At 39.5% G+C, this 72089-nt stretch overlaps 4 protein-coding genes and 1 long non-coding RNA gene across 5 annotated transcripts; 4 read left to right on the forward strand and 1 right to left on the reverse strand.

The window, feature by feature from the left end:
* The first annotated feature begins 3076 nt into the window (after positions 1–3076).
* LOC138878340 (uncharacterized) lies at positions 3077–5711 on the forward strand. Its single transcript, XM_070158007.1, has 4 exons — positions 3077–3680; positions 3780–4561; positions 4760–4897; positions 5358–5711. The coding sequence occupies exons 1-4, from the start codon at positions 3077–3079 to the stop codon at positions 5709–5711; spliced, it is 1878 nt and encodes a 625-aa protein (XP_070014108.1).
* Positions 5712–15197: 9486 nt separating this feature from the next.
* Positions 15198–28133, forward strand: LOC138878341 (uncharacterized). Its single transcript, XM_070158008.1, has 5 exons — positions 15198–15486; positions 17209–17306; positions 18109–18310; positions 25965–27155; positions 27529–28133. The coding sequence occupies exons 1-5, from the start codon at positions 15198–15200 to the stop codon at positions 28131–28133; spliced, it is 2385 nt and encodes a 794-aa protein (XP_070014109.1).
* A 702-nt stretch (positions 28134–28835) lies between these two features.
* LOC138878342 (uncharacterized) lies at positions 28836–36542 on the forward strand. The gene is made up of 6 exons (XM_070158009.1): positions 28836–29164; positions 33361–33583; positions 33797–33861; positions 33972–34750; positions 34961–35295; positions 35643–36542. Exons 1-6 carry the CDS (start codon positions 28836–28838, stop codon positions 36540–36542), a joined length of 2631 nt encoding a protein of 876 aa, XP_070014110.1.
* A 2108-nt stretch (positions 36543–38650) lies between these two features.
* Positions 38651–42915, reverse strand: LOC104217592 (uncharacterized). Its single transcript, XM_009767879.2, has 3 exons — positions 42585–42915; positions 41004–41282; positions 38651–39944 (listed from the first exon to the last, which is right to left on the reverse strand). Exons 1-3 carry the CDS (start codon positions 42843–42845, stop codon positions 38835–38837), a joined length of 1650 nt encoding a protein of 549 aa, XP_009766181.1. The 5' UTR covers positions 42846–42915; the 3' UTR covers positions 38651–38834.
* Positions 42765–43986, forward strand: LOC138876980 (uncharacterized). The gene is made up of 2 exons (XR_011402301.1): positions 42765–42852; positions 43556–43986. It is a non-coding gene; the product is annotated as an uncharacterized lncRNA (long non-coding RNA).
* Positions 43987–72089: the final 28103 nt, after the last annotated feature.

Consider the following 72089-nt stretch of genomic DNA (forward strand, 5'->3'; position numbering starts at 1 on the left):
GTATATTAAAAATAAGTAAAATTTTAAGTAATTTAAGACAAGATTTAATTATGTGGGTAATTGACTAATTATTGGATAATGGGATATTACCTAATTAATTAGGGGTATATTTAATAATGACTAAATGACATGGGTGGCAGCTCCTCCATTAAGATAAGGTGACTAATGTTTTTAATTAAAAGGTGGCATCTTGTGTAGTTACGTGTAAAGCATTGGTGTTGAGTAAGACTTTCCTAATTCAACCATTTTCAAAACCATTTTCCTTTCAACCATTTCCAAAAAACACAAGTTACAACCAATTTTGTAAGCTTTCCAACAGACTCCTTTCAAAAAATTTCCTAGTTCGGACAAACATCAATCAAGCAATTTTTCTAGCAAAATTTCTTGTAACGAAACAATTCAAACAAGAATTGTTGGAATCGTAGCAACATAGAATTTTGCGGTTCTAAAGAAGTACGGTGCAATCTTTTTCAAGAATATCAAATGAATTTTTTCCCTACTCCAGGTATGTTAAGGCTTAGCCCTTCCTTCATTTTGGCATGATCTCGTCATTATACAAGTTTGATAACGAGGCATAAAGAAAAATTCGTATCCCCAAACTTGCGTATATTTTGCTAGTCTCGCAAGTTACATATATGTTTCTTAAGTTTAATCCAGAAAAAATAAAATTCTTCGTAAGGTCAGGAAACATATCAAAACTTTATGAAGAATATAATTTATTGAAGATTCATAATCTTTAACTTTCGACAGAACAAAAAGTAGTAATCTTTACATGTCATCTCATTAAAACATCATGAATCTCTTTCTGGCATTTACTTTCGAGGTAAAATATCAAAAGTAATTTTGGACGTTTTGTTCAACTTTTGTTACACTTTTTCTATTGTCACATTTTTTTTTGAAATATAAGGGGAAGGGGGATAATATAAGAAGACAAAAAGGGAAAGGAAAATAAATGGGACCTAAATAACATGAGGTTGAAATTAGTCTCCAAGAGCCACACAGCTAAGTAATGGGATTTTTGTTTAGTGATTTGATTTCTCGTACAGTTGAATCTCCATCGATTGGGACTATGTCCAATAATAAAACAATGGAGACATGGGCATTAGTTACAATATTCTCATTATCAAGATTTCATATTCAATTGAGTATTTCTTTCTTCCAGTCAAGAGAACAGAGAGTCTATATATATAGTATTAAAAGTATTTTCATTACCATCGAGCTATAATCGATGGACATGCCCCTATTGGGCAACCTCTGATCAGATGGTAAGTTATATGACGATCTTACTGTGGCCGAGCGCATATGGGAGAGCCCAGTTGGTCGAGATACAGAGCCTAGTATGGCCAAGCACTTATGAGCGAGCCTACTACGGTGGAGCAGATATATATGTATACCGAGCCTTATAGGGTCCGACAACTATTTTACTTACTATATTGAGAGAATTGAGTCAGTTTTCTCAGATGAGCATATCCTCGAGTTTTCTTTGACTCCTAGTTGTTCTCAGTTGTTATATTATCGGTTCAGTTTCAGTTTCAGTATATTGCCTTACATACTTGGTACATTATTTCTTACTGACGTCCCTTTCTAGGGACGCTGCATTTCATGCATGCAGGGTCAGACAGACAGACAGGTAGACCTCCTCAGTAGGTGTTTCCCGAGATCAGCTTTATCGGTAAGCTCCCCTTCTTTCGGAGTTACTGGGGCTAGCAGTGTGGTGTGTATCTTGTGTATATATGTAGATAGGTTATGGGTAGGTCGGGGCCCTGTTCCGATCATAGTACATCTATTATTAGAGGCTTGTAGATATGTCCTGTCAGTTAATACAGTATGTTGGACTGGTAGGTCCTGTATGTATATTTTGTTGTCTTGTCAGTTGTAGTAAATATGACGGCCTTGCCGGCCCAGCCTTATGTTGATGGTTAGTCAGTGTTAGTCTCTATTCAGTTTTATACTTTACATCGTACATTTTCTTGCAGCCCATGGCCAAAAATATGACATTACATGTTCAAAGTCTCTGAGTCACAGGTGACACGCAAGGATAGTTGAGGCACTGAGTGCCAGTCTCGCCCCTAAGCTTGGGGCGTGACAAAAAGTTGTATCAGAGCAGTTCTGTCCTAGGGAGTCTACAAGCCGTGTCTAGTAGGGTCTTGTTTATAAATGTGTGGTGCACCACAATATATAAGCAAGGGACTACAGGGCATCTAGGAGTTGGTTACCTTCTTTTTCAAATCTAAATTGTGCTGTAGCACTGAGTTGTAGAAAATTTGAGTTAAACTTAAGTATTGACATTTGCATGCACAGATGGCGATAACTAGGAAGACTACAACTAGTCAGAGGAGAGAACCAGCAGTAGGTGAGGGGACTAGCAGGGTACCCCCAATAGATGGGGCCCAATCGGAGTCGCAGGGAGAGACCCCTACTCAACGATTATCGGCTCCTCCGCCACCTGAGGAGATTCCTAGGGAGACCACACATCCAGTTCCCCCTCCTCTTCCATCAGACCAGGACTTGAGGGGTGTGGTGCATTTGTTGGCACAGTTGGTAGCTACCCAGCAACAGGCTAGGGCATCCTCTAGTGCAGGACCTTCTGAGGGATCTGGGAGTTCAAGGGTCCGAGAGTTTATTGCTTTGAATCCCCCAGAGTTCACAGGGACAGATCAGAGGGAGGACCCGCAGGATTTCATAGATCAGCTTCATAGGATTTTTCGGGTTATGCATACCACGGAGAAAGAGGCAGTTGAGCTAGCAGCTTTTCAACTCCGAGATATAGCCATCCTTTGGTATGAGGGATGGGAAAGGTCCAGGGGACGTAATGCCCCTCCTGCTATTTGGGAGAATTTTTCAAATGCCTTCCTTGACCAGTCCTTAGCACGAGAAATCCGACAGGCCCGACTCGATCAGTTTCTAGCACTCAAGCAAGCACTATGAGTGTTTGAGAATATAGTCTTCATTTTGACTCCTTGGCCAGATATGCACCATCCATAGTTGCTACTATGCGGGATAGAATCCACAGGTTTATAGCGGGGTTGGCCCCAGAGTTGACCGAGGCGTGTGCCACCGCTGCATTACAGGTAGTATGGATATCTCGCGAATTCAGGCATTTGCCCAGAATATAGAAAGGGTTAGGCATCGGCAGCAGAGTGCGGAGAGGACTGAGTCAGGGCAGCGTAAGAGGATGAGGTTTGTCAGGTCGCATGAGCATTTTCAGGGGAGATACCGGCCCCAGTACTTCAAACGACCACCAACACCTCCGCCACCTCAGCTACAGGGGTACAGGTATGACCGCTATACTCAGTCAGAACCAGGTGAGAGCCCCCAATCGTTAGGGTTGCAACAACAACGAGGTTTGAGACAGACAGGGCCATTTCAGCCGCGAAGTGCCATCTGCGGTCGAGGACACTTGGGCCAATGCCGAGCCAGTTCTGATGCTTGTTATACATGTGGACGTCCAGGGCATATGATGCGAGATTGCCCAAATAAGGATTCTGGGGATATGGCGCAACCAGCGAATTCAGCAACAGGATCAGCTATGTCGGTGCATCCTTCAGGGCACGAGTCTCGGCCTTCGGCTGGTAGAGGTCGAGGTAGAGGTAGAGGGTTAAGTTTAGGTAGTAACCAGAATCGTATCTATGTGCTAGCAGGTCGACAGGACCAAGAGTCTTCACCAGACGTTGTGACAGGTATGTTGACTATTTGTTCTCACGATGTTTATGTCTTGATAGACCCAGGATCTATCTTATCATGTATTACCCCATTTGTCGCGCGAAAATTTGGTATAGTGCCTGAAATACTAAGTGATCCTTTTACGGTATCTACACCGGTCGGAGAATCGATTATCGCTAGACGAGTTTACCGAGGTTGTACGATAACAGTTTGTGGTCGTCAAACCTCAGCCGACCTAGTTGAACTAGAGATGTTGGATTTCGATGCTATCATGGGCATGGACTGGTTGGCAGCTTGTTATGCCATGGTTGATTGTCGAGCAAAGACAGCTAGATTTCATTTTCCGGGTAAGCCAGTCCTCGAATGGGTAAGTAATACAGCGACACCCAGAGGCAAGTTTATTTCCTATTTGAAGGCAAGAAAAATGATCACAAAAGGGTGCATCTATCATATTGTGCGAGTTAAAGATGTCGATGCTGAGAAATCTATACTTCAGTCGATTCTAGTAGTAAAAGAGTACGCGGATGTATTTCTAGATGAACTTCCAGGTATTCCTCCAGAGCGAGATATTGATTTTGCAATCGATTTTCTTCCAGGAACACAACCAATATCCATCCCTCCATATAGAATGGCACCTTCCGAATTAAAGGAGTTGAAGGAGCAATTAAAAGATTTACTAGAAAAAGGTTTTATGAGGCCTAGTACCTCACCTTGGGGTGCACCGGTATTGTTTGTACGAAAAAAGGACGGATCGCTAAGGATGTGTATCGACTATAGGCAACTGAACATGGTAACTATTAAGAATAAGTACCCCCTTCTAAGGATAGATGACTTGTTTGATCAGTTGCAAGGAGCTAGATGCTTTTCAAAGATAGATTTGAGGTCGGGGTACCACCAGGTTAGAGTTCGGGAGAAAGATATTCCCAAGACCGCCTTCAGGATCCGATATGGCCACTTTGAGTTTCTTGTTATGTCCTTCGGGTTGACGAATGCACCTGCCATATTTATGGACTTGATGAATAGCCTATTCCAGCCATATTTGGATATGTTCGTGATAGTATTTATTGATGATATTCTGGTTTATTCACGTTCATAGGATGAGCATGTGGATCACCTACGAGCAGTACTCCAAACCCTCCGCGATAATAAATTGTATGCTAAGTTTTCTAAGTGTAAATTCTGGCTAAAGTCTATAGCATTCTTGGGGCACATTGTATCCGACGGAGGTATAAAGGTAGACACTCAGAAGATTGAGGCTGTGAAATCCTGGCCTAGACCTACCACTCCGACAGAGATTCGTAGTTTTCTAGGCTTAGCAGGATATTATCAGAGGTTTGTAGAAGGGTTTTCTTCTCTTTCAGCACCATTAACAAAGCTGACGCAGAAAGCGACTAAGTTTCAGTAGATAGAGGCCTGTGAGCAGAGTTTCCAAGAGCTTAAGAACAGATTGACCTCAGCGCCAGTTCTGGCACTTCTAGATGGTCTAGATGGTTATGCCATGTATTGTGATGCCTCAGGTGCCGGGTTAGGATGTGTCCTGATGCAACATGGAAAAGTAATTGCATATGCTTCAAGGCAGTTAAGGAAGCATGAGCGGAATTATCCGACCCACGACCTCGAGTTAGCTGCAGTTGTCCATGCACTTAAGATATGGCGGCACTATTTATATGGTGTGCATGTTGATATATTCACAGATTAGCCTGCAATATATCCTCAAGAAAAAAGAGTTGAATTTGCGACAAAGACGATGGCTTGAATTATTGAAAGACTACGATGTTAACATTCTCTACCATCCAGGGAAAGCTAATGTTGTAGCAAATGCTTTAAGTCGTCGATCTATGGGTAGCTTAACACATGTAGAGGCCGAGAAAAGACAATTGACAAGGGAGATTCATCAATCGGCTTGTTTGGGGGTTCGATTAGTGGACTCTGGCAATGGAGGAGTTGTACTCCAAAATACTGCAAAATCATCTCTCATAGCTGAAGTAAAGGAGAGGCAATACGAGGATCCAGAGTTAGTCAAGTTGAGAGAGCGGGTTCCACAATAGAAGAAGCCGTTGTTAGAACTCAAAGGAGATGGGGTTCTCAGATACAAGGGTCGTTTGTGTGTTCTAGAGGTAGCAGGGCTACGAGACAGGATTATGTCAGAAGCACATTATTCATGGTATTCTATTCACCCTGGTTCGACAAAGATGTATCATGACATTAAGGATGTGTATTGGTGGAACGATATGAAAAAGAACATTGCCAAGTATGTCGGTCAATGCCCTAGTTGCCAGCAGGTGAAAATATAGCACCAGAAGCCCGGAGGGCTAATGCAGACTATAGAGATCCCGACATGGAAATGGGAGGCGATTAACATGGACTTTATCATAGGTTTACCTCGTTCCCATCATAAGCTTGATTCTATATGGGTGATAGTCGATAGGCTCATGAAATCAGCTCATTTCCTACCGGTCAGATCTACCTACAGCAGAGGATTAAGAAAAATTATATATTAAGGAGATAGTGCGACTACACGGAGTACCCGTATCTATTATATCTGACCATGGGGCCCAGTTTACAGCACATTTTTGAATGTCATTTCAGAAAGGTCTAGGAACTCAAGTGAATCTCAGCACATCTTTTCATCCACAAACAAATGGACAAGCCGAGCACACGATTCAGACGCTCGAGGATATGTTGCGAGCATGTGTGCTGGATTTTAATAGAAGCTGGGATGAACATCTACCTCTTATCGAGTTTTCATATAATAACAGTTACCACTCCAGTATCCAGATGGCTCCGTACGAGGCTTTGTATGGGCGCAGGTGCAGATCTCCCATAGGGTGGTTCGATGTTGGAGAATTTGGGTTATATGGGCCAGACCTGGTTCAATAGGCCATAGAAAAAGTAAAGCTTATCTGGGAGCGACTGTTGACAGCTCAGAGTCGACAGAAGTCATATTCTGACGTGCAGCGATGAGATTTAGAGTACGAGGTTAATGACTGGGTATTCTTAAAGGTGTCACCTATGAAAGGTGTAATGAGATTTGGAAAGAGAGGCAAGCTTAGCCCATGGTATATTGAGCCTTATAGGATCAAGCGGAGAGTGGGCCAAGTAGCTTACGAGTTAGAATTACCCTCAGAACTGGAGTCTGTTCATCCAGTTTTTCATGTATCTATGTTACGGAAGTGCATTGGAGATCCTACCCGAGTAGTGCCCACGGATGATGTACAGATTATAGAGAACGTATCATACGAGGAAGTTCCGATTGCCATCCTAGACCGACAAATCCGCAAGATGCGGAATAAGGAGGTAGCCTCCGTGAAAGTACTTTGGAGAAACAATAAGGTGGAAGAAATGACTTGGGAAGCCGAGGAAAGCATGAAGTCTAAATATCCCTACTTATTTCCTCCTCCAGAAAAGGATCCGACTGAGACATCATAATCATAAGGTATGTGTATAAATTCTTACGTTGGTTATTGTCGTTGGTCATGAGAGGCTATCGTCGTTATTCATAATTATGGTCCTGAGTGTCGTTAGATTATTAAGCTTCTACGGGGAGAGTTGGTAGTGGTGTTGTTACAGAGACGACCTTGCCGAAGTTATATAGATCACGGGGAGTTGAACATTCGAGGATGAATATTTCTAAGGGGGGAAGGATGTTACATCTCGCGTTATTCGTACGTTAAGGTTTCTTCCTCAGTTAATTGACGTAAACTTGGGGATAAGATTATCTTGAGGTTAGCATATTTATGCTATTTATACCAAGCAATAAGTAAGTACCATGAAAGAAGGGTACGCGAGTTAAAGAAAATGAGTTTCGTTAAAGGTTGTCGAATTTGGATAAAATAGGGTCCAAGCTATAATACCCAACACTTATGGACTAGTATCATGCAAGCTACCATATGACCACAATAGTATAATGTATAAAGTATATTAAAAATAAGTAAAATTTTAAGTAATTTAAGACAAGATTTAATTATGTGGGTAATTGACTAATTATTGGATAATGGGATATTACCTAATTAATTAGGGGTATATTTAATAATGACTAAATGACATGGGTGGCAGCTCCTCCATTAAGATAAGGTGACTAATGTTTTTAATTAAAAGGTGGCATCTTGTGTAGTTACGTGTAAAGCATTGGTGTTGAGTAAGACTTTCCTAATTCAACCATTTTCAAAACCATTTTCCTTTCAACCATTTCCAAAAAACACAAGTTACAACCAATTTTGTAAGCTTTCCAACAGAACTCCTTTCAAACATTTTCCTAGTTCGGACAAACATCAATCAAGCAATTTTTCTAGCAAAATTTCTTGTAACGAAACAATTCCAACAAGAATTGTTGGAATCGTAGCAACATAGAATTTTGCGGTTCTAAAGAAGTACGGTGCAATCTTTTTCAAGAATATCAAATGAATTTTTTCCCTACTCCAGGTATGTTAAGGCTTAGCCCTTCCTTCATTTTGGCATGATCTCGTCATTATACAAGTTTGATAACGAGGCATAAAGAAAAATTCGTATCCCAAAACTTGCTTATATTTTGCTAGTCTCGCAAGTGACATATATGTTTCTTAAGTTTAATCCAAAAAAAATAAAATTCTTCGTAAGGTCAGGAAACATATCAAAACTTTATGAAGAATATAATCTCATTGAAGATTCATAATTTTTAACTTTCGACAGAACAAAAAGTAGTAATCTTTACATGTCATCTCATTAAAACATCATGAATCTCTTTTTGGCACTTACTTTCGAGGTAAAATATCAAAAGTAATTTTGGACGTTTTGTTCAACTTTTGTTACACTATTTCTATTGTCACATTTTTTTTAAATATAAGGGGAAGGGAGATAATATAAGAAGACAAAAAGGGAAAGGAAAATAAATGGGACCTAAATAAAATGAGGTTGAAATTAGTCTCCAAGACCCACACAGCTAAGTAATGGGATTTTTGTTTAGTGATTTGATTTCTCGTACAGTTGAATCTCCATCGATTGGGACTATGTCCAATAATAAAACAATGGAGACATGGGCATTAGTTACAATATTCTCATTATTAAGATTTCATATTCAATTGAGTATTTCTTTCTTCCAGTCAAGAGAGCAGAGAGTCTATATATATAGTATTAAAAGTATTTTCATTACCATCAAGTTATAATCGATGGGCAGGCCCCTATTGGGCAACCTCTGATCAGATGGTAAGTTATATGACGATCCTACTATGGCCGAGCGCATATGGGCGAGCCCAGTTGGTCGAGATACAGAGCCTAATATGGCCGAGCGCTTATGAGCGAGCCTACTACGGTAGAGCAGATATATATGTATACCGAGCCTTATAGGGTCGGACAGCTATTTTACTTACTATATTGAGAGAATTGAGTCAGTATTATCATATGAGCATTTCCTCGAGTTTTCTTTGACTCCCAGTTGTTCTCAGTTGTTATATTATCGGTTCAGTTTCAGTTTCAGTATATTGTCTTACATACTCGGTACATTATTTCGTACTGACATCCCTTTCTGAGGACGCTGCATTTCATGCATGCAGGGTCAGACATACAGACGGGTAGACCTCCTCAGTAGGTGTTTCCCGAGATCAGCTTTATCGGTAAGCTCCCCTTCTTTTGGAGTTACCGGGGCTAGCAGTGTGGTGTGTATCTTGTGTTTATATGTAGATAGGATATGGGTAGGTCGGGGCCCTGTTCCGATCGTAGTACATCTATTATTAGAGGCTTGTAGATATGTCCTGTCAGTTAATACAGTATGTTGGACTGGTAGGTCCTGTACGTATATTTTGTTGGCTTGTCAGTTGTAGTAAATATGACGGCCTTGCCGGCCTAGCCTTATGTTGATGGTTAGTCAGCGTTAGTCTCTATTCAGTTTTATACTTTACATCGTACATTTTCTTGCAGCCCATGGCCAAAAATATGACATTACATGTTCAAAGTCTCTGAGTCACAGGTGACACACAAGGATAGTTGAGGCACTGAGTGCCAGTCTCGCCCCTAAGCTTGGGGCGTGACAAAATGTCAACTAACACTAACAATCCATCCACCATTTTGGATTACACTAACTCCAACCGGATCCTTATATACCGTCCTTCTCTTATACTACTTCTGTTAGCCACCTTGGGGCATAAATGAGATGGGTGTGGTCAATTGCACATTCCTCTGTTATTGTTGAAGGTATCTCAAAAGGCTTATATTCCTCTGCCTGAATCGTAAATACTGACAATCTTCATTAGCTGGACGCCTCGTACCCTTCTTCATCTTGCTTCTTTTACTTGTTAAAACTTGTATATATCTTTTGAATCTCTCATTTACTTTTACCATAGGGGTGGATAGATATTCTTGCCCTAAGGCTCCTTATCAAAAGGCTTATATGTCGTATCAAGAGGCTTCAGTACACACATGATATACTAAAGACCTTACATTTACTCATCATAAGCATCATGAAAAATCGAGTTCCTCTAACTCAACTCTTCCATATCTACATTCAATCTCTTACCAACTGGAGGTATCATCATATTACAGGTAGAATAGAAACTAGGAGTTTGAATTTTTATAAATGAGCTCTACCTCACGAACTAGAGTAAGAAGAAAAAGTGAGAGTCCTAAATGCCCTGCAGCTTCCTGCTTAAAAGTGTGGTGCATGACACACACATAAGCAAGACTCTATTAGACACGGCTTATAGACTCCCTAGGACAGAACTACTCTGATACCACTTTTGTCATGACCCAAACCTATGGGCCGCAACGAGTACCTCGTACCTTACTTAATCGAGTACCAACATAACATATCTTTCTTATTGTACTTTTGTTGGCAAATGGGCCAAACGGGCCGTCATGGGATGACCAAAATAAACATAGAGGAATACTCAATATATGATGACCCAACCTGATATAAAAACTTATACATGTGATATACGGGCCTATAAGGCCAACATGATCATTTGTAAACTCAAAACATAGGCCGGCAAGGGCATACAAGCATTCGTATACATGATATTTATCTACAAGCCTTAAGAGTACACACTTAACATAAAGGTCGGGACAGGGCCCCGTCATACCAAACAATACGCATCTAAATCATACTGACCAAACAAGCAACTCCGGAGCAAATGGAGCGCACCAACATCTTCCGCGGAGCTGATAGCCTACTTGGAGGACTCTCGACCTGTCTATCAGGATTTGCGGGCATGAAACACAACATCCCCAGGCAAAAGGGACGTCAGTACGAATAATGTACTGAGTATGTAAGGCACATAAATAAGTACATAAAAGACATGGAAGAAATATAGAGTAAATGACTCGACTTGTAAGTCTGGATAACTCTGTAAATCGTGAAATACTTATAGTGTCATGCATATGCGTATGAATGTCATATCGTGTATAGGTACATGCATTCATAACATCATCAAGCCTATGAGGACATCCCATCATATCATCTCGTCCACTATGGGAAAAATCATCAACGTATACCAGCTGATCAGGAGGTGGTGCGTATATAACGCCATAACATTTCTCATATCCCATATATATACATATATATACGAATATATATTGTCATCTGGTCATGGGTCAATGTACATGTATAAATGCATGAAATGTATATGAAATACGTTAATAAAATCTCTCGGTACGTCATAAACCCATTAGGCCCCTGATTAATATCATGAAATAAACGTTACAAACTTATGTAGTTTTGATACCCATGAACATATGATAGAATAATATGACACATGAGGAATCAAGGACATAAGCATCTCTGGTATTTCTATGTATAGAGTCATTTATGGAAATTGTGTATTTGCTCGTTTTGTTTGTATCGTATGGATCATGCCAAAAAGAAATAAGGGATAGCCTTAACATACCTGGAGTAGGGAAAAATCCGTATGATATTCTTGGAAAAGATTGCACCGTACTCTTTTAGAATCGCAAATTCTCATATTGTCACTGTGCTAAGAAATCTCGCTGGAATTATTTTATTTCAAGATTAATTTCCGTTGAAGCCAAAATAATCATTGGAATTGTTCTTGTTCGATTGAGATTAACTTCTGTTGTTTTCTAAATGTTGGAATTTAGGAAGAAAGCTATAGGATCACCTTTGATTGTTTTAAGGCCAAACATCAAATATACTTATGTAAGTGTCATGTGTATGACACTTAAAGGGCCACCTTTCATTCTAAGCTATGAGTCATTTTAATTTGAATGAGGGGATGCCACCTCATGCCCTTGATCTTTATTTAATATAATTCCTTAATTAAATGGGTAATATTCTATTATCCAATAATTAATCAATTACCCATATAATTAAGAATTATCTTAAATTACTTAAAATACTACTCACTTTTAACATACCTTGTACACCTTACTATCATGGTCATGTAGTACCTTGTATGACACTAGTCCATAAATACCGGGTATTATAGCTCGGATCGTATTTTATCCCAAATTGCCAAGATTCGACGAAACTCATTTTCTTCGATTTGCCTACCCTCTCACCTTCACGGATTTTCTTATCCTTTATTTGAAATAGCGTAATACTTGTAACCTCAAAATAATCTCATTCCCGAGCTTGCATCGATTAACTTTACAACGAAACCTTAACGTCTGAAAATGCGGGATGTAACCTCTCATTCCCCAGCTTTCATCAATTTACTTATGGAATACTTTCAAGTACGTAAACATGGGGTGTAACATGCGGTGCTCAACTCCACCTGTGTGCCCTGCTCATGCTAAACTGTTCTTCAAAAGTGCAATGTAAATTGGGTGCCTTGAACTAATATGATAGAAATAGGCACACCATGCAAGCTGACAATCTCTTTGATATAGATTTGAGTCAACTTCTCTGAAATGTAAGAAGTCATGACCAAAATGAAGTATGCAGACTTGGTCAGTTTGTCCACAATGACCCAAACAACATCAAATCTACTCAAAGTCCGTGGCAATCTAACCACAAAATCCATAGTAATATCCTCCCATTTCCACTCAAGTATAGCTAATCTCTGAGTCAAACCACGTAATTTCTTATGCACATACTTGACTTGCTAACAATTCAAACACCACGAAGCATGACCAATAATGTCTTTCGTCATCCTCCACCACCAATAATGCTACTTCAATTAACAATACATTTTCGTATCACCTAGATGAATATAAACCGCAAACTTGAGCCTTCTCAAGAATTAACTCCCTCAAACCACCCACATTAGGAACACAAATCTGTCCCTAAAGGCGCAATGCACCATCATCACCAGTAGTCACCTCCTTACCACAACCTCGCAACACCGTGTCCTTAAAGACATGCAAATGAGGGACATTATACGGGCAAGCCTTAATGTACACAAATAAGGACGACTTCGCAAAAACACAAGCAAGAACTCTACTTAGCTCAAAAATATCCATTCTCACTAATAAATTGGCCAACACTAGAACATCCATAGCTAATGGCCTATCCACGGCTAAAATAAATTCCAAACTCCCAATACACTCCCCCTTCCTAGTCAAGGCATCCGCTACCACATTTCCCTTCATCGAATGGTACAAGTGAATGAGATAATAATCCTTTACCAATTCTAACCACCTCCACTACCTCAAATTCAAATCATTTTGCTTGAAACCTCAACTCAGGGAGGAGATAATCAAAGCACTGTTCGAATACAAAGATATTTTTGCATGGTCATATGCTGATATGCCAAGTCTAAGCACTGATTTAGTGGTTCAAAAATTGCCCACTAACCCGGCATTCCCTCCTGTCAAGCAGAAGTTGAGAAAGTTCAAATCGTATATGAGTGTAAAGATCAAAGAAGAGGTCTCCAAGCAGTTCGATGCGAAAGTTATTCGGGTTACACGGTATCCTACCTGGTTAGCCAATGTTGTGCCTGTGCCAAAGAAGGATGGCAAGACCAGGGTGTGTGTTGATTATCGAGATCTCAACAAGTCAAGTCCCAAGGATAACTTCCCACTGCCGAACATCCATATTTTGATCGATAATTGTGCCAAACATGAGATTGGTTCTTTTGTGGATTGTTATGCAGGATATCACCGGATTTTAATGGACGAGAAGAACGCAGAAAAGACAGCATTCATCACACCGTGGGGAACGTACTGCTATCGAGTCATGCCATTTGTCTTGAAAAATGCTGGGGCAACCTACATGAGGGCAATGACAACGATATTCCATGATATGATACACCGGGAAATCGAGGTGTACGTGGATGATGTGATCGTAAAGTCTAGAAAGCAGTCTGACCATGTCAGGGATCTGAGGAAGTTCTTCCAAAGGCTTTGCAGGTACAATCTCAAGCTTAATCCTGCAAAATGCGCTTTTGGGGTGCCGTATGGAATGTTGTTGGGGTTCGTAGTAAGCCGCCGGGGTATTGAACTGGACCCATCAAAAATCAAGGCCATACAGGAATTGCCACCTCCGAGGAACAAGACTGAGGTGATGACTTTGTTGGGGAGGTTGAATTATATCAGCAGGTTCATCGCTCAGCTCACTACCACTTGTGAGCCAATCTTCAAACTATTAAAAGGATGCTGCAGTCAAGTGGACACACAAATGTCAGGAGGCGTTTGATAAGATAAAGGGGTATTTGTCAAATCCACCCGTGTTGGTCCCGCCAAAACCAGGGCGATCGTTGATTCTATATTTAACGATTTTGGACAATTCATTCGGCTGTGTATTGGGTCAACATGATATCACTGGCAGGAAGGAACAGACCATCTATTACCTCAACAAGAAATTCACATCCTACGAGGTTAAGTATACTCATCTTGAGAGGATATGTTGCGCCCTAACTTGGTTGACACAGAAACCGAAACATTATTTGTCATCTTATACTACTTACCTCATATCTCCCTTGGATCCATTAAAGTATATCTTTCAGAAGCCTATGCCCACAGGGAGGCTTGCAAAGTGGCAGATCCTGCTCACAGAGTTTGACATTTTCTACGTGACTTGAACTATAATAAAAGCACAGGCCTTGGTGGACCATTTGGCTGAGAATCCGGTTGATGAAGATTATGAACCTTTGAAAACTTATTTCCTCGATGAAGAGGTGATGCACATTGATGAGTTGGAACAAGTTGAGAAGCCGGTATGGAAACTTTTCTTTGATGGGGCTGCAAACATGAAGGGTGTGGGGATAGGAGCGGTACTTATTTCTGAAACAAGGTAGCACTACCCTATTACGGCTCAGCTTCGTTTTTACTATACCAACAACATGGCTGAGTACGAGGCATGCATTCTATGTTTGAGGTTAGTTGTGGATATGGGTGTCTAGGAAGTCTTGGTCATGGGTGACTCGGACCTCCTGGTGCACCAGATTCAGGGAGAATGGGAAACACAGGATTTGAAACTCATACCGTACAGACAATGTTTGCATGATGTTTGTCAACGGTTTTAGTCGATAGAATTCAGGTATATCCCAAGGATCCATAATGAAGTTGCTGATGCTTTCGCTATTCTGGCGTCAATGTTACATCATCCAGATAAGGCTTATGTAGACCCGTTGCATATTCAGGTCCGTGATCAGCATGCTTATTGTAACATGGTAGAAGAAGAACTTGATGGCGAACCGTGGTTCCACGATATCAAGGAATACATCCGGATGGGGGTATATCCAGTACAAGCTACCGGTGATCAGAAGAGAACAATTCGTTGTTTGGCAAGAGGATTTTTCTTTAGTGGGGGAGTTTTGTACAAAAGAACTCCAGATCTTGGGCTGCTGAGATGCATAGATGCTAGTCAAGCTACAGCCATTATGACCGAAGTACACTCTGGAGTTTGTGGACCGCATATGAGTGGGTACGTTCTGGCAAAGAAGATTCTCCGAGCAGGTTATTACTGGCTCACTATGGAGCGGGATTGCATCAGTTTTGTGCGTAAATGTCATTAGTGCCAAGTGCATGGAGATTTGATTCATTCTCCACCATCTGAATTACATACAATGTCTGCACCATGGCCTTTTGTTGCTTGGGGCATGGATGTCATTGGGCCAATCGAGCCAGCAGCATCAAACGGACACAGGTTTATTCTGGTAGCCATTGATTATTTCACCAAGTGGGTTGAAGCGAAAACTTTCAAATCTGTGACCAAGAAAGTAGTGGTCGATTTTGTGCATTCAAATATCATCTGTCGGTTTGGGATTCCGAAGGTAATCACTACAGACAATGGGGCTAATCTCAATAGTCATTTGATGAACAAGGTATGTCAGCAGTTCAAGATTACGCATCGCAATTCCACCTCATATCGCCCCAAGGAGAATGGAGCAGTCGAGGCAGCCAACAAGAATATAAAGAAGATACTTCGCAAAATGGTGGAGGATTCTAGGTAGTGGCATGAAAAGCTGCCGTTTGCATTGCTAGGTTATCGCACTACTGTCCGTACTTTAGTAGGGGCCACTCCTTATTTGTTGGTGTATGGCACAGAGGTAGTAATACCCGCAGAAATTGAAATCCCATCCCTTCGGATTGTCGTTGAGGCAGAAATTGATGACGTTGAATGGGTCAAAATCCGCTTGGAGCAATTAAGTCTGATTGATGAAAAGAGATTGGCAGCAGTATGTCACGGCCAATTGTACCAACAGAGAATGGCGAGAGCATATAACAAGAAGGTACTTCCACGGAAGTTTGAAGTGGGTCAATTAGTGTTGAGACATATCTTACCTCGTCAGGCTGAAGCAAAAGGAAAGTTCGCCCCAAACTGGCAGGGGCCATTTTTTGTAACTAGAATATTGTCCAATGGCGCGTTATATTTGACAGATGTAGAAGGGAAATGTGTGGAAATAGCTATCAATTCTGATGTAGTGAAGAGATACTATATATGATCTCTTTGTTTGATTGTACTCGTTTGTATTTGGCATGTTTGAATATTGAAATGACGAAGGCACTTTGTTTTGCTATCTACACACTTTATCCCTTGTCACCCCTTTTGAGCCTTATTTATTTTCTTTCAGACCCCTCTTTCGGAATCAGTAACGAATATTAGAAACACAAGCGTGAAAGAAAAGAAAAGGAAGAAAAGAAAAAGAGAAAGAAAAAGGAAAAGAGAAAGAAAAGAATGAAAAAAGGAAAAGAAAAACAGAGAAAGAAGAAAAAAGAGAACAGCATTTTGACCGTAAACTTTCAGGACCCTCCTGGAAATGTGGCGAGTTATTCTGGTGATTCCGTACTTCCACGGAATCACCAGAATAACTCACCAGAATAATTATTTCCACGAAATTATCCTTAGTATGCTCCATTGTCAGAGCATACTAAGGATAATATGATGCAAGGGGGGTACAAGGAATCACCAGAAATTTCATCAATGGAATGGTTGGTGATATCATGGGAGATGCAAAGGTTCGGATAAAGAGGTTAGAGGTAAAACAACAGCATGGGTATTGAACAGTCAGCTCGTCAAAGGTCATGGGGTTTGAAAGTCAGTCAGAAAGTCAAAGCAGTTCGGGGCCAATTTGGGAAAGCCAGTCAAAACAAAATAACGCAGTGGAAAGATCTTCAGCAAGAATGCCATCATCTAACCACCACTTTAAACTAACAAATTTTCTTTGATTGAAACAGAGGCAAAAGAATTCGTTTGTTTAGGAGAAACTCTCCGTAAGGGAAAGAGCAAACATCAAAACAGGTTTGATCGTAAACTTCAGGACCCTCCTGGAAATGTGGCTTAGTTAATTCAAAACAATCATGAGTAGCATAAATGTATCCCAAAGGAATATAAGCTAGTTTCAATGTTTGCATATTTAAGATAGGATTCAATTAGGAGTTCTTCAGGACCTCCCTGGATAATAGGATGTAGTTTAAAACCCTCTTAGATAACGGGACTTAGCGGAAGTAATACCTTTAGAAGATACAGCTTAGATCCATAATTGTCAGTTGTCAGGACCTCTCTGGATAATAGGACTTAGTTTTCAAATCCTTAGTAACAGTTGGTAGAATGATTCAGTTTAACACTCACCCATGTGCCCAGCTACCAAACTGGGGCAGGAAATTTTGTTTATTTTATCTGTTTTGTCGAAGTCAGGAGCCCGCCTGGAGAGCAGGGAATACTTTCAAGTGCAACAGTCAGAAGCCCGCCTAGAGAACAATGGAGCACAATTCAAGTTTTAGCTTTCAAATTCTTTGCTTTGTTTATTTTGAAGTCAGGAGCCCGCCTAGAGAACAAGGGAGTACAATTTAAATTTTAGCTTTCACATCCTTTGTTTTGTCTATGTTGAAGTCAGGAGCCCGCCTAGAGAGAAGGGAATACATTTCAAGTTAAAGTCAGGAGCCTGCCTGGAAAGCAGGGAATACTTTCACGTTTAACAGTCAGGAGCCTGCCTGGAGAACAAGGGAGTACAATTCATGTTTTGGTTTTCAAAATTCTTATTGATATTCGGTAATGTGATTCGTTTTATGCTTACACATGGGACCACATACCCAAACTGGGGCAAAAAATTTTCTTTGTTTTTGTCTATTTTTCAGGAGCCCGCCTGGATAGCATGGGAATACATTCAAGTTCAGCGATTAGGAGCCCGCCTAGAGAACAGGGAATACATTCAAGTTGAGCAGTCAGGGGTCCACCTGGAGAAAAGGGAACACATCTCAGATTACAATTCAAGGCGACAACAAAGAGATTCCACCGAGAGAACAGAGGACAACAAGGCAACAAGAACTGCAAGATCAAGTTTGAAGATGTAGATAGGACTTTTGTAATCCATAGATCATAGTCTAGTCTAGCTTCTTATTTAATTTTGACATGGTGTAGTAAGGGGGTTCAGTAAGCAGTAGCAGCAGCAACAACAATAGTGAAATCACAGCTTCATGGTAGTCCCAGCTACCAAAACTTCCTGAACTACACTGACTTGATTCCTTTTTAGCCAGGGATATTTAGGCAACCTCAGAAGCAGGGTGCAATCAAATCTTTCAAAAATGCTTCCCACGGAGTATTCAAACGGGCAAAAATCGCTCGTATCCTCTCACTTTAACTTTGCACGAAAACTCTTCATGTTTCCGAGCAAAGAGGGGCAGCTGTGAGCATGTGATTTTTGCCCTATATATGAATTACTCTCATAAATTCAAAACAAAATAATTTCTTTCAGTGTTTGCAATTTTGTGGATTTTTGTGGCATTTTCCGTTAATTGTTTGCATTTTGTTTGTGCATTTTAATTAGTGAAAAATATCAAAATATGTTGCATTTGCATTTAAGGTTAATTTTACATTTTAGGATTAATTAGAAAATTAATTGTTGCATAAAATGGAAAAATCACAAAAAAATTAGTTTAATTTGCACTTTTAATTTTAGCTTTGATTTTGAGTAGTTTTCTTTTGGTAATTTATTTTTAATTAATTGTGTTAATTATCATTTTAGGGATAATTAGTTTTTTTTAGTTCTAGGAATTAATTTTGATTTTAATTAAATTTCAAAAAAAGAAGGAAAAAGGGAAAAAGGAAAAAGAGTTTTGAATTAAATTTGTTTTGAAAAAAAAATGAAGATGGATTTCATATTTTGGGCCAGTTTTCAAACTAAAACCCAGGCCCAAATCTTTCAATGCAAACCCAGCCTACCCAGTCCATAACCCTCCCCAAAACCGGCCCATATCCGTGTCCAACTCGTTCCTTCACTTCCCAACCCCAAACGACCCCGTTTCAGTGGCAATAGATCAGGACCGTCGAGGTTTCTTGATCGGACGGTCCTGAAGCCTGGGTCGCCTAATACATAAGTGTCCTAACGAACCCCCCCAACCCCCCTGCCTCAAAAACCCTAAGAGACGCCGCCCCTGTTCTCCATCACCCTAAGACCGGCGGCGAACACACTCAGAATCCCTTGAATCTGAGGGTGAAGTCACAAACCCTAGCGCCGCCCTCATTTCCTCCGGTGGCGGCGCCGCCTCTGTTCACCACCAAATTCATACCATAGAACCACCATGACCACCCTTGTATCAAATCCCCACTCCGTTCCCCTCGAATCTTCCTAGAACGTCTCGAATCTTAAATCTAAGGTTCGAGCCCCAGAAGTCAAAGCCAAATCTACACATGCAATGGTGTTCCCCCAATTTTTATGAGTGTTCCGGGCCAGTTCCACCACGGAATAATGTTATTCGACAAGGAATAAGTAGTTGACATTATTCGGGGGTTTAAATCGGAAATTCAGTCGAAAGTTCGAGCACGAGTTGGTGAGTTTCTTTCATTCCTTTCGTTTACTCTTGTGATTCATTCAGCTTTCTCTCCTCTTCTCTTCTTCTCTTTCCCTCCGGTTAATTAAACTAAAATTGAACGAGTTTTTGGCTGAGATTGAGTATTGTCCGTTTTGTTCCTTTTCAGTTTTTCCGTTCCAAGTTTGGTTCTGTGATTTTTTTATTTGGTCTGTCTAGTTCTTTTGTTGACAACACGATTAATTTCTGATTTCACTTTATTTGTTTAGCCCTGTTAGCTTAATTAGGATTATATGATAATTTAGTCCCTTAGCTTAGATTTTAATTTTTATGAAAATTGTTTAGTCGTTTTCCTACTGCTTGCCACAATTTGCTCAATCTTAGTTCGTTTTGTTTGGGCTCTGAATTCATTTCAGAAACCCTTCAAAAGAATTTGAATTGATTTTTTTGAGCCCAGGTTTGGTTTAACCATTGGGTCATTTGACCCATGACCCATTTGAGGTCCTGGAGGGTAATTTTCAGGGGTTTGAGGGTAATTTAGGAATTCTGGTTTAGGAAATCTTTGAAAACTGATTGAGGAAGCTTCTAGTAAGCTGGGGTGGGGGCTATTTTGGAATTTTGAGGTTTACACCAGGGATGGCTAAGCTAAAATGAAAATTTCAGAAGGTTTTAATGGCAATTTTGAATTCTTTAAGGCTGCCCTAGTAGCTTGCCTATAAAAGCATTGTTACTTAGAGCTCAAGGCAGATTGGGAAGGGCTAAAAAAATACAGAAAAAAAAAAAAGAGAAACGGCTAAAAGAGAGATAAAAACTACTGTTCCATTGAAATTCATTTGGTAATTTTGAAGTTTTTTCCAGTCCTAAATCAAATCTCTGGTTTATTTGAGTTGAAAATGGTTTAAGCATTCCTGTGGTTAGCGTATGAGGTTCTTTTAAAGCTCCTGGGGTTGTTTTGAGTTTTAAACTTGGGCATTCAAGCTAGGTTTGAGCTGATTTCTTGCTGATGCTCTACTGATTTCTTCCTCTTTTCTTTTCTCTAACTGCACCAGGTACTCTTCTGAAACCATGGTTGGAAATGAAGCCTGTTTGAGTTTCATATAAAGATTTGTAAACCGTGCTGAAGTTGAATGAAAAGCATTAGTCCCTGTTGTTGGTTACTGTTTGATTTTACCATATTCTTATTCATGTTTTAGTCTAGCTTAGTGTGAATACTCCATTTCCTGATATACATTTGGTTTTAAGTGCTTGACTTGGACCTTGTGTGAATACAGTTGATTCAAGAGTGTTTTGGACTTGGTAGAATATGTATTAATTAAGGACTATGATTCCTAGTTTAACTAGTTAAGGCTGGCTGATTTGGATGTGTGTTTCATAGCTTTGGTAAATTCTAGGTTCAGATTCTTTATGTTGTTGGTCTAGCAAGCTTGATTTAGGCTTATTTCCCACTTATTATTTTAGATTTACTCCTATATCGCTTGAAATATAGTACAGGGGTTTTAGAGTTGTCATTTTGCTCATGTAAACCTTGAATCTTAAAAAACATTCGAATTGGATTTGAGTCTGATTTTTGACTTGAAATTTTCAGATTTGGCTTAACTCTTCATATTTAGCTTGTTTGGGCAAGTGTCGATGTCGTGTGGTCCGTTTAAATGTGCTATATTTGAATCGGAATTTAATACGAGTTGGGGGCCTTTGAGTTTTGTTGTTAATTGGTGAATAATTTGTGTAAAGGTCTGTTGTTGCAATTAGGATTGTATCGTCACTTTAGAACCTATGTAGCATTAAAATGTGCTTTGCATTTGATTCAAGGATTATCAGTATTTGTTCAACTCCAGATTTTCTTGAATAATAATTTCCTTCAAATTTTAGTGTTGAATCGTGTATTGGGCTGCCCTTACTGGCCCAATTATGATTATTTTTCCCTTCAGCGATCTGATTGCCAAGCTGGGCTTCATGTTGAGCCCAGTTGTTTCTCATGCCGGCCTGCAAGTAGCGGACAACCAGCCTTTGGCTTATGACCATCCTAGGCTTTTCCCCAATCAAACATGAGTTGTCAATTGCTAGCCTATTGATTATTAAATTTTAGCTTAAGCTTTGGCATAACATAAGTAGAAATCTTCCACTTCTATTAATCAACTAGTCACGCTCTTTTAATTAGATTCGAGGTGAGCCGTGCCAAACAAAATGACAAATCGCACGACCCCCGCTTAATTAAATTTGTTTCAATCCTTAGAATCCGAGGCATGCCACTTAGCGAATTTTCAATGGCACTCGCAAAGTTGCAACGCAAAATTGCTTTAGGCGCGTTAGTTTAATAATTTTACCTTCCTAAACTCGGGTGTGCATTTCATGTTACCCAAATCAAATCCCAAAACGTTGAATAAAATGTGTTCCGGATTGCGGGTGCATTTCATGTAGCGCGATCCAAAGACATGTTTTAGACAACGTTCAATCTACTTCAAAAATGGAATAAAAGTGGTTAAGAGTTAAAATTTTCACATAGGATCATAATTGTTTAAAATCAGATAATTAAGCTTAATATAATAGTTGAGCGACCGTGCTAGAACCACCGAACTCGGGAATGCCTAACACCTTCTCCCAGGTTAACAAAATTCCTTACCCTGATTTCTGGTTCGCGGACTGTAATACATTGTCAACCTTTTTCTCGACTCAGGATTTGAACCGGAGACTTGGGACACCATAAATTATCCCAAGTGGCGACTCTGAATCTTTAATTTCAATAATCCCGTTTCGATTTTCCTTTAATTGGAAAAACTCCCTTATACTATACCCTTCCGGGGGTGTAGGTAAAAAGGAGGTGTGACAACAACCAATTTATGCCAAGTAGAACCCACTTATTCCTAAGCGATTCTATTAAACAAGATTTAAAGTCTTGAGTTCTGGATATTCAATTCTACCAAACCCTAACTCACTTTTCCAAGTAAAGAAAGAGTAAAATAGAATAGATTAATGTTTGCAACCACCAACCACAAATAAAGAGCAAGAATTGAATATATAACCATTATATATATATATATATATATATATATATATATATCCAATGTTAAACACACATTAACTTTACACCCATCTAGGGTCCACAACCTTAGTATTTAAAACTAGCTACTCATGATAAAATACAAGAACAAAGTAATTATAAAGTCATAAAGCTTACAAAAGTGCAAGATTCCTTCTTCACAAACCTCCAAATAAAAGAAGTATTCAATGCTCTCTAAGTAGGACCTTGTTTCAGACTTGAATGACCACAAAAACCCTAGTTATTCTCTTTATAGTGGACCAAATATCGTAGTCAAAATCGGACAAAAATACCCCTTCAGATGGCTTATGCGATCGCATAATGGTCGCAGACCAGTTATGCAAACCGCATATTTGAGCATTCCATCGTAGACTTGCTGGGCTCCAGATCTTGCTTCCGTCTACAGTTATGTGGTCCGCATATGTGTTATGCGGCCGCATATCCCATCGCATATCATGTTGAGGACTATCTTCTACTGGAGTTATGCGACCATTATGTTGCTCTCATATGTATTATGTGACCGCATAATGGACCGCATATTTGCTTCTTCATTTGGCCCAAAATATTGTCTCTATTTGCAATCAGCTGGTCTGTTATGCGGTCCGCATGTGAATTATGCGACCGCATACTTGCAGCATATTTGTCTTTTTGTGGCTTTTTGGCTTCTTTTCCATGTTTTCGGGTCTTCAAGCTCATGCACTACAAAACAACCAAACATGATCAGAATTAACTAAAAATGCATTAAAAGACAAGTTAAAATCCAAGCAATTGGTATCAATTGTGCCGAAATTCTACGACACATCAACACCCCCAATTTAAACTCTTGCTTGTCCTCAAGCAAATAAAACAAAGCTATCCTATTTTCTACTACTTTTATTTTCGACATTCCACAAAACAGTAGTGACTATAGATGGTTTTGATTGACAGCTAACAAGCATGTAACCCCATTTATTTACCCTTCCTGAAAAACAACTTATCATTCAACCATTCGACTAATCAATTCGTGACCTTAGAGCCACGACTAAAATGACAAAATACTATTCACAGTGAAGTGCACTTGTGTTCTACTTCAAGAACCTATCTTTTGCTAAGTCTTACAATTCATGCACACTCACAATAAAGAAAATCCCCACTCACATATATATGCAGGGGATGCAATCAAAACACTCTAACACTCGGAACGAAAGCTATATGCTACAAGTATCAGTCCATATGCTTGCCTTTATTTTAACTCTGACGCTATCTCAGGAATGATTGACCGTACATCACTGAGGACTTTTCACGGGTTATAATGTAGGCTTCGGGACGGGTTGGATGAATATTTAGGAATGTAATGGTTATACCCTCCTTGAACTCTACATATATTATGCTCTTTTACTACATAGCCCTTATTTACCTCGGGTTACCGACCTAGAACCACCTCAAAGTATTTCTTCAAGTTTTACAAGACTCCACTCTTTTTCTTTTTTTTTTCTTTTTTTTATGTTTTCTTTTATTTTTGGAGCTTGCATTTCGTTATATACACAACTTTGAGGTTATTGCTTCTTTTTTTATACACACAGTAGCAAACCTTGCCAATTTCTACTTTATAAAGGCACCCCCAACTTAGGCTTTAAGACTCAATCTCACACGTTCAAGGAGGGATGTGTTCAAAAGAAGGAATTTCTTCCCAGAAGGGGTAAGGGTTTGTAATGTGGTAGTCAATGAAAGGTTAAAGGCTCAAAAGGGGGTAACTAGGGTAGTTAATGTACCAAGGAGGTCAATTTAGGAAGAACTGGCTAGTAATCACAAGGAAAGCCTAAGATCATTTCAACATCCAATCATTAACCTGAGAGTCGCACTAAGAAAGCAATCGGGCAAGTTTTAGACATCACAAGTTAGACATATGCATTATTCATACAAATCCTCACTCACTCACAATGCATGAATTGTTCAACTCAACATAGTTTCAGCCCTCAAGTGATACAAGGCAACTCAACACTTTCATCTCACATATGCAAGATTCTGAATAAGCATAAAATCAAAGAGCGAACCTCAAATTCACAAGACTGACTAACCAATACATTGTTTTTTTTAGATTCAATAGAAGGAAGGGTATCATATATTTACAACATTTAGCACATGTTTGAAGCCATATAGTCAACGCCAAATAAGTTAAAACATTTCATGCTACTACCATGGTTCTACTATTACACCTTTGTAAAAGAACCCAGTGAAGAAAAACCAAAGGGAATTCATTGCTAAACTACAAGAGTTTTATATAAAAACATAGGGTACAACAAAATATTTTTACAAAACAAAACATGGGTACAAGATTATGATCATAACTACCCCACCCCCAACCAAAGATCATGCATTGTTCCCAATGCATATAAAAAGCAAAAGAAATCTCAGGGACTCCCTGGGTGCACTAGGCGCTCGGGGAAGCAAAAGGATCTGGAACATCTGCGGGAGCGGTTGCTGGTAGTGAAACTGCAGCTGGTGGGACCTCATACTGAGTAGTATCTGCCATGGCCAGAGCAAAAGGCTCCAACTTCTGGGAGTAGAGCAGGAAGCTCCACCTGCTGTGAGGCTGGAGCTGGGGCTGGGGCCTGGGAGCTGCTAGCCTCTCCCGGTGATGGCTGAGTGGTCGAGGGATGTGCCTTGGCGACCAGATCTGCTAGCGAATGTGCAATTGCTGTTTGCACAACTGCTTCATCTTCATCCTATGCCTTTGTAGAGATAACAACCTGTTTACCCTGGGCAACCTTTTAGTAAATGGCACCTAGGAAGAAAGCGAGAATTGGCCAAGCAGCCAATGCCACCTCAGTAGTGGCTGATGATTCACTGATTGATACTGTGGATTAGGGTAGACGCCCTGCTATCACTCTGCCTGATTCTTCTACTCTAGAGTAGACTACCCCAGTTTCCACACCCGTGGAGGGTACCACCATCCCTCCCATTGATACTCCTATCCCGCCTCCAGCTCCAGCTTCCGGTTCTGATATTTCGGATGGGGATCTTAGGGGAGCTATTCAGATGTTGACCCAGCTAGTGGCCTCCCAGGCCCAAAGGTCGAATGTTGGGCCTAGTTCATCCAGCCAGTAAGGGGATTCTACTAGTTCCAGAGTGAACAGATTTCTTTAGTTAGACCCTCCGGTGTTTACAGGTGTCAATCCAGAAGAAGACCCTCAGGATTTTATTAATGAGATGCACAAGACCCTCAGGGTTATGCGTGCAACTGAGACAGAAGGAGTAGAGTTAGCTGATTACCGCTTGAAAGGGGTGGCCTATTCATGGTTTGAGTTGTGGGAGGATTCTCGAGAGGAGGGGCGCCCTTCGATGAGGTGGAGCGAGTTTGCTGATGCCTTTATTGATCATTTCCTGCCCGCTGAAACAAGGGCAGCCCATGCGGCAGAGTTTGAAAATTTGAGGCAAGGTAACAGAAGTGTGTGGGAGTACCACATGGAATTTGCTCGCTTGTCCAAGTATGCCATTCATATGTTGCCCACAATGGAGGCCAGGGTGCACCGGTTTGTTCAGGGCCTTAATTCTTTGACCATTAATGAGGCTTCTACGGCTGCATTAAATTCCGACATGAATTATGGGAAGATGGTAGCATTTGCTCAAGCCACAGAGAACCATAAATTAAAGAACAGAATGGAGAGAGAGGGTAGCAGCAAGGCCCGGTCTACGAGCAATATGGGAGAGTCACTAGGTGGGGGAAGATCAGCTTTCAGGGGAGGATCATCAGGGCCTTCCCAGTCTATTGCACAGTCTTCAGCTAGTGCACCACTGTCAGGGCCCAGCCAGCAGCAGTGGAGACATTTCAGGCCCGGTCAAGGCAGCAGGGGATCCCATCAGCGGGGTCGGTCAGGAGAGATGTTCCAGCAGCAGCAAAGGTCCCCGTTCCCTAGGTGCGGGAAGATGCACTCAGGTACTTGCTATCTAGAGTTACCTATATGCTATGGATGTGGGATGAGGGGTCATATTCAGAGACATTGTCGTGCATCCCGCCAGGGAGCGGGTAGGGGCACAGCTCAGTCATCCAGCCAGGCAGCTGCTACATCTTCAGCCTCCTCCCTAGCTGGAGGTACCCCAGCACCCGCAGGGCATGGTGCAGCTAGGGGTGGTGCGCAGAGTTTAGGAAGACCCAGCCGGTTTTATGCTGTAAGTGGTCGCCAAACTGCAGAGGCTTCTCCAGATGTTGTTACAGGTATTCTGACTGTCCAATCTCATGATGTGTGTGCACTTATTGACCCTTGTTCCACCTTCTCCTATATTACTCCTTTTGTTGCTATGGGATTCGGGATAGAGCCGGATCAGCTTCATGAGCCTTTTTTGGTGTCTACCCCAGTTGGTAAGTCTATTATAGCTGCTCGAGTTTATAGGGGATGTGTTGTTACGGTACAGGGTAGGGATACCGCGACCGATCTTATTGAGTTAGGGATGGTCGACTTTGATGTAATAATGGGAATGGATTGGCTTTATTCATGCTTTGCCAAACTTGATTGTCGGATAGAACCATTAGGCTTGAATTTCCTATTGAGCCCGTTATTTAATGGAATGGAGATAATGTAGTGCCTAGAGGTCAGTTTATTTCCTACCTTAAGGCCGCAAAGATGATTAAGAAGGGGTGTATCTATCATCTAGTTTGGGTCACAGACACCAATGCCAAGGCGTTAGCCTTGAGTCTGTACCAGTTGTGAATGAATTACCGGATGTCTTTCCAGATGAACTCCCTGGGATTCCACCGGATAGGGAGATTGATTTTGGGATTGATGTGATACCAGGCATGCAACCTATATCAATTCCACCTTACAGAATGGCACCGGCAGAACTGAAAGGGCTAAAGGAACAATTGAAGGATTTGCTAGAAAGGGGTTTTATCCGGCCGAGTGTGTCACCATGGGGTGCACCGGCCTTGTTTGTAAGGAAGAAAGATGGGTCATTGCGAATGTGTATTGACTACCGACAACTCAACAAAGTCACAATCAAAAACAAATATCCTCTACCTAGAATAGATGACTTATTTGACCAACTGCAAGGTGCTACATGTTTCTCAAAGATTGACTTATGGTCTGGGTACCATCAATTGAAGATAAGGGAGCAGGATATTCCAAAAACATCCTTCAGAACCCGGTATGGGCACTTTGAATTTATGGTAATGTCTTTTGGGCTAACAAATGCCCCGACAGCTTTCATGGATCTTATGAATCGAGTCTTCAAGCCCTTTCTAGACTCCTTTGTGATAGTGTTTATTGATGATATTCTTGTGTATTATCGGAGTCAGGAGGACCACACTGGCCATCTCAGGGCAATTTCGCAGACCCTTTAGCAACATCAATTGTATGCGAAATTTTTAAAATGTGAATTTTGGCTTGAATCTGTCGCGTTCTTGGATCATGTCGTTTCCGGGGAAGGAATTATGGTTGATCCTCAAAAGATTGTGGCAGTGAAGAATTGGCCTAGACCTACAACTCCAATTGAAATTCATAGTTTCTTGGGTTTAGCTGGGTACTACAGGAGGTTTGTGGAGGGGTTTTCTACTCTTGCCTCTCCATTGACTAAATTGACGTAGAAAGTAGTTTAATTCCTGTGGTCCGATGCTTGTGAAAATAGTTTCCAAGAATTGAAGTCAAGATTGGAAACAGCACCGGTGTTAGCCCTTCCAGAGGGTACAGAGGGGTTTGTAGTGTATTGCGATGCTTCGAGAGTCGGGCTTGGGTGTGTGTTAATGCAACACGGCAAGGTTATAGCCTATGCTTCTAGGCAACTCAATAATCATGAGAAGAACTATCCAACTTATGACTTAGAGCTGGCAGCAGTGGTGTTTGCGCTAAAGATTTGGCGACATTATTTGTATGGGGTCCATGTGGATGTATTTACGGATCAAAAGAGCCTTCAATATATTTTCAAGCAGAAAGAGTTGAATTTGAGGCAAAGAAGATGGCTAGAGTTACTCAAGGACTATGACATTGATATTCTCTATCACCCGGGAAAGGCTAATGTTGTGGCAGATGCACTTAGTCGAAAATCCATGGGAAGTTTAGCTCATTTGGAGGCCCATCAGAGGTCGTTGGCAAGGGAGGTTCACCAGTTAGATAGTTTGGTAGTTCGCCTTGCGGACTCTAATGAAGGAGGGGTAATTGTGCAGAATAGGGCTGAATCATCGCTTGTGGCAGAGGTGAAAGAGAAGCAATTTGTGGATTCGTTGTTAGCACAACTGAAAGAGAGTATTCTCAAACACAAAACCATAGCTTTTTCCTTGGGCATGAATGATGGTACCCTACGGTACCAAGACCTTCTATGTGTTCCTAATATCGACGGTCTTCGGGAAAGGATCATGGCAGAAGCTCACACTTCCAGGTATTTCGTGCACCTAGGTTCCACAAAAATGTATCATGATATCAAGGAAATTTATTGGTGGAATAACATGAAGAAAGATGTGGCGGACTTTGTGGCAAAATGTCCGAGTTGTCAGCAAGTAAAGGCCGAACACCAAAGGCCCGGTGGATTGGCTCAAAGCATAGAAATTCCAATGTGGAAATGGGAGAGGATCAACATGGATTTTGTGGTAGGGTTACCACGCACTCCGCGCAAGTTTGACTCAATTTGGGTAATTGTTGGTCGACTCACAAAGTCAGCGCACTTTCTGCCAGTCAAATCTACCGACACAGTGGAACGGTACGCTCAGTTGTATATCAAAGAAATAGTCAGGTTACATGGCACTCTAGTTTCAATCATTTCAGATCGAGGGGCTCAGTTCACAGCCAACTTTTGGAAGACGTTTCATCAAGGTTTGGGTACGCAGGTAAATCTTAGCACAGATTTTCATCCACAAACCTATGGTCAAGCAGAGCGAACTATTCAGACGCTTGAAGACATGTTGCGCGCTTGTATTCTTGATTTCAAGGGTAGTTGGGATGACCATTTTCCACTCATATAATTTGCTTACAACAACATCTTCCACACTAGTATCCAGATGGCACCATTCGAAGCACTGTATAGTAGGAGATGTAGGTCTCCCATTGGGTGGTTCGAGGTTGGAGAAGTGGAATTGATAGGGCCGGACCTCATGCATCAGGCCATGGAAAAAGTCAAGATTATTAAGGAGAGATTGAAAACTGCTCAGAGTCGCCAAAAATCCTATTTAGATATGCGTAGCAGAGATTTAGAGTTCAAAGAAGATGATTGGGTATTTCTGAAGGTTTCCCCTATGAAGGGAATCATGCGATTTATAAAGAAGGGAAAATTGAGCCTGGGGTATGTCGGACCATACAGAATCGTTCAGATGATTGGTCAGGTGGCATACAAGCTCGAGATACCACCCTAAATGTCCTTAGTACACCCGATTTTTCATGTGTCCATGTTGAGGAAGGTAGTGGGAGATCCGTCCACTATTGTGACAGTTGAAACTATGGAGGTAAATGAAGAACTTTCATATGAAGAAGTTCCAGTTGCCATTCTTGATAGACAGGTTTGGAAATTGAGAAATAAGGAAATTGCGTCCGTGAAAGTATTATGGCTGAACCAGCAAGTTGAGGAAGCCACTTGGGAAGCCGAGGATGAAATGAAAAGGAAGTATCCACATTTGTTTGAATAGTCATGTAATAGCTTTTATGCATTTAGCTCCTATGAACTATCATCTTTAGACTTGATCTATGTAAAACTGTCCTGTTTCGGTTATAGGTTGGCCATGCGGCCATGGTTAGTATTATATGAGTTATGTTATGTCTTATGTCTATGGAATGTGTACATGCAGTTAGGATATGTTTCTGGGGCTCTCTGACAGGTGGATAGGCCTAAATTCAGAGGAAACTCTGGCAAAATTTTCGGAAATTTAGGGAGTTAGCTAAATTTGGGGTCTATGAATATGTTTCAGGTTGCAAAGAGCAGAAGATTATACAAAGACTGCTAATAAGTGAACCTTGATCCTCATTGGAGGATGAATGATCTTAAGTGGGGGAGGATGTGAGGACCCGTGAAAATTTCCACTCTAAACCCGAAAGCTCGTAGTGGCAATTAGGATCATGTGTTAGTGATGCGTAAAATTCTTGCTCGCCGCGGTTCGGACCTTTTTGACTGATTTATGCTCTAAAAAGTCAAGAAATAATATTTTCCAGAAAAATGTGATTCTGCGGTCGCATATCAGGTATGCGGACCGCATAGTCGCCGCAATGTGATTCAGTGTGTTGGTCAATTTGAGGTCAACTATGCGGTCGATTATGCTATCGCATAACCGATATGCAGACCGCATAATCGTCGCATAATTCCTTTGGTATTTTGTAAGGGGCAGTTCTGCGGTGTATTATGCGACCGTAGAACGGGTATGCAAACTGCATTTCTGCCGCATACCCAGATAGTGTGTTCAGGTTTGGGGGAGTATTTTTGCGGTCCATTATGCGAACTGCATGTCGACTTAGCGGTCGCAAAAGGCGATCGCAGATCTGACTCAGGGCTCCAATTTTCTAAATTTTAAACCCGACCCCCTATCGTTATATTCGGTGTAATAGCTCATTTTGAGCCTATTTCCTGATATTTCTAGAGTTAGAGAGAGGGGTCTAAGAGAGGGAAAGTTCTTCTCATCAAATTACTTCATGAATCCTGGGTAAATTATTGAAGATAATCAAGTGAGGGACCTAAACCCTCATCCCAAGAGGTAAGGCTTTATCACCTCAGCTCTTATTTTTATACTTAGCTATAAGGGGGTCATTAGTGAGGTAATTCATTGGTATAAGAGTGGATTTCTTGCATGCATATCAAACCTTAGAGTGTTGAGGGGATAGTGAACTAAAAAGAAAAGCAATTGGGGTATAGAATGATAGAAATTTCTCTCAAAAAGGGCCTAAGATCACAATGCCCCTTTAGTGTTTGATAGTATGCTCAAAACAAGCTAGAATCTCAATCTCGTCTCTAATTCTCGGTTTAATTTGTAATTCTTACACAATAGATCGAAGTGCTAAAAGTTCTGGAATTTTGTAAGGAATAAGGAAAGCTTTATTGAGGTATGTATGGCTAAAACCCCGTCTTTTAAAAATTGAGCTTCATCGTTGGTTGTGTGAGTACAGTAAGACTAAATTGAATTGTTGTATTGATTGCTATTTCACTTGACTTGGTGTTGCAACCTTATATGCATGGAAACTGTGTCTCAAATTGATCAACGTGCTATTCTTGATAATTTTAAAAGGTGCAAGGGCTATGAATCATGTATCGAAATGCTTAGACCTTAGATTGAAATTTAAGTGCGTTGTTATGCTATTTACATGAAGTCTCATCTACGCCTACAGCCTTATTTGCTCTTTTTTGCCATACTCTCTTGAATTACAAACCTAATGTTGAAAATGGGAACAATGTGAAACGTGAATTGTGGAATGTGAAAATTGTGGCCCCAAGTGTCGGTAAACTAATACATGTGTAACCAAAGATTGGAATGAGATGAATAATGGAAAATGATAACGCCTCGGTAAGGCGGCATAGCCGATCGGGCCGTGATCGGACGCCATGACATATACACATGACGGTTATGCATTGATGATTGAAACTGGAAAGTGTGAATAGAATATTGGTAATGTCTCCAGGAGACGGCCTAGCCGATCGGGTCGAGATCGGACTCCGCTCAAGATAGCGGTGGTAACGTAAACGATGTGGAACAGTATGAAATTGCCAACTAAAGGCTATGGAAACATGACGTGAAGGTTGTGTAATTCTTTGATGTTGATAATGTTGTGATCATTTAAAGCTTTGGAGTGATACTTGTGATTTCCTTCTTTGTGTATGAAAGTTCTTTCTAATTTGATGGTGTTTAGTTATACATACTTGTGCTATTCGATGGTACTAACGTCTCTTTTGTCGGGGGCGCTACATTTTTTTTAATGAATGTAGGTGTCTCCATAGCGGATAGTGTTGGTCGTGTGTAGCGAAGCATCCCTCTCCTCAAGATCTTAGTGAGCCCCTTTCTCCTTCAAGGGGTTGTATTATATATATTTGTATTGTGGACTTTCACTTTTGAGGTATAGCCAGGGCCTTGTTGCCGGCATTGTCATACTTGTATTTTACATCCTTAGAGGCTTCGTAGACATATGTGTGAGTCATGTGCGGGTGTCGGATGGGTGTACTAACTATGTTGCAATTCTAATTCCCGTTTCTCTAAAGTATAAATGTATGGGACCTCGGAACTCATTTATGGTTTGATGTGGTGATTTAAAATGAACTAGTAATGTGGGATGCACTATCTTCCCTTGGTTAAATAAACGGAAGCATGGTGTCCTTATTCATATTGAGCTAGGTAGGTAGTGTTTGATAAGGCTTGCTCAGTTGGGATCACTCGATTGAGCGCCAGTCGCGCCTCCCGAGGTTGGGTCATGACAGTAGTGAAGGAGAATTGGAAGGCAGACTTCTTTGCTAATCCATTTACTCTTTTCAATTACAAAGAAGGTAAAGAAGGCACTTTCAACTTGGAGAAAAGCAACATATGGGGACATTTATTAGAAGATATCAAGTTTGGAGGAGGTTGTGAAGGTTCATGAAACATAATTTGAACTAAATCTAACTCTGCAAAACAGGGAAAGATTGCACAATGTACAAGCTGACTTGTTCAAATTTCTGGCATTAAAGGAGGAATTTTGGAAGCAGAAAGCTGGTATGACTTGGTTCCAAGATGGAGATAGGAACACAATATTTTTTCATGTGCATGTTAATGGAAGAAGGAAGAGATTTCAGCTAAAAAGAATACAAGATGGTGAGGGAAATTGGCTAGAAGATATTGTCGCTATGGCTGAGGAGGCAGTAAACTTTTTTTAGGCACAATTCAAAGAAGACGTCGTCCCTTCTGCGCTTGGTATTATTGATCATATACCACACATTTTAGAGGCTGAACAGAATCAAGAATTAATACGACAACCTTCAGCAGATGAAGTCAAGCAGGCAGTTTTTGGCTTGAGTGGAGAGAGTGCCGGAGGTCCAGATAGTTTCAATGGTAGCTTTTTTCAGGCTTGTTAGGATATCATTGGAGATGATGTGATTGAAATGGTGAAAGCTTTTTTCAGTGGGCAGGAATTACCCAGGTATGTGACTCGCACTAACTTGGTGTTGCTGCCTAAAAAGAAAGAGGTGACAACTTTTCAGATATGCGACCTATCAATCTTAGCAACTTCATCAACAAAGTGTTTTCAAGAGTTATACATGAGAGGTTAGCTGGTCTTCTTCCTAGCCTTATTTCAGATGAGCAAGCTGGTTTTGTGAAAGGGAGGATTATTGTTGAGAATGTTCTACTTATGCAAGAAATCATCACTAATATAAGATTGAGAACAAAAGAAGGCCCTAATGTTGTAATGAAGCGTAACATGACCAAGGCATACAATAGGTTATCATGGTTATTTCTAACCAAGGTGTTGAGAAAGATGGGCTTCTGTGAAAGATTTATTAGATTGATTTTTGGCATTGTATCTAATAACTGGTACTCTGTCCTAATCAATGGACAACCATATGGATTTTTCAAGTCCACGAGAGGAGTTAAACAGGAAGATCCACTATCCCCCACCTTATTCATTTTGGCAGCAAAAGCATTATCAAGGGGTCTAAATGCTCTTCATTTGAATCTTTATTTTTGTGGCTTTGGTTTACCTAAGTGGAGTCCAAATATCAATCATCTAGCTTATGCAGATGATACGATCATATTTTCATCATCAGATTTTACCTCAGTTCAGTTGATCATGGAGGTGATATATGCATATGAAGTAGCTAGGCAGTTGATAAACAAGTCCAAATCAGCAGTATACATGCACCACTCCACTGATGATGAAGTGGTGAGGAAGGTCCAAAGAATCACTGGAATTCAAAGACGAGAGTTTCCCTTTACATACCTTGGATGTCCAATATTTTACTCTAGAAGAAGGATGAATTATCATGAAGGGCTTATGAAAAAGATTTTGGATCAGTTACAGTCGTGGAAGGGTAAATTACTGTCCATAGGAGGGAGAGCAGTTCTGATTTCCAATGTATTACAAAGCATGCCTATCCATCTACTTTAAGCAATTAATCCTCCTGCTTTTGTGATAAACAAGCTGCACAAGTTGTTTGCTAGGTTCTTTTGGAGTAATTCGATTGATGGTAGAGCTAGACACTGGATATCTTGGCCTAAACTATGCTTTTCTTATGATGAAGGAGGTGTAGGATTTAGGTCTCCACATGACATGTCAAAAATGTTATTTTATAAACTGTGGTGGAACTTTCATACTAAACCATCATTATGGAGTTCTTTCATGAGCCAAAAGTACTGCAAAAAGTTGAATGCTTTGATTGTACCATGGAGAAATGGGTCTCATATATGGAGAAAAATGTTGGAATGCAGAGATATTATTGAACAGCAAATAGTATGGCAACCTAAGATGGGATCATCTCTTTTTTGGTTTGATAACTTGACAGGGCTTGGTGCACTGTATTTTGTCACCCCTCCAGATTGCTTTTGTGATGAATCTATTCATAACATTTATGATGTGGTACATGAGGGGAGTGGAGTGAAGATGTTTTGAGAGGTATTCTGCCAGAAGATTTAGCTACTAACATTTTGGAGAATATCAAACCTCCAGTACTTGAGGGCCTTGATAAGCCATGCTGGAGCTTAGAAACTAGTGGTGAATTTAGTGTGAGGTCAGCTTGGGAGTTTCTAAGGAGTAGGAGAGATTCAGCCAGTTCATATAGCAAAATGTGGGTGAAAGGACTTCCTTTCAAAATATCATTCTTCATGTGGAAATTATGGAAGGGTATACTGCCATTGGATGATGCGCCGAGATGGTTGGGATACTTTATGCCTTCTAAGTGCTGGTGCTGTGTCAATCCAGATTAGGAATCAGTGAATCATGTTTTTTTCACATCATATGCAGCTAGAAGGGTGTGGTCTTATTTTTTCTCGTTTGCTGGTTTTGCACTAGAGGGGCTAAACTTACACCAAGCAATAGTTAAATGTTGGACTGCACAAGTAATTCCTAGACTGAAGCCAATATTTCAAGCCCTTCCTTGCATAATCGTTGGGGAGTTGTGGAAGAGGAGAAACAGTTATAAACATGGTGAGGTGGTGTCTATCAATAGGGTGGTATATCAAGTGTCCATTACTCTTCAATCATTGATCAAGGTTAGGAAGCCAAGCATGCTTAATGTTCCTCCCAGATGGCCAGATATGCTTCAGATAATGGAAAACTATACTCCTAGTTTGAAGGTTGATAAGGTGATTTGGGAACTTCCTAGTAGTGGGTGGATAAAAATTAACGCGGATGGAGCAGCAAGGGGTAATCCAGGCAGAAGCTCATATGGTTTCTGTATAAGATATGAATATGGTGAGGTTATATATGCTCGAGGGAAGGAAATACAGGAGGGTACAAACACAGTAGCAGAGGTAGTGACAATCCAAGAGGCACTGAGATATTGTATAAATCCTGATCTGACCAATATTTGGATACAAACTGACTCAATGATGCTTAAAAGAGTCATTACTGGAATTTGGAAGCCACCATGGATTATTGCTGAAGATATAGTGGAGATAAGGGAGATGCTGGAACTGTGCAATGGTACTGTTTCACATATCTTTAGAGAAGGAAATAAATTGACAGAGCATTTGGCCAATTATGCATTGGATGTGGGGGATATTGAGTGCCATGAGTTTCATCACCTTGACACAACTGGGAGGAGAACTGTAAATGTGGATAAATTAAAATGTCCATACTTGAGAGTCAAAGTAGCAAGGAGTTAAGGGACATGGGGAAACAGAATACACTGGCGGAAGAAAAGGCCTGGAGTATAACTAATACCCATCCTATTCAAATCCTTTTGGAGGAGAACATGGTGGTAGGAATTTTGACTAACCATATTTTCTTTTTTGCAAGGGATGTTACTGTATACATGCCTTACTATTTCATTCAATTTCAATGGGTGGTATTAGCGTTTGACGCTCATTCCCTTGAAGTTGGATTGATAGTAGGCACAAGCATGGAAGCAATGATGACTTTCAGTGTACTAGGGTGTGAAATATGGACTTTCAATCTTCCAAGGTGTATCTTAACACCTTGTAATGATTCAGCCCCTCGTATAAATATCAATTTCATGATAGAAAGCTGCCCAGATATTGGATAGAGGAAATCATGTGCGACTGGATTGATTGGCAGGCAAAAGAGGGACTAAAGATTGTATTGGGGAGTAAATTCTCAGTGTATCTCACTAATATTAATTCTCAGGATTGGGGCCTCACAAAGGGTTCATCACATTCATGCTGGAACTCGCATGATTTGAATACCAAACAGTGCTGGATCGCCTATGAGCATAGTAGCTGGCCAGTCGATGCAATGCAGAATGCGGCCAATTGGGACCTTCTAAGGGAGAAATATCAGTACCTTTGTGTCAATAATACATATAGGGAGCCAGGCAAAGCAGAACATATTGGTTCTGTTGGAAATCAGATAGCCAATTGCCATGTTCAAATCCTATAGAGGAAAGCATGGGGCTACTGTGTTTCACTAACATAATTTTATATTTTGCAGGAAACTTTACTGTGAACATGCCTTACTTATTGATTAGACCCCATAGAGTGGTATTAGCATATAGTGCTCATTCCTTTAGTGAAAGACCAATAGTAAGCATAAGCATGCAGGCTAAAGAGGATAATGGGCAGGGCAGTCTTAAGTGGATTAGACTCGAACTCGTTGCCATTTGTACATATCAATCACTACCCCAAAATGAAAGCTGCAATAGTCAGACAATGGATATGAATAAAATGCAGCTTACTAGTCTCATCAAAAGAAATACTCGGGAGGAACTACTGCTGCCAGGTGCTCGATGATCAGCTATGACATGGGAGTTTGGTGCTCAAAAATGGGAGTGATGAGTGCATTGTGGACTAAAATTTCAGTGCACCTCATTACCTCCATATACCATGAAGGCTCCCAAGTAAAATTTGTCCCCCAGTGTTGCTTGAACTCAAATTATTTCTCCAGCAAACTATGCAAACTCACTCATGCTCACAATTGTTGGTATAAAGGTGCCATATTTTGCAGAGCAGTTGCGGTGAATCACAAGGTGTTACAGCTGGTACAATGCATTTGTATTAATCATATACAGCACAATGGACATAATGATAGTGGCTTATTGAGCTCATCACCACAAATATGGATAATGCAAGATGCAAAAGATGGCTATTTCACGCGAGGAAGGATGCCCAGGCAGAGTTACTGGGCAGGGGAATTGTTTGAGGATCACACCACTTCCACAGGGCTAGTTTTTATACGTCAGTTTCGTTGCTTTATTAGTTTACATTATGTGATATCAATGTTGAGTACATTGCTCAACATTGATAATATGCACTATGTATTCGGCAAAGTTTATTTCTTTCATCTTGTTAGATCTCCTGACATTTTGTTTTGTTTTTGAATTTTATATATATAAAAACTAACCCTAGGCACCTTACCAGTGGATTTACTAAAAAAAAAAAAAAAAAAAACGAGTGGTGAAGCGCACACTTTACGGAGATTAAAAGAAAACCACGGATATAAGAACTTAACAAAATAGTTATCAAATTTCAATTAAGATAACTCTTTACTGCATCCAATACACAGTAATACTAATATTGATCCAATTCATCAAAGTTGACATTCAAAAAATCATTCGCATCACGCCAGGATTACTTTGAGCGTTGTTGTTTGAAGCGCCTGGCGTTGCCAATAAAGCAATAATCCTTCGCTTCACATTTCTTCAAACGATGAAGCAATGACTTTTAATAGCACTAGTGGCTAAATAGAAAATACAGAGTTTTCTCTAATCATTACAAGAAAGAGAGAAGAAATGCACAAAGGGAACCGAGATGTCACATTAATGAACAACAAAAACTGTGTAAGCACAAGAATGAAGTTTTATGACACAAGTAAACAGAGCCGCTTAAATCCAAACAAATATTTTCTTTTATCAAAATTTGGTATGATTTTCTTTATTTCCAAATCTGATCTATGTAACTCAAACTACTTCTGTACAGAAACATGAATTAGAGGAAAACATATTATCTACCATTCCAGCCTTGTGGCGGCTGGCTTTCCCCATTATTCATCAACTTGTCCAATACCACATTCAAATCAACTGACTGTCCATTCTCTGTCAATCTCCGCACTGTTGCTCTTACTTGGTCTCTTGAAAATCCCATATTTGTCACTTTATCAACTACATCATCAATAGGAACTCTAGTTCCAGTACGAGGAGAACTAGACCCACTACCAACTGCAGAAGTGGTAGGTAGTGCTTGAGGTAATATTCTTGCTGTGGGGAGGTGTGGATAACCACTTCCACCACTCTGGCCCATTGCGGTCGAAGCAAGTTGCTGCGATTTAAAAGGGGAGTCACTGCCATACTGGACAGGGGAACCGCTATAAGGATAAGATTCACCCGGGCCAGTGGATGAACCATGAGCACCAGAAAATCCAGAAACCTGTCTGCCAGATGGGGGCTCAAACATATTAGAGTAAGCTGCGTAAAACTGCAGGGACGCAGGGGCTCCACTTGATGGATTAGAGGGAGGTTGACTGGTATTTGGTAATGAATAATTCTGCGATGCTATATGATGTCTCTCCTCAGGATGACGGCTCAATGGAGGTTGAGGTTGTGAGCGATTAACAGATGTATAAGGCAGATGCCCTTGAAGAGGTGGAGATGGCTGCGAGTACAGCGGTGAAGGCGAAGGCTGATACCCTTGATGTGGAGGTGGTGGGATAGAGGTCTGTGGCTGCTGCGGTGCCGGCAGCTGGTACTGCTGACTAGAGTTTCCTGGTGCCTGACTAATCGGTGGGAGATAAGTTTCTTTTTGAGTGCCGGAAGGAATTGGGTTCTGGGCCAACTGGTTCTGAAGCTGAGTTTGAGATAGTGAATTCTGTTGCGGAGGGGGTGGAGGAGCATTAGGTGGAGGAAGAGCGAAAGGCGGTTGAGCAAGCGCAATAACAGGGGGAAATTGTTGGTGAGACAGAACAGGAGCAGATGACATAGGTTGTGCTGAGTCCACGTGTGTAGTATTGTGGGTGTCTACTTCCTGCTCAAGCTTTGGAACTTGAAATCTTGCAAGCTGTAGTTGAGTATTCATTATATCCTGTTTATTCTTTATGACCTGTACACCATCTTGCACCTACATGAAATTTGTGTAACTAGAAGATGACATAGCTCATAATGATGATACAAAAAGAAAAAGGAACCAGGTAAAATTTTATCTTCTTCTTTTTTAGCCCTTTTAGTAAATATTTCACTGAAGGGGAGCTTTGGCGTAACTGGTAAAATTGTTGTCATGTGACCAGGAGGTCACGGGTTCAAGCCGTGGAACCAGCCTCTTGCAGAAATATAGGGTAAGGCTGCGTACTATAGACCCTTGTGGTCCGGCCCTTCCCCGAACCCCGCGCATAGCGGGAGCTTAGTGCACCTGGCTGCCCTTTAGTAAATATTTCATTATTTTTATTCTTTTTATCGGTTATAGAGTTTTCAATCTACTTTGAAACAGATATAAAAGCAAGTTAATAATTCACCAAGCAATCACCAAATGAACCTTATGATAAGTTTCATTCGACATGCCATGGGCATGATTCTTCCCTTCCAGAATAGGGAACACCCAGAATATCCTCTCTTTCAACTTCAGTAAATAAAAACAGTTCCATAAAGTCCAACAGTTCTTGATAACATTGATCCATTTCCAAATTCAGATATCTCCATTTTTAAATATGAAGTGATACGCCACAGTCAGCCGAGAATATAAATAGCATAGTATTGTCTATGCAGCAGATACTAGTACATAATAACATAACTCGAGAACAAAAACCATCATACCATTGCAAATTGATAACAATTGTCCGAACATATTCTCCAACACCTACATGCTGAAATGCCTTAGATGACGTAAAAGCTTAAAACCACAAGGAAACTACCCAAAACTTATTCAGCAGACATAACAGTATATTTATACAAAGGGTATTGCTCGGACAGAGATATTAAAAAAAGATGAGCCAGTAATACAAGAGGCGAAGTGCAATTTTCCTAAGATTAATGTAAAAATGGGCAAGAATACGGAAAAATAAATATATAAATAAAAGAAGCTCATATATAATCAACAAAGGATAAAACAATGCAGCCTACACTTACACAGCTCATAGAGCAGTTTAGTCAAAACATATAGAAGAAGTTATATGAAAGATGATACCTCTCTGAAAATATTTTCCACCAGTCTCAGTTTTCCGTCAGTGCTCCCATTGTTGTTATCAACAGAAAGCTTGAGGCCATCAAGAGAACTTTCAATCTGGCGACTTCGAGTTTCTACTTGTGATAGTCGAGCACTCATGCTCTCTATTGCATGTAGAAGATTATCAGCGTAATCTTTCACTGTATGATCAATTTCAAATAACAAAGATGAATCAACAGTGCTCAGATCTTTATCCCCACTGAGTTTGGCCGGTGCAAGTGAGTCAAGAGAACCATAATTCTGCATTGAATTACGGAAATTACAATACAAGATACATATCATTGACAGAACTTATGTATAGTTCCATAAACTGGCCCAATAAAGCAAGTAGATATCCAACTAGATTCAGCAGAACACACATAAAATAGAAGTGAAATGAGAAAGAGATTAAAAAAGAACGATGCTGCCTCATAAGGTCCACAAGCAATTAGAGCACATATGATACGAGGAGTATCGCGGGCATGTACATGTCCTTTTGTTGCTGATGCTTTTCAATTTAAGAATCTTTATCATAGCAAAAGATAATTGGATAACTACAAGCTGACCATTCTTGCTCATAAAACATGCCAAGTAGAAGATTGTTTTTAAATAATATACTAGTAGCTCATTTGGTGCATCCTCTAGATGTGCGAGAAGCCCAGAACCCAACTTGCTTGGAACTAAAGCAATTAATGTTGTTGTGACAGTAGCCCAAACACAACAAAAAGGTCAGTGACCACATAATGGTCAAGTGGTTCACAAGCAGCTAAATTAATACGGTTCAATAACCAAAACCTTTCAGACAGAGCTATAACAGCAAACTTCAATACCAATTCTCAGAGGCAAAGTCAAAATTTCCGCACTACAACACTAATGAACCACAAAGGACGCAATAAATAGAGAAATATCTAAGCTCCACACCGATAAACTAGTCGTCAACCAAAGCCCATACAAGAGAATAAAACAGAGCAAGTGTTCATTGCATTGTTAGAGACAGATTCAGAATTTTAAGCTAGTGGGTGCAGAATACTAGTGTGTCTACACTGCTACTGAAAATATAGTACATTATAAGTTAGAGTTTAAATTCTATGCATTGACGATGTAAAGAATACTTGCAAAATCAGGTCTTTTATTAGGTAACAATATGTAAATCTCCTGATAAGCATTAATTGGTAATCTCGTAAAAATGACAACTAACTAGTTATCCAAGGTTAAAAACCATTGATAGTGCAAAATCACTGTCTGTGTAAAACACTATCAGGTCACCAAAGGATATGTATAGGAAGGCTCATTAAAATGTGGATTTGTAATCTTATAAAATAAGACAAGACAGGTTACTTGCTACAACAGCTAAAGAGACAAAGATGGCCGTGTAAAAATTCCTTACACAAACGATGTATATACTTCCACTCTAATTGGTAATTTGGTAAAATGATAACTAAACTACTATTACGTGTTAAAATTCACTGATTTTATACTATCAGGGCATAACTTACATCCGTATAAGCAAATACTTGTAATATTTTTTAAAATACAGAATACTACTGGAGAACGAGCGATTACTCTGATTCTAGAAGTGTTGCTTTTAAATTCAACAGAATTCCAATCCCTAGCTCCAGTGATATGACCCGAATCAATATGAGATTTCGGCGGCGATGATCCAGTTGGGCGAATCGGGCGGAATTCGTAACCCGGAACAATACTTTCCCCTTTTGTACTGCCGCTAATGTCCTCGTGAGGGTTCATGAGGTTGATGAAGTCATTGTTGCTCTGTGAATTTGTTAGATCCATTATCTGCCTGTCCATATACTGCGATGTATTCATCGATGGTGTAAGTGTATATATAAGCTTTGCTTTGTTCTTGTGATTTTTGGATTAGTTGCGGTGAATACTATAGTGTTTGTTTTATCTCTGTTTCAATTTTAGCAAATTATTTCTTTTTTGTTTTAGAATGAACTCATAATTCTAAATTTGGTAACAATTTAGTTTAAACTTATAATTCCAAGAATGTTTTATAGCCACATATATACTCTGAACCACTTTTTGACTTGTTTAGAATTACAAATTTTAAAAGTATTATTTTTTCTTAAACTTGGTGCCCAGTCAAATAAGTTCATAGAGAGAGTATTATTACTTTTTATTTTTTTGGTTCTTTTGCTCCTTTTTTTAACGCTCGGTTCAGTCTGTTGCTTCTTAGGTGTGCCAAGCATAAGGTTATTGTTAGCAAATTATCTTCTTTTTTTTCTATTGATTTTGACAAAACTCAATATCGAATGCACGGAAAATACTTCGAGAAAAATATCCTTAAAGTTACTCTATTAGTCAAAAATTTAAAAAGGATAAAAATTAAGTTCATTGGATTATATTCTAGTCATTTTAAGTAACATGATAAATGTGGTGTATAATTAGTCCGAATATAATTATGTTCTAGTCATTTTAAGTAACATGATAATTATTGTGTATAATTACTCAGATTTTCTCCAAGAATCTTTATTTCCATAATCCAGTTATATCATTCTATTTAAACTTGACAGATTAACATCACCACCAAATCAATTTCTCAAATAGAAAACAAGAAGAAGTTTGAAATACAAATTACACGAGAAATGGAAAAAGCAGCAAACATGAAGCTGGGATTGGGGATTGCAATCATATTGATGATGGTCTTTGCTGCAGAAGGGGAAACTGATGTACAAAGATGAGTTAATAAATGCCAGGCAAGGTGTGGCAATGATCAAGAATGTTTCAATGACTGTATAAATCACTTTGTTGTACCTGTGAATGGACAATATCAAATTTATTATTGTAACATTGGTTGTGCTTTGGGTAAGTGTTCTAAATTTGATGTAAATGACAATCAAAGAGAGACTAGTTTGGAGGAGTGTTCCAACAAGGATTGTTATTTCAAAAACTAGTGATCCATATATTGTTGGAAATATGCGCTAAAAGAATATAGTTTATCCTCCTTTATATTGTTTTTAGCATTTATTTTTATTATATCAATCAAATGAGTAAACTGATTAACTGCTTTTTGACTGAGACATCAAGAACATTGCCACAGAAGAGTGATATTGACACAAATATTTGCTAGACGCTGAATTGATATATCTATTGTTGCTTAACAGAGAAAGCAGTTCTATGTTGGTAAAAATACAGTTGCATATGAAAAAATAAAATTAAAAAAAATATATAAAATGTTTTCAAGTTGAGGTTAGGATTGTATCACCCTGGAAATTTTTTATAATATTTGGAGGTCTAATGGATATAAAAAAATTTGTTTTGCGTTTTAAATATTAGACACTGATAAAATAATACTGTGGAAGTGTATAAAAATATTTACACAATTTAGAAGTGTATAAGTACATATAAGTATGCGAGAATACTTAAAAATATCAATATTGGAGGTTGAAAAAGTTGAAGGAGTTCACGGCTTAAGCAACGTTTCTTTATGCTGCAGCCGAGAATTTCTGTGAAGAAAAAGGAATTGACCGAGAGAAAACTTGCCCAAGGCTATCACTATAGCGCTAAGATTTGTCATTGCAGCCATGCGCTGAAACTGGAAGCTTCAGTTTTCAGGCCCGGTTGTGAGGCCTCCTATGTCATCATGTCACATAGGTGTCATTTGTCATATATTGATACCGTGCGGAAGATTACATAGGAGGAAAGCTAGCACTTGTAGAAAGATTCTAGAGAAATATGGACATTTTTCTTGGAAGATCTAAGATCCTTATAGATTTGCTAGAAAAGTCCTTAAATCTTCTAAACTTGTAAGGAATTCTAGGGGAAAACCCTTATCTTGTAAATATAAAGGACTTGTGCCACAATTAATATTTACACAATAGCCCCTTGGAAACTAGTATATAAAAAGGGTCATCATTTGTAACTTACCAAGCAAAACAATCAAGTTCTCTACGATACAAAAGTTTCTTTAACAAAATTCTCTTGTCTTTCTTATCTAGCATTCCCTTAGCAATTTGAGTGTAGTATCTTTGGCGGACTTGGCATAGACAGATTGTGAGCAAGTTGTACAAGAACGTGAGCGAGTTGTCAAATATCGCATGTTCGCTTAGTTCAAGACTAAGGACATGATAACATGGTATCAGAGCAAGGTTGCAAATTATGGAGTGGTGAACGCCGGAGAAATTAACGATATCAATACCCAAACGACATCTAGAATACTGCTGGCAAGAAGAATCGTAACAAAAAGAGGAATGCCACCAACAAGATCCAGGAGGTGTCCCCCGAGGTTATGTCAAACGAAGGGCTTACATCCTAAGAACTATCTGCCACTGAGGCGAGCGAGAATAAAGTGGAGGTCGAACCTGAGGATGTCTTGCTCGATAAAGAGTGGGTAATGAAGGTGAATGCGGGGATGGATGCCGTGAAAATCATTGGCTAATGCTTGGGGAAAGTGGAAGGCACCCTTAGCGTTCATGAGGGGAACATTCTTGCGTCAGGGCACGCTGCTGTTGTTTATCAGACCCAGGTGAACTGCATATTGGCCGATTTTAGGCGGTTTTAGCGGTTGGAGCAGAGAGTAGACCGACCGTGACTGTTGAGGAGCAGAAGCGGTTGGACAAATCGAGTAGGATTTATCCTCTTGTCTTTTGTGGTTAGTAGTCAGAGGACGCACATAATTTCATTGATCGTTGCAGGGATAAGCTGCATAATATGGGGGCAGTGAGGTCCAATGGGGTGGACTTCAACACATTTCAGTTAGAAGGGAAAGCTCGCAGATGGTGGCAATCTTATCTCTAGAACAGGCCAGCAGGTTCACCTCCTTTGAATAGGACCAGTTCACACATCTCTTCTTGGAGAGATATATCCCACCCTCATAGAGGGAAGAGTTACGGGTCAGTTCGAGCGTCTCAAACAGGGTCAGATGTCCGTGACTGACTATGAGGCGAGATTCTATGAGTTGTCTCATCATGTAGCTATCATACTCCCCACATATGCACAGAGAATACGGAGGTTTATTGCAGGCTTGCACTATATGATCCAGGTTTCTCTGACCCGAGAAGCAGATATGGGGACTCCTTACAATCAAGTTGTGGAGATAGCTCGGAAGATCGAGCTTATCCACAACTAGGGCTGAGAGTTCACAACGAGGGACAAGCGGCCTCGGCATTCTAGTGGATGTAGCGGTTCCTGAGGGGCTAGCCTAGCAGGCCCATTTATTCAGTGCCACCACATGCTCGGGGTGCTTTAGCGTGGACCTACTTCAGCATCATTCGAGAGAGCACCTATTATCCACTGGCTATTCAAGGTTCCTCAAGTAGGTATTTAGGTTATTAGGGTAAGACCTAGAGTCAGCATTTTTCGCACCGAGAGGCTGCTTCAAGTGCGAGGAGCTTAGTCATGTGAGGAGGGTTTTCCCCAGGTTTTAGGGCAAGGCAATATAGCATGGCTAACAGCCCATTATTATCGCACTAGTTATTGCATCGCACGTGTGGCTGGCCAGGGGTGAGGGGTAGGTGGGTAGGGGTCACCCTAGAGGTAGAGGCTAACCGGGTGGTGCTCCAGCTAGATTTGATGCCTTCCCAGCCAAACCAGATGTAGTAGCCTCAGACGTCGTGATCACCAATATTATTCCTATCTACCGTAGGGATGCTTTTCAATCCAGGGTGTACTTATTCCTATGTCTCTTCACTATTTTCTCCTTATCTGGATGTATCTCGTGAGTCCTTGGGTGTTCCTGTATATGTATCCACATGTACTTGTAAGTGATTCAATTTTTGTGGATCGGGTTTACCGCTCCTATGTAGTGACTTTCTGTGGTTATGAGACCAGACCGAATCTTATGCTGCTCGATATGATTGACTTCAAGGTTATTCTAGGCATGTACTGGTTGTCTCCGTACCATTCCTTTCTTGATCTCCATGCCAAGATTGTTACCTTGGCTATGCTAGAGTTGACTAGGTTGGAGTGGAGAGGCTCATCTATTAGTACATCTAGTCAAGTTATCTCTTGCTTGAAGGCTCGACACATAGTCGAGAAGGGTTGTTTGGCCTATTTGTCCTTTGTTCGAGATACTGCTGTGGAGACTTCCATGATAGATTCATTTCCTTTGGTGTGGGAGTTCTCCGATTTATTTCCTGCTGATCTACCAGGCATGCCACCCGTATCCTGATATCGATTTTGACATTTATCTAGAGCCAAGCACCCAGCCTATCTCTATTTTGCCTTATTGTTTGGCTTCAATAGAGTTGAGAGAGTTGAAGGACCAGTTTCAAGAGTTTATCGATAAGGGGTTCATTAGGCCGAGTGTGTCACCTTGGGGTGCATCGGTATTATTTGTGAAAAAGGATGAGAGTATGCGGATGTGCATTGACTACCGCGAGTTGAACAAAATCACCATAAAAAATAAGTACCCATTGTCGTGCATTGATAATTTGTTTTATCACCTACAGGGTGTTAGAGTGTTCTCGAAGATTGACTTGGGATCTGGTATCATCAGTTAAGGATCGTGCTTCGGATATTCCGAAGACGGCTTTCTGAACTAGATATGGGCACTATGAGTTTCTAGTGATGTCCTTCGGCTTGACTAAAGCCCCGGTGGTTTTTTTGGATTTGATGAATTTGGTGTTCAGGCCATATCTTGACTCATTTGTCATTGTCATAATTGGTGACATACTGATTTGCTCGCGTAGCATGGAGGAGCACGAGCAACATTTGAGGATAGTGCTTCAAACTCTAAGGGAACAAAAGCTTTATGCTAAGTTCACCAAGTGCAAGTTCTGGTTAGATTCTACGGCTCTCTCGGGGTATATTGTACTAGGTGAAGGTATTAAGGTGGATCCCAAGAAGATCTAGGTAGTTCAGAGTAGGCCTCGTCCCACCACAGCAACTGAGATCGGGTGTTTCTTGGGGATAGCAGGTTATTATCATCGATTTGTGGAGGGATTCTAATCTACTGCAGTTCCTTGGACTAGATTGACCCAGAAGGGTGCTTAATTAAGATGGTCCGATGACTGCGAGGCGAGCTTTCAGAAGATCAAGACCGCATTGACTACAACACCACGTTTGTTTTGCCCTTCGATTTAGGGAAGTATACTATGTATTGCGACACTTCTCGTGTTAGTTTGGGTTTTGTATTGATGCAAGAGGGTGAGTTATTGCATATACTTCACGTCAATTGAAGCCTCATGAGAAGAATTATCATGTGCTTGATTTGGAGTTGGTTGCGATAGTTCATGCTCTCAAGATCTTGAGGCATTATCTATATGGAGTGTCATGCGAGGTCTACACCAATCACCGCAGTTTACAACATTTGTTTAATAAGTGGAATCTTAATCCGAGGAAGCGCAGGTGGCTTGAGTTACTGAAGGATTATCATATTACCATCCTCTAGAATGCAAATATTATCGCGGATACCTTGAGCAGAAATATCGAGAGTATGGGTAGTTTGGCATTCATTTCAGTAGAAGAGAGGCCATTGGATTTGGACATTCAGTTCTTAACTAATCAACTTGTGAGGCTGGATATTTCTGTTATACCCCTTGTTTCATACGTAAGAGTACGTCGTGAGTCAATTGATATAAGCTCATAAATGAAATCATATTTGAAAAGTTTATAAAGTAAGTTAATCTTTTTATCGTGGAGGTTACAAATATTTAATATTATGAATACCAAGTACCAAGAGGGTTGGAACGCTTAGAAGCTAAACAAATTGAAGAAAATAAGTTTTGTCGAAAGTCGATAAGTTTGGAATGTTATAACATGCACTTTGGGGTGAGACTAGGGTTCTTAATGTAATTATGAGGTTATGTTATGAGTTATTTTAGGCATATGATATTCGTGTGTTACATTTTGAAGTCAAGCGAGTTTTGGAACAAAAGTTGGCAAAGGTCATCGCAAGTTATGTTCATAGATGTGCTGAAAATTAGGTCAAATGTAGAGACGATTTTCTCCCAAAATACTTGGAATTACGGGATGATCCACATATCAAATTGAATATCTATAAGTCTAGTTTCTAATGCATTAAACCATTTGTTGATACGACATCAGAGTAGACAGATATTTGCAGTTTTACGAGACAGACTCATAGGTGAAAAATAGGTGTGTCACTAAATCTTTTTGAGCAATACATTTCGTGTGTTATATGAGGTCTTTTTGGGACATATTATGTACCAAATTAAAGGTTTTAGAATTTAGTTTCCGATCCTCTTAATCATACAATCATACGATAACTGTATAAAAAGATATAAGCATCGGAAGAAGGGCCAATGGTAGGGTGCCAAACTAGCACCTCTTTAACTTTCAAAAATTGATACATATAGGTCTTAGGTCGGCTTTCTCTTCATTTTTCAATATAGCACGACTAGAGAACACCCATAAACTTACCTTTAAGCTCTCTACAAGGGTTTGAAAGAATATTAACATCCCGGATACGAAATCAAGAAGCGATAACATTAGAACGATCCCTACGATGTAAGTATCTCTATATCGCCTCTCTTTTTCTTTGTCGTTTGAGTTTTGGAAGGTACTTCATAGTTAAGAAAATGTCTAATTTCTGTATTTAAGCTTTTAAATATCAAGGAAGGTTGATAAATTCATTTCCTAATAGTTAGAACTCACGGGACGATTATCGGAAGCCGTGAGTTCGATTTATTCCATTTTTAGTGGATTGTTTTGTAGTCCACTCGTATTGGCCTATTGTGCTGCTGATTTATGGAGTTTTAAAGGATTAAGGGTGTGGAGAAATACCACATGTTGTAGGGTAGTAGGCTGGTCGCTCGTCGTTGCAGTTTTAGGCTAATTGATAACTTGTTGATTAGATGTGTTATGGTATATTTGGGGTTTTTATTGTATGAAGGTCCCGAATTGTAGTTGGGTTGTTTTTGAGTTGCTGATTGTATTGTGTTTGTATCTCACCTATAGTAGTCTTGAGGGAGCAGTAAAATCAGGGAAAATGCTGCCCGTTTTATTTTAGAATCGAGTAATCGTTTGAGATACGTGATATACTAGCACCATCTAAGTTGTACATGTATTTCTTTATTATAGGGTTGGCGTGCTAGTTTTCATGAGCTTGTTGTTGAGTTGAATTGATGACTTGAGGTATGTTTAGACTATCCCTTCTTTCCTTTTATCATAATCCATATGATATAAATGAAACGAGCAAACGCGGAACTTTCACAAATGACTCTATTCTTAAAAGTACTCAGGGTGCCTATGTTCTTGATTCCTCATATGTCATATTATTATAGCGTCTATTCACGAGTCTCAGAAAATACGTAAGTTAATAAAGTTTTATTTCATGTTATTAACCGATGGAATATTTATCTTATGACATCCCGAGAGATCTTATTGACTTACTTCTTATGCATTGTATTCATTTATACATGTACATTAACTCATGACTAGATGATATTATATACACATATATTATATGTATATGGGATATGGGGAATGGTTATGGCATTATATATGCACCACTAGTTGATCAGTTGGTATACGTTGATGATTTAGCCCACAGAGGCCGAGATGATATGATGGGATGCCCTCAGAGGCTTGATGATGTTATGTATGTATATACCTATGCATGATATGACATTTATACACATATGCATGACATTATAAATGTTTCATGATTCACAGAGCTATTCAGACTTACAGGTTGAGACCTTTGCTCTTTGTTTCTTTTAGGTCTTAAATATATACTACTTTTCATGCCTTACATTCTCGGTACTTTATTTGTACTGACATCCCTTTTGCTTGGAGATGCTGCATTTCATGCTTGCAGGTCCCGAGTGATAGGTTGACAGTCCTCCTAGTAGGTATCAGCTCAGCGGAAGGTGTTGTTGCACTCTACTTGCTCAGAGTTGCCTATTTGGTCAGTATGATTTGGACATGTATTGATTGGTATAGCGGGGCCCTGTCCCGACCTACATGATGTTTATGTACTCTTAGAGGTTTGTAGACAGATGTCATGTATATAGTTACTTGTATGGCCTTGTCGACCTATGTTTTGAGTTTACAAATGATTTTGTCGGCCTTTTAGGCTTGTATGTCACATGTATAAGTTTCTATATCATGTTTCCTCGATCATGTCTAGTATTCCTTTATGTTTTATTCTGGTTATCTCATGACGACCTTTTTGGCCCATTTACCCATGATGGTATGAAAAGAAAAATATGTTATGCGAACCATCGGTTGGGGTCGTGACAAAAGTGGTATCAGAGCAGTTCTATCCTAGGGAGTCTACAAGCTGTGTCTAGTAGAGTCTTGTTTATGAGTGTGTTGTGCACCGCACTTATAAGCAGGGGGATATATGGCATTTAGGACTGTTACTCTTTCTTCTTACTCTAGATCGTGTGGTAGAGCTCAGTTGTAAGCATTCAAACTCCTAAATTCTATTTTATTCGCAATACAACGATACCTACATCTACAAAGATAGTTGGTAAGAGATTGAATGTGGTTGTGGAAGAGTTGAGTTAGAGGAACACGATTTTGCATCATGCTTATGGTGAGTAAATGTAAGGTATTCAGTAGATTGTGTATGTACTAAGATGTGTACTTTTTAATAAGGAGCCCGAAGGCAAGAATATCTATCCACCCATATGGTTTAAAAGAAACAAGAGAATCAGAAGGTAGATACAAGTTTCAACAAGTAAAAGAAGCAAGGTGAAGAAGGATATGAGGTACCCATTTAGTGAAGATTATCTGTATTTACAATTTAGGTAGAGAAGTATAAGCATTTTGAGTTACTTTCAACAGTAACAGAGATATATACAATTGACCACACCCAAGTGAACAACTAATTTTTGACCACACCCAAATTCTATACTATTTTGGTGTAAATATTTTTTTTAGGTCTGATCTTAATATTTTAAATTTTTATCTTACTCTTAATAGGTTTTTTCTTTTTTATAAAAAAAAAAGCTACAAAAAAATATTCACATTCTTAGAATATAATATTTGTTCCTATGTTTAAATAGAAGAAAATTTATATTTATACACACACATATATATATATATATATATATTCGGTTTCTTCTAATTTTAAATGTAAGTTATACTAATATTTTCTTAGTATAATTTAAACTTTAGTGTAAATATTGGGTCTTTTTATTTATATAGTTTTCTTTAAGTCAAAAAGTAAGTTGGTTAATATATATATATATATATATATATATATAGTTATTTATTTTACTTGCTTTTTTATTTAATAAAAATGGGTTAGATAAAGGTTTAAAAAAACAAAAAAAAAACGAAAAGAAAACAGAAAAAGGACAAACAAATAAAAGCTAAATCCTATTTAATAAAACTAGTATCTAACCTCCCAAACTTCCCACTCCCTCATCCCCACCATCCAACTCCCTCACGTCCCTTTCCCCAGTTCCCCCCAATTAGCACACCAACACATTAACTTCCCTCACTCACACATCTATATATTTTGGAATTCCACACTTCAGTAGGGGAGGAGAAGTATTGTTGCATTGAAAAAGTTTTGACGTCGAGGTTTTCATTCGAGGTTGCTAAAGAGTTAGCATCTTTTAACTCTGAAATTAGTTGATTGTAGCTGTTATCTTGTTGATCTTCGCAAAAGATTCCTCTCCATTTCCTTAATATTTGGCCTATATATATTGCTAAATATGTTACTGCTATATTTTGAAACATTTTTATGGTATAAGAATTTGAGAAGTTCTAGCCCATTTAACATTTAGTTTCAGCGTTCTTAATACGGTTCATTATAAGTAAAGGTTTGAAAGAAGAACCATTAAAAGAAATCGAGTATTCTAATAAATATAGTTGACGGAGTGTAAATGACTTAATTTGGATCTCTATTTCTTTATCACAGTTGGTATTTAGTAATTGTCTTATGCCATACGTCTTTTGTTCTTCACCGTTGATTCAAACATAAACTGAGACCTAACATAAAGTTGGTGTGATATAAAAAGAAATACATTTCTTTCATTTTTCAATAATTATGTTTATAGGTTCAAATCAACTAGTATGCTTTAGGTTCGTGTTAACCAATCAATTATCTTGATTATGTACACGTACGCGTGACATAGTTATGATTTCCCAAATTAAAAATCAAGGTATGTGTTCGCACGACTTTGGACGAACAATATTAATAATATTAAGGGCTTTTAATTATGTACACATACGCGTGACATGGTTTTTAGCGCACTAAATAAGATGAGTACACATACACGTGACCCGTCTCAGGATAATTTCTTAATTGAGTGGTAAGATAAAATGCACATAGCTTCTAAAATACGTAGTTAAGCATTTTAATTAAGCCATGTATGATTAAAGCGACCGTGCTAGAACCATGGAACTCGGGAGTACCTAACACCTTCTCTCGGGTTAACAGAATTCCTTACCCGGTCTTCTGGTTTCTCAGATTTTAACATAGAGTCAAAACTACCTCAATTTAGGATTTAAAATAAACCGGTGACTTGGGACACCATAAAATTATTCCAAGTGGCGACTCTGAATTGAATAAATAATCCCATTTCGATTATATCACTTAAATTGGAAAAACTCTCATATCATCCCCTCGGGAAAAAAAGGAGGTGTGACAGCTCTGGCGACTCTGCTGGGGAAGATAACCCAGAACTTCTGTTCAGGGTTTAGAATTTAAGCTTGTAACATGATCTATACTTGGCTTTATTAATTTGATGTTATTACTGTGTTTTTGGGTCTAATGTGCTAATTGCTGCTTATTTACTGTTTTGATATTATTTGAATTGTATTAAACTGTCTTCTCACGCCCCCCTTATGAGTCTTCTGAATTTATGGTGCACATGTGCGCGTGACCCACTTTTATGTTAGAAGTCATACAAATTAGAACGAGGTTGGGTCAAGTAACTAGGCCGGGTATACTTTCGTGCCCCCGGTAAGTTGCCCCCACCTCGGCTCGAGCTGTCCGCTTGGGTAAGCTAGGTCTAAAACACTCCCCCTAGGATTTAAACCTAGAATAACATAGCCTCATGCCAGATTCCTAGTAGGAACATTTATTTGCATCATGTGCATTTGACTTTAGGGACTCAACAAAGGGGTTGGGTCCGTCTAGGACAGGTGTACCCGAGAATTGCAAGATCATCCTGATGCATCTTATGTGCTACTTGTGCATTATTTTTGATTCGGCTTGTGCATGTTGACCGGTTTCTAAAAAAGTATATAAAAATAAAAATAAAAATATAAAAAGGGAAAACCAGAAGGGAGAAATATGAAAGAGAAAATTTACCCTATTTTTGAAAAATCTCTTTATTTACCCCAAAGAGATTATTACAAAACAAGCCTGAATTTTTCAAAAAATTGTCATCCTATTCCTGAAACATTTATGAACTACGCGGGTCTGATTCTCACCGGATATGAGATACGTAGGCAACCTTAATCGGGTTCGGCCCCCACTTTTTAAAAATCAAAAAATATTTTCTTTTAAATTCTTCTCAAAATCCAAAATTTTTTTTGTTCTTCTTCAAGATTTTTTCTTTCGAAAATTCCCCCCAAAAAATTGAAAACCAAAAAATATTTTCTTTATTGTTTAGAAGTTTTTCTTTAGAAAATATCCACACAAAAAAAAGAGTTAGTTTATTTGCTTTATTCTTGATCTTTTCGAACTACGCAAGATCTGATTCATGTCTCCACATGATACGTAGGCAACCCACATCAGATTCGATCGAATCATTTTGAAAAGAAAAAAAAGTAAAAAAAAAAAGAGAAGAGAAAAAGTGGTTTAAAAAAAAGAAAAAAAAAGAAAAAAAAGAGAGAGTGTTTATTCTAACATGCTTGTTGTTTTTAAATAAAAGCTAATTAAAGGTGGTCGGTTTGTTGGTTTGCATTGGCGAGTCACACAAACAATCCAAGATCCACGGAAGTAAAAGCATCTTCTCAACAAATGGAACAAGCACCACCGTTGTTGATCCAAGGTCACGGAAAAGCAAGTAGAAAAGTTAGCGGTAATAAATAAAAAATGAAGGCAAATGTGGGGTTGATTTTACCAGATTTGAGCAATAGGACATGGCCTGCTCGGGATGATTTGATGATGGAAAATTTGATCCAGCATTGAAAGCCATAGTAGACATTGCCGTGGCAGAAGAGAAACAAAAAAAAAACGGGCGCCAACCCAGTAACTTTCCGTATCAGACAGGAGTCTCGATAGCCGGTCTTGCTATCTTTTCTACCTTTCGAGTTATTTCAGTGTGTCATCCGAATGTTTTTACTTTACTGTCTTACATTCTAATGTAAACCCTTCTATCTTTTTTTTTAAAAATATTCAAATAAATGAAATCAATATTTCATCATCCATGAATGTCTCTTTTCTTAATCTTGTCACCTTTCTTATTCTCTTTTCAGTTCTATAAATGTAGATTTTAATAACAAGACATGCTTGTGGACTTCATGCCCAGATTCTAAAATGCTGTCATATTTTGAAATAATGAACCAAGAAGCATAATGTGTTGAAGATAAGGCTTGTAAGAAAATAAACAAAGAATTGAAACAAAAATGAGATTCCCTCTCTTCGGATCACTGTTGAAGTCGAGATCGATGATGAAGATTGAGTCAAGACCCGGTTGAAATATTGTCTTTGATTTATGGAAAGTGATTGGGCGGAGGCTACCATAGGCAGTTGTACAACAAAGAATGGCCCATGCTTACAACAAGAAAGTATGTCCCAAGAAATTTGAAGTGGGGCAACTCGTCCTGAGACATATTCTTCCGCACCATGAAGAAGCTAAGGAAAAATTTGCTCGAAATTACAAAGGTCCATACAGTGTAACAAGAGTATTGCCAAATAGAGTGTTGTATTTGGGAGACATCGAAGGAAATGTCCCTGAGACAACGGTCAACAAAGATGTAGTCAAAAGTTACAATAATTAACTCATTACTTGTTGTTAACATTTTCTGATTGGCGTGACGAAGGCTTTATTTCTCGCTACCCAAACACTATGAACCCTTTTGCAAATCCTTTGAGTCGGTTCCTTTTTTTTATTACCCTCTTTGGAATCTGGAAGTTATTGTTAAGAATGACAAAGAAAAGAAAGAAAAAAGAAAAAAACATAAAAAAGGAGAAAAAAGAAAGCAAAATAAAACAAAAATGAAAAAAAACAAATAAAAAATAGAGTTCCCTGAACTACATTCAACTTGATTCCGAAAGAATACGTAGGCAACCTCTCTCTGAGGTTCAGTCATACCAAAATAAAAATCTGAATCCCCCAAAAAATGAAACTACGACAGATATTATAATGTTTCGGCAATGGTTTTTCTTGAAAGGTTCCAAAGTTGTAATTCAGTTCAAATTCTTTTTACCCAAATCCTTTTCAAGTCCTTCCGATCAATCGGCGAGAATGTTTAAAGAATTAGAGGATACAATCGTTTGGAGCTGATACAATCAAAATGAGAGAACTATAATGAGAGAGTCTTATTGGTGAAAACCCTCGCGGGCACCGTAAGGCGATGGTAAGCAAAGAAATTGAAATGAGAGAGTCTTGTTAGTGAAAACTCACAAAGAGCACTACAAGGTGACAGTGAGAAGAGAAACAAGAGAGGTTAGCTGGTGAAAACCGCAAAAGGCGCCACTAATCGAAAATAGGATCCTCGTGACCGTTCGGCATCTACAGAACCCTGGCAAGGTTTCTTGGTTTGAAAGCATGGGTTGTGATGAATTTCTAAGAGTTGGATGATTTGCACAGATCAGGCATTCAGTCCAAGAGGCATGTCATGTTCATTGAAGTCTGCATGTACTCCTAGATAAGTCCGTATTTATGTTCCCCGAAAGGGACACCTCTTTTTTTTAAACTCATTCTATATTCCATTGTTTTTCTTTTCTTTGAATCCCTTTCGGTGTAACTTTGTTCCAAAAATAAGTCAAAGAAAAGATGGAAAGACCGATTTACAGGGTTCTCGTGTAAAACAAGCTGATATATTCAAAAGGCGCCCAACCTTGACAAGGGCATCAAGTCAACTCCGACTAGACATGATTGGCCAATGCTTTGAAATGGAAAACTTTGAAAGAAGTCAAAAGCTAAATGCTCACAAAGGCAACATAAGTTGAAAAAGGTTAAGTACCTTCATGGCAAAGTTTGGAAAAGCTAAAGGTTCTCCAGAGTCAGAAATGCAGTTGGTATTCAGGAAATAATCAGTTGCAGTTGAAATCATTAAAGAAGATGAACCGAGATCAAGAGATTCAAATAATTAAGACCACAAACCGACCTCCATTTTAAAACTAACAAATCTTTCTTTTTTCAGAACAGGAACATAACAATTTTAAGAAACAGTTTGTGAAAACACGAACACCACCAAGTGAAGTTCTCGAATCCTTGAATTTTTTCAATATACATGTAAACATGCTATTTTTAGTTTCATTATATGGAATAAATACCCTATCTTCAATACTAGGTACTACATGCCCTTGTTGCATTTCTTGTTACAAACATAGGGTACAACATTCCTTAGTAGCATCCTAGAGTGCCACTAGCCTCACCTTATTGCCAACACAGGGTACAACATCCCCTGGCTGTATTACTTTCTGCCAACATAGGGTACGACATTCCCCAGTAGCATTTTAGAGTGCCACGAGCCTCATTTTATTGCAAACATAGGGTACGACATTCCCTAGTAGCATCCTAGAGTGCCACGAGCCTCATTTTATTACCAACATAGGGTACGACAATCCTTAGTAGCATCTCAAAGCGCCACGAGCCTCATTTTATTGCCAACATAGGGTACAAAATTCCCTAGTAGAATCTTAGAGAGCAAATATCCTCATTTTATTGCAAACATAGGGTGCGACATTCCCTAGTAGCATTTCAGAGTGCCACAAGCCTCATTTTATTGCTAACATAGGGTACGACATTCCCTAGTAGTATATTAGAGTGCCTTGAGCCTCATCTTATTTCCAACACAGGGTACTACATCCCCTGGTTGCATTACTTATTGCAAACATAAGGTACGACATTCCCTAGTAGCATCCCGAGTGCCACGAGCCTTACCTTATTGCCAACACAGGGTACTACATCCCCTGGCTGTATTACGTATTGCCAACATAGGGTATGATATTCCCTAGTAGCATCTCATAGTGCCACGAGCCTCATTTTACTGCCAACATAGGGTACGACATCCCCTAGTAGCATTTTAAAGCGCCGTGAGCCTCATTTTATTGCAAACATAGGGTACGACATTCCCTAGTAGCATCCCGAGTGCCACAAGCCTTACATTATTGCCAACACAGGGTACTACATCCCTTGGCTGTATTACTTATTGCCAGCATAGGGTACGACATTCCCTAGTAGCATCTCAGAGCGCCACAAGCCTCATTTTATGCAACATAGGGTACAACATTCCCTAGCAGCATCCTAGAATGCCACGAGCCTCATCTTATTATCAACATAGGGTACTATATCCCTGGTTGCCTTCTTTCTTGTTAACACGGGGTACGACATCCCCTATTAAAATGATGTTGTTTTTTCAATTTCTTATTCTGCAATAGCAAAGATTGTTTAATGTGTTTTCAATAACTCACAAAAATTTCCTAGTGCAAACTGGGATAGAAAATTTTTGTTCGTTATGTTTGTTTGTGATGGCTTGTAGGTTTTTCTGCAAAACACGGATTTGATGTGAGAAAATAAGATTTCAGTTCTTTCCAGAGAAAGTGGAATACTTGATCTCAATACCAGCCGCAACTAGCTTTGACGTAATGCATGCAGAGACATATGGTTAAGATCCATCATCCCATCATCTGATCAATAAACAAGCTTGCGAGAATATTTCATAGTCTGTTGCATCAAGGGCATCATGTTTCAGTCTAAAGTCAAATGGGAGAAGCAAATCAAGAATCAAGACAAGACTCTAGATGGCACTTAGATAGGAATTTTGTAACTCTTAGATTTCAAGAGTATGTAATTTTCTTTTCATTTTGATGTAATAGTAGGAACCGCGGATCGGAACCTCGACGGAACTTCGCTCGACTCTCCATCTAAGCATACTCCATTACTCTTCTTCCACTTGAACTACACGTGACCTGGTTCATTATAACCCGAGATATGTAGGCTGCCTAAAACCAAGACTCGGTCGCATCTTTTTCTTTTATCTTCTTTTCCTTTTCAAATAATAGTGAGGTCAAAAATTATTTACCCTGTTCATTTTCTTTACCTGAAAACTCTTCATGTTTCCATGCAAAGAGGGGCATGTTGTGAACAACTAATTTTTGACCACACCCAAATTCTATACTATTTGGTGTAAATATTTCTTTTAGGTCTAATCTTAATATTTTAAATTTTTATCTTACTCTTAATAGGTTTTATTTTTTAAAAAAAAGCTACAAAAAATATTCACATTTTTAGAGTATAATATTTGTTCCTATGTTTAAATAGAAGAAAATATATATATAAATATATATATATATATATATATATATATATATATATATATATATATATATATATATATATATATATATTCGGTTTCTTCTAATTTTAAATGTAAGTTTTAGTAGCATTTTTCTTAGTATAATTTAAACTTTAGTGTAAATAGCGGATCTTCTTATTTATATAGTTTTCTTTAAGTCTAAAAGTAAGTTGGTTAATATATATATATATATATATATAGCTATTTATTTCACTTTCTTTTTTATTTAATAAAATGGATTAGATAAAGGTTTAAAAAAAACGAAAAGAAAACAGAAAAAGGACAAACAAATAAAAGCTAAATCCTATATAATAAAACTAGTATCTAACCTCCCAAACTTCCCACTCCCTCACGTCCCTCACCCCCACCATCCAACTCCCTCACGTCCCTTTACCCACTTCCCCCCATTTAGCACACCAACACATTAACTTCCCTCACCCACACATCTATATATTTTGGAATTCCCCACTTCAGCAGGGGAGAAAAAGTATTGCTGCATTGAAGAAGTTTTGACGTCGAAGTTTTCATTCGAGGTTGCAAAAGAGTTAGCATCTTTTAACTCTGAAATCAGTTGATTGTAGCTGTTATCTTGTTGATCTTCGTAAAATATTCATCTCCATTTCTTTAATATTTGTCTTATATATTGCTAAATATGTTACTGCTATACTTTGAAATATTTTTATGGTATAAGAATTTGAGAAGTTCTAACCGTATTAACATTTAGTTTCAGCGTTCTTAATATCGTTCATTATAAGTAAAGGTTTGAAAGAAGAACCATAAAAAGAAATCGAGTATTCTAATAAATATAGTTGACGGAGTGTAATGACTTAATTTGAATCTTTATTTCTTTATCACAGTTGGTATTTAGTAATTGTCTTATGCCACACGTCTCTTGTTTTACCGTTGATTCAAACATTAACTGAAACCTAAAATAAAGTTGGTGTGATATAAAAAGAAATACATTTCTTTTATTTTTCAATAATTATGTTTATGGGTTCAAATCAACTTGTATGCTTTAGGTTCGTGTTAACCAATCAATTATCTTGATTATGTACACGTCCGTGTGACATAGTTATAATTTTCTAAATTAAAAATCAAGGTATGCGTTTGCGCGACTTTGGCCGAACAATATTAATAATATTAAGGACTTTTAATTATGTACACGTACGCGTGACATAGTTTTTAGCGCATTAAATAAGATGAGTACACATACGCGTGACTCGTCTCAGGAAAATTTCTTAATTGAGCGGTAAGATAAAATGCACATAGATTCTAAAATACGTAGTTAAGCAATTTAATTAAGCCATGTATGATTAAAGCGATCGTGCTAGAGCCACGGAACTCGGGAGTGCCTAACACCTTCTCCCGGGTTAACAGAATTCCTTACACGGTCTTCTGGTTTCGCAGATTTTAACACAGAATCAAAACTACATCGATTTGGGATATAAAATAAATCGGTAACTTGGGACACCATAAAATTATTCCAAGTGGCGACTCTGAATTGAATAAATAATTCCATTTCAATTATGTCACTTAAATTGGAGAAACTCCCATATCCTCCCCTCGGGGAAAAAGGAGGTGTGACAACCCATCGCAATTATGCCCTATGGGAGCTAACAGAATCGTGGATTGATTGTTATCATTCACTAATATTTCTGAAAGATAGTGCAGATGTGGTAATAGGTCTCCTTGTGAGACACCCAGATGGTCAACTCTAGAATAGTATAGTCAAATATGAATACTAGAATGTTTAGAAATTTCAAAAAATAGGCAGTGGAATCCTAGAAGGGATAAATATATACCTTAGTATGACTCCCGCCCCTAGAACAAAAAAGAAAGAGAAAGTTAGGCGTCCCCAAGAGCCAGGGACTTGAAGAAAGAGGAGCTAAAAGTGCAAGAACGTTTTGTTGAAGTTTTCATGATAAAGTGATAGACATAAATATTAGCCGGAGAATAAGAAGAGAGTAAATAAAATATTATGAAAAAGATGTGATCTATGGGCGATAACGGTAAATCAAAATATGACAGACTGATAGAGTCTATAGTCAAGTGAAAGAAAAGAGAAAAGGTGACATGCCTTGAGAAAATAAAACTGTATAAGCCATAAAGTCATACCCTCATTTTGTAAAATGAGTTGGTGACTCGTACGTGATTACTAAAAGGGAAGTTAGACCCCTAGAGTAATAGAAATCAGTATGAGCTATTGAACAAGATGAATTGAAAATGAATTAGGGACCGGAGGATTTGATAATAGTCGACATCGTGACAATTTCAGAGATAGCATTTCGGAAATAATATAATGGACAACAAAAGAATAACCTTTAAAGTTCATTCAGGAAGACACTTCCCTAAAAAAGCACTGTGAGCAGAGTTTACCATAATGGACTAAGTGTGCCAGTTACAGTAGGTGTCACCCTTGTGCATAAGAAATTCAGCTATCCTTGGTACTGAAGGGTTACCACAAGGCGAATAAGGGTCAGTGAAGTTGTGAAAAGATGCCAAAGATGAAGAGGTAAAATATTTTTAGGTAAATCTTCATAGCATTAAATGTCAGTACTCTTCTAAAAGGGGAAAATGGTGTGATATAGTATTAAGTTAGATTTAAGTGGTTCAGGTAACTATGGAATGGTAAATGAAGAATAAGGTAAAAAGGCGAAAGGGATAAGGTTGTATTTATTCAGATCCTACAAATATGTCGCGACTCCAGAACATTATGCAAGCATGAAGCTGGGGAGAGGGAGTAAGAGTTCCCGTCTAGGATGTCATTGATAAATAAGTGCAAATTAACACTTGATATAGAAGGAGCCAGTGCGAGGGGTAAGTTAAGACAAAGGACATAACCCAAAAGAGATTATGCAGAATATAGATATGATAATGACCAACAAGTAGTTAGTAGTTGATTCAGGAAGAGCCTAGTTAAGGCTAGACAAGAGGATACAGATAAATCAATAGATCGTACAAGATAAACATAGTGAACCCCAACATAGTGAATTCAGTCTCACAGATATGACATCGTGATCCTTGAGAAATATTCAGATAGGAGCTGGGGTTATTAAAGGTACTGTATAATTGTTATGGAAATAAAAGAGAGTGCCACTAGGGAGACAGTCAAAAATTTCAGTTCATAAGCAACCCTATGAGCACAAGTATGCGGAAGTAAATAACTAAGGATAATTATAGGCGAGTAAGAACATCAAAAATTCTTTCGGGTATACAATGTAATAAGCTCGTAGCTTTACAGGAGTCAAAGGGTCTCCCCTAAGTACTACAAAGAAAGACTAGCTGAGGAAATAAGGAAAAAGGATTTAACTTAAGCATAGTGACATAAAGAAGAAATGGTCTTGTAACAATAGTTTCACTACAACATTGTATGCACTCCATAAGAAAGTGGCACATATCATAGCTAATGAACGGGAAGAAGAAAAAAATAAAAAGTGATATTTGAGATTGTATGAGTTACAGGAAATTCTAGTATTTGTGGGCAATGGGATAAACCATGTATTCATGCAACAAGTGGTAGAATGACCAGAAAAAGTGATTTCTTATATTTAAAGGCAACTGAGAAGGCATGAAAGGAAATCTATGGTGCTAGCAAGTTAAAGGAAGGTCGCTAGTAGTATGAATAGATATGTGTAGGTCGCAAGATAAAGTATGGTAGAGTAAAAAGGTTTTAGGTAATAGGATTAAGGATAAGAAAAGATGAGTGAGAAGATGACAAGAATAGGTAAGACCTTGGGATTAAGCCCATCAAACAAGAGAGTTGATGTTTTTCGTATGTTATAAAAAGCTCAGTATAGCCTGAATGAACTCGAAGGTGTCTAAGGCTAGGAGAAATTAGAAGAGATGAAATACTGCCCTGGTAGTAGAATAAGGGTGTAATGGTGATAAATAAGAGGATAACATTTAGGCCTTTGATTGAGTAATGAGTTTAAGAAAACGAATTTTATGAATTGCATGGAATTAGAATACCCCATAAGATAAATCACGTCGGGATGCTATGAAATACAGTTATTGAAGTATAGTATCGTTCCTGGGTGGATTAAGTAATTCACTTCAAATGTTCCCCGATGCAACATGAGCCCTAGTGACAATGTTTATGTAAAAAGTTTCAAGTTATCAGTGGTAGATTATAGATCAACATTAAGGTGAATCAACAATGGATGGATAAAGTTTACAAAGTATGAGATGAGATTAGGCCGCCATTATTAAGATGAACAGTAATAAGGAAGCACTAAAGGACTTAGATTTATACATAGAGGATAAGCAGCGAGAGAGTAACCTGGAGTTGGGTAGCAGATCTCGGTAATAATAAACAGAAGTAAGTATTATGGTATAATATAACCTACCTAGATGTATTAAAGCCATAAGCATAGATAACCGAGACTATGAAACAAGATATACCAAAGTACCGAGAGAAAACTTCAGGACACCTATAGATGCCCTGAGGGACAACTTGTCATAGTTCTACATATATTCACAAGGTGAGGCCTAGATATTGGCTAAAAGTTGGAGGAAAAGAGAGAGAAGAGTCGAATCGGCACGCAAACATAAATCGTACAGGCTGCATGACAGAAGGTAACAACAGTTATGAGATTGGAAGAATTTTGACCATAGGTCATGGTGAGAGAAAAAGGCCTAAAAGGGGGAATGCCCTAGCCTTTAGATTTATTCACAAAACAATTTACTAAATGGAAAGGAAGGTATTAAAATATTCGTAAGAGCTATGGGTTATGATACTGATAAGCGCATCAGTCAACATTTGAGGATGAATGTTCCAAAGGGGGGAATGATGTTATACCCCATATTTTCATACGTAAGAGTACGTCGTGAGTCAATTGATATAAGCTCATAAATGAAATTATCTTTGAAAAGTTTATAAAGTAAGTTAATCATATTACCATGGAGGTTACAAATATTTCATAGCATGAATAACAAGTACCAAGAGGGTTGGAAGGCTTAGAAGCTAAACGAATTGAAGAAAATAAATTTTGTCAAAAGTCGATAAGTTTGGAATGTTATAACAAACACTTTTGGGTGAGACAAGGGTTCTTAACGTAATAAAGAGATTATGTTATGAGTTATTTTAGGCCTATAATATTCGTATGTTACGTTTTGAAGTCAAGCGAGTTGTGGAAGAAAAATTGGCAAAGGTCATCGCAAATTACATTCATAAGTGTGCTGAAAATTAGGTAAAATATAGAGGTGATTTTCTCCAATATACTTGGAATTACGGGATGATCCATATATCAAATTGAATATCTATGAGTCTAGGTTCTAAAACATTAAACCATTTGTCGATACAACATCGAAGTAGAGAGATATTTGCAGTTTTGCGCGACTACACAGACTGCATAAGTGACAAGTAGGTGTGTCACTAAAGCTTTTTGAGCAATACATTTTGTATGCCATATGAGGTCTTTTTGGGACATATTATATACCAAATTTAAGTTCTTGGAATTTAGTTTTCAATACTCTTAACCGTTCATTCATATGACGTCTGGATAAAACAATATAAGCATCGGAAGAAGGGCCAATGATAGGGTGCCAAGCTAGCACCTCATTGACTTTAAAAAATTGATATATATAGGTATTAGGTCGGCTTTCTCTTCATTTTTCAGTATAGCACGACCAGAGAACACCCATAAACTTACCCTTAAGCTCTCAACAAGGGTTTGAAAGAAGATTAACATCCCGGGTACGAAATCAAGAAGCGATAACATTAGAATGCTCCCTAAGACGTAAGTATCTCTATATCGCTTCTCTTTTTCTTTGTAGTTTGAGTTTTGGAAGGTACTACATAGTTAAGAAAACATCTAATTTCTTTATTTAAGCTTTAAATATCAAGGAAGGTTGATAAATTCATTTCCTAATAGTTAGAACTCACGGGACGGTTATCGGAAGCCGTGAGTTCAATCCATTCCACTTTTAGTGGATTGTTTTATAGTCCACTCGTGTTGGCCTATTGTGCTGCTGATTTGTGGATTTTGTAAGGATGAAGGGCCATATATAGTAGGGTAGTAGGCTAGTCGCTCGTCGTTGCAATTTCAGGCTAATTGATAAGTTGTTGATTGGATGTGTTATGGTATATTTGGGGTTTTTGTTAATTTGAAGGTCCCGAATTGTAGTTGGGTTATTTTTGAGTTGCTGATTGTATTGTGTTTGTATAACACCTATAGTAGATTTTAGGGAGTATTAAAATCAGGGGAAATGCTGCCTGTTTTATTTTAGAATCGAGTTATCGTATGAGATACGTGATATACTAGCACCATCTAAGTTGTACATGTATTTCTCTGTTATCGGGTTGGCGTGCTAGTTGTCATGAGCTTGTTGTTGAGTTGAATTGATGACTTGAGATATGTTAAGGCTATCCCTTCTTTCCTTTTGGCATGATCCATATGATACATATGAAACGAGCAAACGTGGAATTTTCACAAATGACTCTATTCTTAGAAGTACTAGGGGTGCCTATGTTCTTGATTCTCCATATGTCCTATTATTATATCGTCTGTTCATGGGTCTCAGAAAATACGTAAGTTGATAAAGTATTATTTCATGATATTAACCAAAGGAATATTTATCTTATGACAACCCGAGAGATCTTATTGACTTACTTATTATGGGTTGCATTCATTTATACATGTACAATGACCCTTGACCAGATGGCATTATATATGAATATTATATGTATATGAGATATGAGGAAAGGTTATGGCGTTATATACGCACCACCACTTGATCAACTGGTATACGTTGATGATTTCGCCCATAGAGGCCGAGATGATATGATGGGATGCCCTCAAATGCTTGATGATGTTATGTACGCATATACCTATGCATGATATGACATTTATGTGCATATGCATGACATTATAAATGTTTCATAATTCACAGAGCTATTCATACTTACAGGTTGAGTCCTTTGCTCCTTGTTTCTTTCATGTATTATATATACTACTTTTCAAGCCTTACATACTCGGTACTTTATTTGTACTGACGTCCCTTTTGCCTGGGGATGCTGCATGTCCTGCCCGCAGGTCCCGATAGACATGTTGACATTCCTCCTAGTAGGCTATCAGGGTAGCGAAGGTGTTGCTGCACTCCACTTGCTCCGGAGTTACCTATCTGGTCAGTATGATTTGGACATATATTGATTGGTATGGCGGGGCCCTGTCTCGACCTATGTTTACCGTGAAAATGGTAATAATAATTAAATTTGTTGATGGGACTCTAAAAATATGTGATCTATTTTATGCTAGTTGTTAAGCAGTTGATGCTAGATATGTGAAGATAAAAGATAAAATGCGAGCTAAAATGGACCTATAATCGAACTGAGGGATTAGCTATTCGGGCCTCGGACCGACCAATGAAAGGCCTCGAGGTTGATTCCTGAGCTCGGGCTCGAGCTATCGGGGATAATCGGGAAGGGGCTAACCGTTAGGACATAATTAAAGGAGGCTCATTATGACCAATGACAAGCAATAAATGAAGAACAAGTATGAAAATGATAAGTAAGAGCAGTAATCTCGAGAGAATATGTTAGAGAGAAAAGAAGAGTTCTCGTATATTTTGTGTAAAATAGTTGGAGCAACAGGCTTTACAAAGTGCCAAAGATTCCCCTTATATAGTAGGGAAAATTCCAACATAGTACAAGATACATTAATGATAAAGAAAGCGGGATGAGACAGCTGAATAGCTTCATGATGCAGGCAAAGACCAGCTTTTAGACTAACCTAATAGACTTGACCGGCCCCGAATGCACTCTTCGGAAACTGCCCATACCGATTGGGGTCTCGGCCAACATTATCCCCAGGCCAGGTGTCGATAGGTCTCGAGGGGGAGGGGGTACCCGATTCGAGGTCTCGAGCCTCCAAGGTGACCTCCCGAAATGCCTTATTAATGAGAAATTGGCTCCCCCGATTTCACCATATATAGATAGTCCCCGCGTTTCTTAGAGAGAAGCGACAAGAAACGATTTTGACATCCCACTTTTCGGGCTTCCCATGATGACATCGTGCTGATGATGCAAGCCTCCATGATTACCGAAACGTTTCGTCATTTTGCTTTTCCAGGACCATTCGATGTGTTGTGGTTTCTCATTCTTCAGAGCCATAATGTCGCCGTCGATTCAACTCCCATGGATGCATTGACTGCACCTGTCGTTACGTTTTTCGAAGGCGATAATAGCGTCGTTAGTTACGTTACCCCTCTTTCTATAAATGGGAGTCTCCTGGGATCAGCTTTTTACCCAAGCATTTTTCTATACCTAGCCATTCCTCCTTTCTTGCTATCTTTATTCTATGTTGTTCACCATGTTTGGGGCCCACCGCCTCAAGATTTTATGGCGATATCGGGTATGCAACGGCCTATCTCCCGGACCATCTCTAGTCGAGCGAGATTATGCTATTTTTATATTTTTGTTGTTGTTGTCATCTCCGTCGGCTCGGGATGACGAAGAAGAGGATCGATTTCCTTCGACCCGAGGAAATATTTGGATTATACACCGCTGCTCAAGAGGGGGCTTGGATTATACACCGTTGCTCACCCTCCTCCCCCAGCTTGGCACATTACACCCTTTTTGAATTCCTTGGGGTGTGGCGGTACTATCTACTAACTATTGTCTCCCATGCCGGGGCAACATCTCAAGAAGTGGCTTTACAGTAATAGCCTAACGAAATCCATACTAGCCAGATTTTTCACGCAGCCACTTCTTCATTCCTTCCTGCTTTTTCTGCATCACTTTGCTCTTCTCCATCGTTTTCCCCTTCGTCATCTCTCTTTTTGGAGATGCCATTCTGGGGAATCGAGATAAGACTCCCGAGGGGATTGTGCTTGGAAAATATTTTCTTTGAGGACGCATGCTTGAGGAGATGATATCGAAAATGTTGCTATTGAGGACACACATTTGAGAATAGGCTAGGTTCTTAGGCTTTTATCGTATGTACACCCTTCTGCTTCTTTGTTCCCATGTAAGGACCCCTCATGGGCTTTTGTAATCATATGTTGGGACCCTTTGTGTGATTTTGTAATGGAATATTTCATGAATACAAAGATTTTCTCCCGATTTGTCTTTGATGCTTGCTACATTCTTTTATGTTTGTGGAGAATCCGAATGCATGACTCTGTCTGTTTTTGGTAATACCGAACCCCGATACAAGTATACCTTTTGGCCTTTGGTTGATAAAAATGGCTTCACACGGAGTCCTTTGCAATCCCTTGGATCGAACCTGAATAGGGTCGATAGACTGGGTCACCGGGACCTTGACTTTGAGTAAAATGAGAATAATGTTTCGAGCCTTGGAATCATGACTTACTAGTTAAACTCCGTGGTAACCTTTGAGAAGAAATTTGCTCGGGGGCCCGTGGACCAAGTGCCTTTGATCTCTTGAGGGCAGTCCCCGAGCGGAGATTTATTCAAATTCGGACCACCTGGAAACGCGCTCTGGGCTTAGTGTGAATAGCCTTATAATGCTGTAGATAGATTTTGAAAGAAGGTTTGTCTTATCTTGGACGGTACCCAGGGCCAAGCCCATACAGGGTGGAGTTCAAATGTTTATTTCCTTGGATCCTGACCCCCTTTTGACAAAAATCCCCCGAGGTCGAGTATCACCTCGGGTCTTGTCATGATGCTATTGGCTTTCTAGAGCCTACACTTCCCTTTTATGGATATCCTTGAGGTCGGGTACCACCTCGATATTGGCGAAGGCCTCATCGTCTCCCTAGAGCCTGGCCTTATCTTGATGGAGGTCCTCAAGGTCGGGTACCACCTTGGGACTGGTGGTGGTGCTATTGGCTTCTCGGAGCCAAACCTTGTTCTGATGGAGGTCCTCAAGGTCAGATACAACCTCGGGATTGGAGAGGGTGTTATCGGTTAGTGTTCTTAACCGACTTTGAGGTAGGCGAATCGTCGCCATTTTTTCCATATATAAATAGGGTTGTTGCTGCCTTTTCAGGGGTTACCCCATTTTAAGCAGTTGTTCTTCTCTTTCTACGCCAGCCTTTCGGCACTCCAGCACTAACATGTCTGCACATATTCCTGCTTTTTAGTTCTCTAATTTGTGACCGCCACGGCGTCTACGTCGGGGTCTGTCTAATAGGGAGGGGAGAGCTCCGCCTCCGGTCTTCAGGACCATCGAGGTCTGCTGACTTTGCGGTGTCAATTGACTATGCCCTTCATTGTTGTTGTCAAGGAGAATGGAGATCAGGTATGGATGAGTCGCTTTATCCGGGTGTGGACCGCTGCCATTATACCCGAGGAGCTCATGCCATTCACTTGAAGAATGGATCTATACTCGTAAGTGGTGCATCTCGTGCTTTATTAGTTCTGTCTATGGCGAAATCTAGTTTCGTAATCATGTCTTCCTCCTTCCTCTACAGCAGTTTTATGGGCGCCGGGAAACGTTCATGACCTGCCAGACTGGGTCCGAGAATCAGCAACCCACTTGACCTGTGAGGACGCTAGCGGCGAGCCTCGTCCCGGGGCAGGTGGGATGCAAAATACCATGGTGAGCATTGTGCTATTCCTTCCCTGCTATCACCTTCATTTTCCGTTGACGGCATTTCGGAAGATACTAGAAACCCGAGGTTGCATACACAGACTGATCGTGCTTTGACCAGTGTAGTCTCTTTTAGGGCCGAAGGGACTGGATTGGCAGGTGTGCATTCGGAATTCGAGGAAGCCCAGCGGCTTCACTTTGTGGTGAGTTTCGGCATAGGTTTTTCGAGCTTTGCGCCTTCCTTTCCTTATTGAGTTTTCTTTTGCAGGCATCCGACAGGTTCGAGTCCGGGCTGCTTCGTTGTGAAGACACACTATGGAAAGCTGTGGATAAGGAGAGATCCCTGAGGCTCCTTTGTGATGAAAAAGAGGTCGAGTTGGTGCATTTTGTAGTGTGAGGCGAGCCGAAACTTAAACTGCGAAAACCACTTGAAGGAGCAGGTAGTTTTCTATCCTGGATGAGTGTGCATTCCGCCTTCTGGCTGCTGGGGCTAATACTAAATTTATTTTAGTTTTAGAAAAAGACTGAGGCCCTGGAATGCCTTCGAGGTGAAGTTGGGGGGCCAGGTGTGAGCAAGATGAGTTGAAGGCTAGGGCGGAGGCTTAGGCTTTTAGGGGGGATGAATGCTCTAGCCAAAGTTCCTACTTTTGAAGCTCAATTTTGTCTAGCTCGTGACAGTGCTTTGTCTCAGACATAAATGATTGTAGAGCTCGAGTCCGAGCTTTCAAAAGTCGGGCCTGAGGTCGTTAATGCCCGGGCAGAAGCTGCAATGAGCTAGACTGAGGCTGACCAGGAGATGGCGATCTATTCAAAGGATGCTGCCGATGATCAAGCCAAGCTGAGAAGGATCCTCGATCGTGAAGGGAGGATTGAAGAATATGCTCTTTGCAAGTCTTGAAGAAAGACCCTCTAGGAGACCCTTGATAGGGGTTTTGCCCTCCCGGAGGAGCTGGCGCTAGCACGGGCAGACGAGCGTGGTGTTCGGTCACTCCTGTCCGACGCTGAGGAGAGTTAAGATGAGGCTGATAGTCCATAGCCCTTAGGGGCAGGGCGTATACTTTGCCATTTTGTATGCGATATCTTTAGAGCGTGTTTGTAGATGGAGAATGCACTTTTTCACGTATGTAAATAAAAGAAAGTTTGACGCTTTATTTCTCCTGTATCCCTTTCTGCTTTGCTTCTAACCAGGTGGATTGGTTTCAAGGTTGGTGAGAATCCTTAGATTCGTGATATGGCCCTGGGGCTCATTAGGCACGCCTGGGGTTCTTATGCGTTCGGTCGATGCGACCTTTAGTGTAAGCTGGCGTTAGAGCTCTTATGCTTTTGCTTAACTGTTTTTGGTTTAGTCTCCAAATCGGGCTTCGACTCAAGCTCATTTGACCCTCAAGGTTTTGTGTTTGTATGGGCGGGTGATGATGGCTCTTATGCCTAGGGTCGAAGCGACCTTTTATATGCACGACCCTGAGGCTCATTTAGCTGGCGACAATGGCTGTTATGCTTTACCCTTAGGCATGTATAGTTAACTATTTTGGATCTGGTCTCTGAATCGGGTTATGAGTCAAGCTCATTTTGACCCTCGAGCTTACAAATTTTAAGGTGGAGACAATGGCTCTTACGCTTTTGGTCGGTGCGACCTTTTAGTGTGTGGCCCCGAGGCTCGTTAGGCTGGCGACAATGGCTCTTAAGCTTTGCCCTTAGGCATATGTAGGCTTTGTTTTCCCCTTGTTAAGGTCTTTTTTGAAATGATTTTGCCTGACCCATCGTCGGTTCAGGAAGAACCTCAATGTCAAGTCGTTTGCGGCGATGTTCGAGCACCTCAGAAGCTTTGGCTCGTAGGCTGAGTAGCTTGAAGCCTTGTAATTTGGAGCTAACATGGTCAAAGTCCCTTTTGCCTGTCGAGAGTAGCCTGTTTAACTGGTTCTTTTCGAAGTAGATTCGAAGTAATGGCCTATGATTTTATAACGACAGTCGAGCATCCCAGAGTCGCATTAATTCGGCTGGTACAGCCGTATGACTATAGTCATTTGTTTATAGCCGAAGCCGTTTTTGGTCCCGAGTGTAGTAGGTTTGGTGTCTATATCGAGGGTATGCCTTTTTAGGGGTCTTACAAATTCGATTTATAGCCTAAACTTTGGGATCGAGTTTATGCCTGTAGTAAGGTCTTACAAAATTTTCATGCCGTTGAGGTCTTACAGTTTTTTCATGCCGCTGAGGT

The sequence above is a fragment of the Nicotiana sylvestris genome, chromosome 9 (genome assembly GCF_000393655.2).
Source record: "Nicotiana sylvestris chromosome 9, ASM39365v2, whole genome shotgun sequence".
Classification (NCBI taxonomy): domain Eukaryota; kingdom Viridiplantae; phylum Streptophyta; class Magnoliopsida; order Solanales; family Solanaceae; genus Nicotiana; species Nicotiana sylvestris.

Excerpts from the sequence above, each read along its gene's own strand:
- LOC138878342 (XM_070158009.1), top strand. The coding sequence starts at position 28,836 with ATGGGAAGTTTAGCTCATTTGGAGGCCCATCAGAGGTCGTTGGCAAGG. Across the intron at positions 29,165-33,360 it reads GCAGAAGCTCACACTTCCAG|GGAAAGATTGCACAATGTAC; the intron begins GTATTTCGTGCA and ends TCTGCAAAACAG. Across the intron at positions 35,296-35,642 it reads TTCATAACATTTATGATGTG|GAATCAGTGAATCATGTTTT; the intron begins GTACATGAGGGG and ends AATCCAGATTAG.
- LOC138878341 (XM_070158008.1), top strand. The coding sequence starts at position 15,198 with ATGGTAGAAGAAGAACTTGATGGCGAACCGTGGTTCCACGATATCAAG. Across the intron at positions 15,487-17,208 it reads AAAGAAGATTCTCCGAGCAG|AGGCAAAAGAATTCGTTTGT; the intron begins GTTATTACTGGC and ends TGATTGAAACAG. Across the intron at positions 27,156-27,528 it reads TTTGGTGTCTACCCCAGTTG|ATGAACTCCCTGGGATTCCA; the intron begins GTAAGTCTATTA and ends ATGTCTTTCCAG.
- LOC104217592 (XM_009767879.2), bottom strand. The coding sequence starts at position 42,845 with ATGAATACATCGCAGTATATGGACAGGCAGATAATGGATCTAACAAAT. Across the intron at positions 41,283-42,584 it reads GCAACACTTCTAGAATCAGA|AATTATGGTTCTCTTGACTC; the intron begins GTAATCGCTCGT and ends AATTCAATGCAG. Across the intron at positions 39,945-41,003 it reads TGGAAAATATTTTCAGAGAG|GTGCAAGATGGTGTACAGGT; the intron begins GTATCATCTTTC and ends AATTTCATGTAG.
- LOC138878340 (XM_070158007.1), top strand. The coding sequence starts at position 3,077 with ATGGATATCTCGCGAATTCAGGCATTTGCCCAGAATATAGAAAGGGTT. Across the intron at positions 3,681-3,779 it reads TTCACCAGACGTTGTGACAG|TGCCTGAAATACTAAGTGAT; the intron begins GTATGTTGACTA and ends AATTTGGTATAG. Across the intron at positions 4,898-5,357 it reads TATCCGACGGAGGTATAAAG|ATTAGCCTGCAATATATCCT; the intron begins GTAGACACTCAG and ends ATATATTCACAG.